Raw genomic sequence first — 72,089 nt, forward strand, 5'->3', positions numbered from 1 at the left:
TTGTTATTAAATATGGGAATTTCTCTTAAGACCTCTATTGACAGGAAATGTTTCTTACTACATTCGATTTTAAGTTCAGAGAGGTCCAGATACATGTTTGTATGGCCTTACTTAGGGCTGCCATTTCAACAGAGCCAGTATTCCTTTATTTTTCTCTACCCTCCCAGATAAGATGAGATGATAAGTAAGAGAGAAAAAGAGGTTACTTGTAGAGACAGTGGAGTATTCATAAAAAGAGGGAAGAGATACCTCACAGAAATTGCTCATAATGCTAGAAATGAAATAGCATATGGTGTAAGTTGGTATTACCACTCTTTGCCTGAGTTTTTGATACCAGGAAGCATGGAGATTTGAATTTAAATGTGCCTATCGGATCCAGATCTAGAGGATCTCCAGTGTTAGTCTCAAAGAAGTATGACAATCAAGAAATGTTGCTTGAGGACTGTGGCTATAAGCCACCTTGAAGTTAGCTGAGAAAAATGTGGTCAAATCTTTTAAAGGACAATAGTATCTAGAGGAGCTGTTTGAGAGAAAGCCCTCCAAGCTGTGGATCCTATTGCAGTCACCATCTTTTCACATCATTCCCAACAAAGGCAGTGTGGTGGACATGGTGTTGGGTCATCCAGTTTCTGTCTTCAAGGAAGGACTTATTGCCATAGCTTCTGGGCATTGCTATTTGCACACAGCCTTGAACTGTCAGCTTCTAGAGGGATTGCCTCAGGTACAGAGAACCACCTCACCAAAGGTCATGGCTAGCATCCAATGACTGAGAGAGCAGAGGACGAAAGAATTCAGAACAATTCTCAAAGCCCATTTTAGGTCCAGAGCTCTTGAGCGAGTATGCAATAGCTGTTTCCAGGCCCACACTGTATCTCAAATTCCTGTTTTGCCCAGGTAGGCTTCCTTCTCCAAGAGTTTTTTCAGATAAATGTATTAGAAGCTATACTTATCTGATTCTACTTCCCAGAAACCCAACCCCATTGACAAGCAGTTACGGCTAATCAGACAAAGAACAGGAACCTCTCCCTGGGCAGTTTAGTGTAAAAAAAAAAATACCCCTTTTCTAAGATATACACTAACAATATTTGCTGGGAAAAAGACAGAGGCCATGTGGCAGAACATTCTTGTGATATGAAGAAAGAGGTTTAACTACAAAATGAGAGAAATTTTCAAATGACTTGACTAAGTCTTTTAGGCAGTGATGAGATTTTTCAGATATGAAATAATGATTGAAAAGTCATGGTTTCAGACTTAAATATCATCAAAAAGCCTGATTCCATGTAGAAATGAGGAAATCTAGATAGTGGGTAGATTTTAAAACAAAAATTTTGAAAACACTTCTTATTTATCAAGAAATGAATTGAAATCCTTTCTCAGCCAGTAATATGTGTGTGCGTGTGTGTGTGTGTGTGTGTGTGTGTGTGGTTGGTGCCATGAATAGAAACACATGTCATGAAATCAATCTTTTGTCCTCCTTTATAGAAACATCATATTTCAAATAATGACAATGTATATCTGTCTTCAGAGCCTTAAGCTAAATTGGAATTCCAGTACCAGGGCAGCTAGAAACTTTGCCCTGATGGGAAACACATGCCTCAAGGCATGTGTGTTTACAGCTTGCCTTTCACAGAGTAGTCTTTTTATCTGGTGGATGGTCTAATACCTAGTTTTCTGACATTTGACCATGTGTTTTTCACACAGGAAATTTATTAACATTGGCAGACACCTTTGTGGTTCTTATCTGACCTATGTCCAGTTTATACTTGTCTGACCATTCCTCTGGTTTGAGGAGACTGCCCTTGTGTTCTCCCTGGCATCCGGGAGAAAATTCAACCTATGGTAGCCCCTGGTTCTCCAGGTGAGAGGTTCAAACTCAGTACACCACCATAATTTGAAATCAGTCCAAAGATATGTTACCTACAGATTCTGAGCAGGATGGGAACAATGAGTTAGGTGGGCAGCTCCCTGTCTTTTGGTCAGGGGTAGGCAGGAATGAAGAATCTAGCTGAGAGAGAGAGCCCATATACAGCTAGCAGTGTATATTGGGGAATAGGAAGTGGATCACTTTAACTTCAGGGCCACATATCAGAATGATCTATTTAAAGAAAGCATCAGAAAAGTGGGAAGCCCAGTATGCTGGGCAGAAAAGGTGCCCCTAAGTTCTTATCTCTGGCCACTGGCTTTCGCTATTTGGGTGTGGTGTTCTATTTCTAATGTCTAGGCAACAACCTTTTTTATATTGTTCCCATTACAGGCCTATATCTGGATGGACCACATTGAGGAACGGGGAGGAGACATAGAGCTAGAAACTGTGTCATGGGGGACCAAGTACCGCTTCTAGTATAAAAAAGTTAAACTTATATTCTAAATAAATGCCAAGGCAACATAAAATTCTAAGAATTTGCTATAACACTTCACAGTCAAAATATGTCTACTTGTTTATATCAATGAGCTTCATACTCACAGCATTATTTATTCACTTTATTGACCATCACAACATGTCAGTTGATTCCAATATGACTTTTAAATTTCACTATAGTAAAATTTATTTAAGTAGACTGGTTTCTTTGGCCAGGAACATCTTAGAATGAGCAGTTATAAATTTCCAATGCTTCTGAATACAAATTTAAATGAAATTTTTAACTTCAAAATTTAAAAGACTAAATAAGAGCGATAAGCTACATGCTACACTTTTATTATGAGAAAACCTTGGATTCCTTTTGGGAAGAGCTTCCCAGAGCCTTTACATCTTTTTCTAAGCTGTTAAGTGTGTTACTGTTTTTGTCCAAACCTAAATGCAAAAGAAAAAATAAGGCTTGAAGTCACAGGTAATGAAGAAGCATAAAGTCAATTAATAAATGAAAAGGTTATGATTGACAGGGCCAGGGCCATATCACAGCAGTATTCAAATATTTAAGTCATTTCATCCTTTTAAGCCAAAAATTAAAAAAAAATTCTGGGACTGAGAAAAATAATACTGAGGCTGAAAAAATAAGTGCTAAATAAAAACATGTTGAATAAATGAAAGTAAATTCCTAAATAACTGATCAATATGAGCTACAAAACGCCAAAACTATTAGACTTGCTCTTTCTCTCTCTATATATATGTGTGTGTGTGTGTGTGTGTGTATCATATAGTGTGTATATATGCACATATATGTGTAGATACTTATTACATAAACTAAAACTCTACAATTTATTCATAAATATCCCAGGTGTGCTTGATTGTAAGCTTGTGGGATGAACAAAAAACCACAAGTGGAAGCAAGTTCTTTGGCCTAATTATTCGTCTCTTTTAAGATCCACTAAATACATACACAGCTTAGAATACCTTTAGAGGCCAAATAAATGCAGAAGCTATATAATTAATGTTGAGGAGAAACAGCTTAGAATAAGGCTGACACTAGCATGAGGCAAAGTTGGATGAAGACATATTTCACATCCAGAGGGTTCAAAACAGAGAATATAACTACTTCTGGGGCATGGATAAGAATGCAAATAAAACCACTGAACCAAAATCCTGGCAGTTAGAGAAATACTCTGGAAGATACAGATGTCAATTTGGACAGTAATGGTGATTAGTGTGATTTGGTAATTGAAAAGAGGCAGCAAAGGCAGAATCTGAAATCTTCTACATTCAGGTCCAGTGATACATTGTTATTCGACTCAATTAACTTAAATTACTAAGATATAACTGAATAAGTTATGTCATGAGTTATGACTCATCCAAGCACATGCTGTTTAGCAAGGAAATTTTGAGTTTTGTAGGCTATAAATTAAGAGTTAATGGGAGTCTGTAAACAACATTTGATTTCAGGAACACAGCGTTCTATTTTCTTAAAGAAGACTAATGACTTAAAATGGCATCTTGCCTCACTGGTTAACCAACAGAATGAGAAGACAGGGACTGTGAATTCTAATTTTAAATAATGATTTATCTCACACTAGGTGAGGCAATTGGCTTTGGTTTCCTTGGATATAAAATGGAACAAATAATACCCAATTACCTTGTTGGAACATCATAATGAGAAACCCAGGATGCATACTTACAAATAACCTTAAAAATATAAAGTTCTAAAGTACATAAATAATGATGTTTTCAAATCCATCAGTCACATGCAAAGTGTGCTGCCAGTTTTATGCTACATTCTTGAGCTCATAACATGAAAAGGTCCATGAATATGTGAAAATTGTTTTCATTTTTCTAGACAAAATGACTATAAGACAAAATTAAATGTATTCAAAGAATTTTAAAATTACAAAATTTAAGACAGTGTAGCATTAGCCCAAGGATGAAAACACTGACCAATGGAACAGAAAAAAATTGCAGAAAGAGACCCACATGTTCACAGTCATTGAACTGTCAAAACAATCACTGCAGTGCAGTGAGAAAAAGATCATCTTTTTAACACATGGTGCCAAATGATTAGATATAATATTGAAAAAAATGACTAGACTATAACTACAACTATGTACTAAAATCAGTTATAATTGGATTATGAACCTATATGTGAAATGTAAAGCAGTTAACTTTCTTATAGAAAACATTTCAGGACTTGGGGAATAGTCAGAGATTTCTTACATAGGATAAAGTAACTATTAACCTTAAAAGAGATTGATAAATTGGACTACATTAAAATTAAAAACATTCATTTGTCAAAAGATTCTATTCAGAAAGTGAAATATAAGCCAGAGGATTGATGAAAAGGTGTGTAATCATAATCTGACAAAGGATTTGCATGCAGAAAATATTTTTAAACTCCTAAAATCAATTAAAAACAAAGAAAATAAAATAGAAAAATGGACAAAGTAATTAAGCACATACACTTTTTAAAAAAGGGTTATCTAAGCCAGGCATGGTGGCTCACTCCTGTAATCCCAGCACTTTGGGAGGCCAAGGGAAGCGGATCATCTGAGGTCAGGAGTTTGAGATCAGCCTGGCCAACATGGTGAAACCCTGTCTCTACAAAAAGATACAAAAAAATTACCCAGGTGTGGTGGTGCACACCTGTAATCCCAGCTACTCATGAGGCTAAGATGGGAGGATCCCTTGAACCTGGGAGGCAGAGGTTGCAGTAATCCAAGATTATGTCACTGAACTTCAGCCTGGACAATAGATTATGATTGTCTCAAAAAAAAAAAAAAAAAAAAGGTTATCTAAAGGACTAAATATGTAAAGAGGTAATCAACCTCAGTAGTCAGCAGTTAAATATAAATGAAAATCTTAAAGGAATAATTTCCAACAGGTTGGCTGAAATTTCAAAGATGTCTGTTATGGGCTGAATTGTGATCTCCTAAAAATTCATATGTGAATACCTAACCCCCAATATCTCAGAATGTGATTGCACTTCTAGAAAAGATCTTAAAGGCATAATTAAGTTTAAATAAAGTCACTGGAGTGGATCCTAATCCACTATGATTGCTGTGCTTACGGAAGAGGAGATTAGGACACAGACAATACGGAGGAAAGACCATGTAAAGACAGAGAGAGAAGATGGCCGTCTACAAGCCACCAAGAGAAGCTTCAGAAGTGACAATCCTGCCAACACCTTGACCTTGCACTTCTTGCATCCAAAACTGTAAAATACCTTCTGTTATTTAAGCCACCAAGTCTGAGGTACTTTGTTGTGGCAGCCGTAATAAACTAATACGAGGATAATACCAAGCATTGTTTGAAAAAGTATATGTTCATACACACCTGATGGGTGTATAAGTTAGTATGACCACTCTGGAAAACTTCTGACAGTACCAACTAAAGCCGAAAAGATATTCTATGATCTGTTTATGAGTGAAAATATATGCACCAAAGGATATGTACAATATCCATAGCCCAAAAGAGTACCAACCTAAATGTCAATCAACAATAGAAAAGATAAACGAATGGTGGCTTTTTTTTTTTTTTTGCTATGTATCTTTTTGGAGCAAAGAGAAACAACAGATGATTATTATATGCAAAAGCATGAATAAATTTTTACAAGCATAATGCTTAGCAGAATGTCAGACATGAAAGAGCACATGCTGTATGGTTTCATTTTCTATAAAATTCTAAAATAGGCATAATTAATCTACAATGAAAGAAATAAAGATACTGGTTACCTTTGGGGAGGAAGGAAGAAGGTAGTGACTGGGAGAGGAATGGGGCCTCCCCAGTCACTTGGGCTTGCTCTGCATTGCCTTAATATTCTCTCTTGATCTGGGTGATGATGACAAAGCTATGCACTATGCCAAAATGAATTAAGCTGCAAATTTATGATTCCTGAACTTTTCCCTATGTATACTACTCTTCATTATAAACTTCACTTACAATTTAGAATAAAGCATTTCTGAAAACGTTTTAGATTATTATAAAAGTTTTGTGTAGCTTAAAGCAATATAGGGCAAATATGTCACTTATCTCTCAAAACACTCCCAACATTCAGCTTCTCATTCAGAATACAAGCTGAAGTTTTTCCTTCTTTTTACCATCTACTCAAATCTGCTCCCTCTGTAACTTAACCTCATTCTATATTCACCTTTGCTCACACTGGCCTCCTCTGCTGGGAGTGGCTCTTCCTCCCAAACTCCAAGTGTGCTGCTGTGTCAGGCCCCAATGTAGCCACAGTCCTCTGTGGAAGTGTCCCTATTCTCGTTTTCCTGCTTTATTCTAAGTCATTATAACTATATTTATTACATACAAAATGTCCCTTCCAAACTAAAATATAACCCTTTGAGGGTATGGCTTTCGTCTGCTTTTTTTTTTTTTTTCTTTTATAGCCTCTTCTGGAATACTGCCTGGATATGCAGTAGTCATACAGTACATATTTGCTTAAGAAATGAATGAATGCTTTTCTCTTCATTTTAATTATTAGGCCAGAATATTACCTATTATTTATGACTTTTAGTAAATAACTAATTGTAAGATGAGAATAACTTATGGATTACCTTAAATTATGAATAAAGATGAGAGGAGGAGTCCAAGGTAGCACAGCATTTACTAACATTAGGCAAATAGTTTGACTTAATACTTACCAGTTGAACAGATCACAGTGATGTTCATGACACAGTTAGATGGAAAGGCATTACACCAGAAAGGGAAAGAAAATGTATTGTTTAATTCTCCTCAAAGTAGTTGTCTCCTATTATGTAAGTAAAAATTATATAATAATAAGCTGTTATCAAAATTAGTCTAGGCAAAGATTTCTTGAGCAAGACCTCAAAAGCCCAAGCAACCAGAGCAGAAATGGACAAATGGAATCACATCAAGCTTAAAAGCTTCTGCACAACAAAAGAAACAAAAAATGAAGAGGTAACGTACAGAATGGGAGAAAATATTTGCAAGCTATTACCTGACAAGAAATTAGTAACTAGAATATCTAAGGAACTCAACTCAAGAGCAAAAATAAATCAATAATCTGATTTTAAAATGGGCAAAAGATCTGACTAGACATTTCTCAAAAGATGACATGCACATGGCCAAGAGGTATATGAAGAAAAATGCTTAACATCACTGATCATGATGAAGGTGCAAATCAAAACCACAAGAAATATCATCTCACCCCAGTAAAAATGGCCTTTATCAAAAAGACAAAAATAATGGATGCTAGTGAGGATGTGGAGAAAGGGGAAACCCTGTACTATGTTGGTGGGATGTAAATAAGTATAGCCATTATGGAAAACATTATGGAGTTTTCTCAACAAATCAAAAGTGAAAACTACCATGTGATCTACCAATCCCACTGTGGGGTATATTTCCAAAAAAAAAAAGAAATCAGTATATGAAAAAGATTTCTGCACTGCCATGTTTATTGCAGCACTATTCATAATAGCCAAGATATTCAATTAACCTAAGTGTACATCAATAAATAAATGAATAAATAAAACATGGGAGATATATATGAATACTATTCAGCCATAAAGTAGAATTGAATTTGCAACAACATGGATGGAAGTGGAGGATATTATGTTAAATGAAATTGAAATAAGCCAGGCACAGAAAGACAATTATCTCATGTTTTTACCAGGTTTGGGAGCTAAAAACATTGCTCTCATGGAGGTAGAGAGTAGAATGATGGTTACCAGAGGCTGGGAAGGGTAGTGGGGATTGGTTTTGAAAAATGTTGGTTAATGGGTACAAAAATACAGTTAGTAGGAATAAGATCTAATATTCAGTAGCAAGATGATGTGACTGTAGTTAAAAATAATTTATTCTGTATTTCAAAATTACTAGGTAAGTTGATTTGGAATGTTCCCGACACAAAGAAATGGTAAATATTTGAGGTGATGGCTATCTCAGTTACCCTAATGTAATTATTACACATTGTTTCCTTGTATCAAAATATCACGTGGGTCCCATAAATATGTACAAATGTTATATAATCCTAAAAATTAAAAAATAAAGACCACAAAAATGTAAAATCATCTAAGCAAGGCAATTGGAGGTCAATTACTTGAATTACAATTTAATATAATCAATGGGATAATTGATGGAATACAGTGGTGTTTACTTTTGGCCTTGCTTCTTTCATGTACTGCCATGTGTCACTTAACAATAGAAATATGTTCTGAGAAGTACATCATTAGGTGATTTTGTCACTGTGTGAACATCATAGCATGTACTCTACACAGACCTAGATTGTATGGCCTATAACACACTTAGGCTCTATGGTATAGCCTATTGCTCCTAGGCTGCAAACTCATAAGGCATGTTACTGTGCTGAACACTGTAGGCAAATGTAACACAGTGGTATTTGTGTATCTCAACATATTTAAACATAGAAAAGGTACAGTAAAAATACAATATTATAATCTTATGGGTTGATCCTCATAAATACAGTCTGTCTTTGATGGAAACATCATTATGCAGCTCATGACTGTAAAGTATTTGGTTTCCCCACATTATGACCTGCGTAATTATTCAGTATGATTTAGATACGAATTCTCTCAATCAAGACAAGTGTGAATTGAATTGATAGAAAATTACTTTCTTCAATCCAAAATAAGTTTTCTTGATCATTCTGCAAATATATACTTCATTTGTTTCTTTTGATATTATAAATTGTTTTATTAACACAGACACAAATTCTATATACATCTATAATTAGAATTTCACTTTTCTGGGAAGTTCTTTTAAAATGATCTAGCTAAACAGTTATTTCATGAGTTACTGTCTACAGGTAATTCTCATTCACAGGTGGCCGATTTGTTTTGTCATTAAGAACACTCTACCATAAGCTCTCAGACTGTCCTATTCCCCTTCAGCAGAATTGGTCCGCAATCTGATAGGAAGCATTTCCATGAAGCTATGGATAGACAGGACAGGTCACTTTCCATTGATTTATTATTTCATGAAGATTTAAAATCATTAGCATGGAAGGGCACTCACCAGGTTATCTTGTTAAATCAAGATCAAGATTTAACTCAGTAAAACCAACTTCTCTTATTTCTTCAACTCTATCTTAATTTTTGCCTCTTTTTACTTTTAAGATTTTTGTGGTTGGTCTTTCAGGGTGTAATTTGGAAACACTACAGAAATGTTGACTATTTCATGCTTCTATGTCAGTATATTGTGCATCACAACATATTGAGAGATCAGAAGACCAAGTTTATGTGAGACTGAGCAGCTAGTAAAATCAATTTAGTACATGGCTCCACCCCAGACTGTATCTCCATGTGGGCATGATCACCTCTGTCTTGTTCACTATGATGTCTCAGAGACTATGTCCCATCAACAGTGCTCAAGAAATGTTTGCAAACGGAGTATATTTTCTGGCTTTTATGTGGCACTCACATAGCACATCATACTTCAAATATCTCTAGCCGTTTACCTCTATTAGTTATGAAAATTTCCAGCTAAAACAATTCTGATTAAAATGTGACCTTTGAATGCTCTTCTGGGAGAAATGTGTAGCTTTAAATTATGAGACACTACAATATTACTTCCCATTAAATTTACATCTTTTACCCTAAAATATTACAGTTCCCAATAATATAAGAAAAAAATCATATTTTTGTGTTTCATTTCCACCCTTTTATACAAGAGATAAAAATAATTCCCAAAGAATTAATAATGACATTGGAGAAAATTATAGGGAAAAAGTGAGTCAGAGCATAACTGCATGCAAATTATTTGGACAGACATTAACATGTAAAAAATGGTCTGCAAACATAAAAGCTGTAACTGAGAAAGGAGTAGCATTTTTCCTCTTTAACCTATAATAAAAAGATGCTTGCAAGGACAAAACTTTAAGTGATTTGTTAAATAGAACTCTTCCTATGTTCTTTTGAAAAAGTTGATATAGGCTGATACCCAGGTTAAAAAATAGATAAAGAATTTCAATGTCTTTTAAATTATCTGAGGTAGATGTATAAACAATATGAAATAATTTCTCATTCCTTTGAGTAAAGTATTTCAACACAAGTGAAATAAAGAATGCAAGAAAGGGCTTCGCAGGATTTATACACTCCGTTTGCCCTTTTTAGTTAATTAAGTGACCTCAATAAAATGGAGGGCATCTATTTTTAAATCTCAGTATCTCAGGACAGTAGATTATATCTGAAAATCAAAACCCAAATGGTCATCTCTGTTATCAGGGGAAGGGTGATTTCATGGGTGGATTAATTTAGCTTTTTGTTTCATCTATTTCTTTCATTAACTTTCTGTCTTTCCACTATTTTTAACATTCCTTTCAGAAAACAGCTGGGAAAAAGGGAACTCTTATTTCTTAATTTTTCAGTTCTAAAGAGAAAAAGAGAGTGAGAGAGAGAGAGAGACAGAGAGAGAGAGAGGACATATTAAACTGTTGGCTGAAATTAAGTTTGTGGAATGTTTCTTTCATTTTTCCTCTCTGTTGACTATTAGCTTATAAAAGCAATTATTTTAGAATGAAAGACCTCTATTACAATCATATGTGTAAAGAAAAAATTGTAAAAGAGAAAAACATAGGAAAAGGAGTTCAACATTTTTTGTTGCTTTGTTATAAAATGAATAAGCAGGTATTCCGTAAAGCACATCTAACAGATGGGTACAAAGACCTGGCTTTCCAGGAGGCCTATGCTGAGTCTCAGGGGCGGCCAAGAGAAGCTCTCAGTGTGAAAAGTTCTAGGTAGTGCCAAGGAGAATACCCATTAACAGGTCTACAGGGATGTGAAGCTTGCATGAATAATGCTTGCTCAAATCCAAGGATACTATAGAGGAAGGTGAATCTGGTGTTCTAAATAGCGACAAAAAGCATGGGAAGTTTTGACTTATGACAAACTGGTTCAAAGCTGGGTTCAATAAATCAGCCGTGAACTTGAATTTCTTATGTGCTTGTATTTTATGGGATTTATGTTTACTTTTCAAAGAGCTGAGCCAAATAGGATGGGTGCTCTATTATTACTATGTGGAAGGCTTTGTCATATTCAACTATGTGTTTTCCCCAGTGCTGGCAGTGTTCGGTAAATAGATACTCATTCAATATTAGTTTAGTTTAATTTAATTTAACTTAATTATAGATAGGATCTCCAGTAGTCATGGATCAAACCTGGGAATTAGTTTTTTTTTTTTAAATTTAGAAAAGGTTGACACTTTACTTTGTAGAAAGATTGGTTTATTTAAATAGTAAAGGCGTTTAACAACTCAGAAAAATATAGAATAATAGTAAACCTTTCCAAATACAGTTTCAAAGATTTCTTACATTTTTCTACTTATTTAGTTTTTAAATAATGTTTTTATTGGGCTAATTTTTATCGATATTGGTATATTCATATATTAAGAAGGCAACTTTAGTTCTATAATAAGATTTTATTGGGCTTATAAAGACAATGATTCTAATAGCATTATTTGTTTAAACAGAAACATAATGGTATTCCATATTAATCTGGAGTATCTAAGAAAAAATAAATATGAGATGCTAACTTCAATTAATCACCTGCTATTTTAGAAAAAGGTAATTTTATTGTACTATATCATAAAAGTGAATCTTGACAGTATGTAAATATTGTAGCATGATTTTTCTGCTGGAAAACCTAAATTATATTATTCATTCATAAGTCAGTTTTGATGATTTAAAAAGATTTTACATTTTATAGGGTGATAGCAAAATAGTTATTACCATATACGAAACATAAAACACCACTTGCCTTCCAACATACATCAAAATATTGTTGGTATGGCTTCATTTCTTCATATTTCTTTTTTTTACCATGACCTCACCCACCTCATAAAATATTTATCATGTAGCTATCATGTAATTAGACTATTTTATTAAAACACAGCAATATCAAGAACCTAATATAAAAATAAACATAATACCAAAATCAAAAGGCCCTAACAATTTTTTTCCAAAGGCTGTCTCTCACTTATGATAATTATTTGCGAAAGGCTTAAGTACTCTACATATATTGACTATTCCTGAGAAACCTATTACATTTTATGATCCAGAGAAGTGAACACTGATTGAGAGAATGTTGCATTTAGACACATTTTGTCCTTGGGTCACACTTTTACCAGCCTCCATTTCCAGGAATGTTAACTACTTAATGCATGTCATAGTTTTGTTCCTAATAAGTAAAAAGCTCTCAAATGAATCCAAAGTTGGTTGATGTCAGAGGGGTGTAGTGATATACGAACATGTAATCCTTTTTGACATAAAAACTTAATCTTTATTTGTCTACTTTATTAGATGAAGTCAATTGACACATTATGAGGGTCTGAGAAAGGGCTCATACTCAATCCCCACTCCTAACCCTGTATGGAATTTCCCCATTCTGGCTAGGAGGAAGAAAACAAACAGCTTTGCTGTTAACCAAAGAACCCTCTTGCCCAGGGAAAGATAGAGATAGAGATAGAGATAGATAGACAGAGAGAGAGAAATAGAAACAAAGAGACAGAAGGGCAGAGATTATTTCTTTTGTTCTACTTTTTTTCTTATTTTGCTCAATAAAGAACTAATTTGAGAGTGAGAGGGAAAAGAATACGGGATCTAAAAGATAAGGAATTTCTCCACCTAGTGTGGAGCAGCCACCCAGGCAATTTGTTTGAGTGCTTCAGAGACACATGGGATGAGAGTGAGTTCCAGCTCTCAGGAGCCTGGGAACTTCATCCTGCCACACAGCACATCCCACCAGTCAACTGCTCTCACGCCTACAGTAGTGTGAGAGATATTAGATACACATTACCAGAATTCCTTCTCCCTGCTTTATTTATCCTTAAGAGTGCTTTCCTACAACACATCTAAAAATATGTGTAAGACCAAAGCATTCATCACTGTTCCAATATTTGTTTTTGCATAAAGTGGCTGCTGTTTGGCCATGTGTGCAAAGTTGAATCTGCTCTTGCTACCATAACCACAATTAATTACAGCAAGATGTAGGTCCAATCAAATAGCAGCTACACTTAAGAACTGCAACCAACTGGGTGGTAACAATGTTTTCTGATCAGATAAAGTTTTGTGTATTAGGAATGCTGGGTGGACACAGATAGTGGGCCATTCAAGCCCAGGTTGTATTTTAAATGACTGACCTCCATTATTTGTTATGGGATCTTAGAAAAGGTACATAAGTTATCCTTCAGTTTTCTCATTTGTGAAATAAATATATTTCCCTTCACAAGGTTATTAAGATAAATAAATGATTAGTGCATTTTTCATTCAGCAAATACTTATTTATTCATCATCAACTATGTATCAGACATTCTTCTAGACACTGAAGAAAACCCCAGACATCAAAATAGAGAATTTTTCCTGCCTTCATGTAGACTACATTGTGAGGAAGGAAAAAATGTAAAAATAACTATGTTATATGCAAGACAGTAATAAGCATGAAGGAGAAAAATAGGGAAGTGGTATAAAGAATATAAAGAACATGTGAACTTAAAATATATTCATCAACAAGGGATTATTGGAAAGAAAAGATTTAAGGGAGTGGGCCATACATCTATCTGGAGAAAGAGTGCTACAGGCAGGGAAATAACAGGTACAAAATTCCTGGTGCAAAAGTATGTCTAAAGTGTTCAAGAAACAGCAACACCTGAGTGAATGGAGTGAAATGAGCAGCAATTTGAGTGAGAGCATGAGTTTAGAGAGGTAATTGGAAGTCTGGAAATCGGTCTAAGTATTTGGGCATTGTTCTGAGTAAAAAAGGAAGTACTGGGAGGGTTAAGCAGAAAAGAATCTTGATCTCAAGTACAAATCTATTAGGATCTTGCTGGCTGCAGAGCTGAGAGTAGACTGAAGGGGCGAATTTGGAAGGTCAGATCGTATAAGTAGGGTAGGAGTGAGAAGTGGTTGAATTCTAGATAAAGTTTGAAGGTAGGGGCAACTGGATTTGCTGATGGACTGAGTGACATTTGTGAGAAGAAGGGAAGAGTCTATGGTGAATAGAATTTTTGGTCTAGGCTACTATAAGGATAAAATGGTCATTGGCTGAAATGAAGCAGCTGTAGTTTTGGTGGGGCTGGGAGCAGAACTGGGATTGAAGGGGGTAGCATGGAGGAGGCTCCATATTAAGTGTCAGATGGACTTTAGATGTCACGTGATAGTGTTAAACAGGTAAGTGTATATATCATACATGTGTAGTAATTAACATTCCTCAAAGTACCCAGTAAATGGTGGTTAGGACTGTTCTAAACTCAGCTCTGTTTCTTCATGAGTAATATACTATGGGACAAAGATTAAAAACTATCCCCCATCTTGTTTTAAAATGATACTTCCCTGAATTTAAGATTTTAAAATTTTCAAATATTTGACATTTATTTGAAATTTGAATTCAAAGTGCTTTGAAATATCAAAGATACTCTTTAATTTTTTTTGCTTTACTGAATGTCACTGGTCTTTACATTCATATTATTTCTTCAGGCCATTCAACAATTGGAAGGCTGCTAAATTAAGTTATGTCGAATTAATAGATTGGCTACAACAGCTTTATTAGTAATGGCAAATGTTTAGTGAGCATTTGATTTCAGAGTCACTCTTTTAAAAGGCATCTTACACATCTTGTTTCTGATCTTCGTAATAACTAGGTAAGATATTATTAACTCCATGTACAGATTAAGAATCTGAGGCTCAAAGAGGGTAGGTGACTTTCCAGAATTTAAACTAAGGTCACATTGCTCTCCCAACCAACCTATTCGAGCATCCACTCTTCCACACTGCCTCAGTTTACAGACATCATTTGACTTATGTTTTCTAAAACACATCTTTATCTTCATTTTTATATTATAATACTTTAAAAAAACCTTTTGTGTTCATTTTCATCAACGTACATACCTACCACTAACATACTCTCTTCCCATCGTTTTATAACTAATTGTACTACATACAGATATGTTTTTATAATTGTTATTTTTATTATTAGTTAATTATACTATATTATTATATGCTTATTAATTTTATACTATATTATTTTTATGATTGCATTATAAATATACATAATTTATGCCACAAACCCTGCTGTAAAACATAAGTTAAAGTAACAAATTCCAGTTTCCCAAATGTAGCACTAATGGCTCACCATGTTGTAGATAGAACACCAATAATATTCTCACATAAATTTCTGCCTTCAGTTCCTGAAGCACTAAAATTTTATTGTTATACCTCCAAAAACCTTTAGAGAAAGAAATAGAGCAGAAATATTCAGACGTATCAAAAATATATAATTTTTCATTCATGACCTTTCTATATCTATTATAAATGTATACCTCTTTTCAATGTTTCTATACAAAACATACCATAATTCAATGTCCACCTTTCTCCTCACAATTCAACTTACTGGATATTCATCATACAACGATATACTTTGGTAAACATCTAATTTTTCTGCATTATGAAATTTAAGTTTCTCTAATCCATCAATGGATATGACTTAAAATTATTGAATTTTCTTCCTTTTATGAAAATTGCCCAGTATCAGGCTTAAAATTCTACAGCAATTTTTTAGGCTGATGTTGTTTGACATAAGCACTGAAAAACATTAGTACTTTGTTATGCAGAGGGAGTTGCAACACACAGGGAAAGGAAGAGATGCTAAACAAAAGGCCACTGCTAAACTAAGTCAAAGCCCCTTAGACGGTCCCCCTCAATTGCTTCTAAGGATGTGAGCCCCTTTCTTTCTCCCTCCCTCCGTCCCTCCCTCTCTCCCTCCTTTCCTTCCTTCCTTCATTCCTTCCTTCCTTCTTTCCTGCCTGCCTGCCTGCCATCCTTCCTTCCTTCCTGCCATCCCTTCTCCCTGCCTCTCTCTCTCCCTCCCTTTCTGCCTTGTCTTTTTACCCCTATTTGATAGGCAGTTATCAAGATGGATGTTTAATGGGAATAGTGCTCTGGGATTCATGTTCAGAAAGAAAAATATATTTACATTTACCTGTTCATGAAAAATTTTCCAGTTGACTTTATCCTTTGATTCTTTTTCCCTGATCCTATTGCAATTTTGTTTGCTCTTTTGGTGACAAGCCAGTGCCATTTCTACTGGCAGCACTGTAAGTGATATTTATGCTTGCTCATGAATGTTCAGCAGTGACCTTCATGCGTAGAATATTTTCATCTTTTTCCAAATTTTCTTTATGTGTGTATTAAGGGACTCCCCAAGTCTATACCGCTTAAATTAATGCTGTTTGATTACTCAGTTCTGAATTTACCTACTTGTACTTAGACTATCTTATACAGCCTGGAAACTGAAAGAATATTTCTTTTCCTTCTGATAATGACATGAACTATAAAATCTAAATGCTGCCTATTGTGGAATGCCATAGAACAACAGACCTGTGCCTAATCATTTCATCCCTACACTGAGACTCACTCGTCCTTAGTTTTGTTTTCATTTTTGTGACTGACTTTCATTAAGATTTTAAACAATAAAAAAATTATCTGTCAAAAGCTATTTACCCCTTTCTAATGTAGAAATAATAAATATCCAACAAGCAATCTACTTAACTCCAGTAGTGTGAAGTACAGTATTTTCATGCATTAAATCATATTTTGATCATGATTGGACTTTCTTCTCACAGAGCCCTATTAATTTCTTAGAGTGAAATATTGAAAGTTCCACTTAAATATTTTTAGAAAGACTAAAGACCACATTCCAAGAGTAGGTAAGAATACATCTCCTTCCTTCTCACACACACTTATTGCCAGGGTGCACCTACTAATGTGGAGAGAGAGAGAGCACAAAGGAGGAAAGGGGTCAGGCCACAGCCTTACTAAAAACCTACCTGTTTCTTTTGCTTCCCTCCAACTCACCCACAATCCTCATGCTTCCCAATCCGCAAAGCAAGAGCCTAAAATATAATATTACCCAGCATTTATTGAATGATGACAATGTGCTATGTATCATGGAAAGCCTTTTGTATATACTAATCTTTATTCTTCACAATAACCCTAAGAAGCTAGTATCTTATCTGAACTTTACCATTAACAAGTTAAGTACAGGAAGTCTCAAAGATTTTTTGTCCAAGATCTCATGGATTCTACATGTTTAACTTTAAAGAAAAAATCAGGTTGATTTGGCCCCAAGGCCTGTACTTTGAATAGGCTGTATTGTACAAAACCACAAAGACAGATTTAGTGCATAGGTATCATCTTCTAAGTAGTAGGAAATATCCTCTCCAGAGTTAAGAAGAATTTGGGAATCTCCAAATAAAATGTTTAATAACTCATATTAGGCTACTCTTTCTTTCTGCTAAACCTAGTTCTAAAACCAGGGTGGTCTTCTGATTCCTTATAACTATGGACTCCAAAATCATGTATATTCTTTGTATGGCTTGAATTTGGAGTTTGTTCCTAAGGCATGGCACTAGGATCTAGCACTTACTAGAACTCACATATACTGCAGTTTAATTCCTAACCTTCGGTTCCCAGGCCTAGTCTTTGTAGTGCCAGATACTTCTGATTCCACTAGATCATCTTTCTGGATTGCTACTTAACCCCAGCTATCTGACTGATGAATCCTCGATTGCCTAGATTTCTTATTATTTATGATTAGGTCCTTTTAGACTGACTTCAACAACCAAATGAATCTTCTGATGGGGCATATTTCTAATACTTATTTACATTTCTACAAATATTTGTTGTATTATATTCCAAGAACTAGCTACATTTTGAGGGTATAATGGGAAACAAGAAAACGAACGGCTTTCTTGCGGAAATAATGGACTAGTAAGGTAGTAAAATAGAAAAAAAGAAAATGAGCAAATAACTTATTAAAAGTTAACACAAGGGCTATTAAAGAAACAAAAAGAGTTTCCTGAAAGGGAAAAGTGTAGGTTAGGTGAGTATTAATTAAGTGGTGCAATTAGGAAAGGCATTTCTGAGAATGTGGAATTTACACTGGAACATTAAAATATATCAGAAATATATGTAAAGAGTGAAGGGAAGAACACAGCAATAAGAAGAATCTGTGTGTGTAAAGATACAGGCAGGAAAAAGACTCCTGTTCAAGGAACTGAAAGGCATGTGGTGTGGCGATGAAGGGCATTAGATGAGGTTAGAAAGGCAGATAATCTGGCTTCCATGGTCATCTGGCAGATTGAAGACAGGTCACCTACCTTTCTAACCTCATCTAATGCCCTACTGTGGTTAAACCACAAGTTTTTTAAAAAGTCAAATTATATTTGTTTTTAAACAGGGCATTGACAGGGGCTGATTTCAGTTTTAAGAGTTTCCTAGCTGTTTTATATATTAACAAAATAGATTAGAAATGAGAAGTTCAGACATAGAGCAATCACTGGAAATCTTTGGCAAGGAAATGTTAGGCAAGGAAAGATGATGGTCGGTGGTGACACTGAGGATGAAGGCAAGTGAGGGGCCTCATATGCATTTTTGTGATTAAAAATATTAAAAAGCTCAGCTAGGACAAGGGTGGAGATAGAAAGGGGATACTTTTGAATCAAGTAAAAATGTATTACTTGATGAACCTGGTGGGTAGTAATGCCATTTAATTAAATGGAAATACCGAAGGGGATTAGGATGGACTCGTAAAGTAAAATCAATAGTTCATATTTAGACATAAGTGTCAGACATGTGTGAAACATCCAGGCAGAAATGCCAATTAACAGTTGCCCATGTGAGTCCTTAGCTCACAGGTGAGGTCTAGGCTGTATGTAGGCATTGGAGAATTTCATCACATTTTCTGGGAATTAAAGACAAACTTGGAAAAAGAGTGTGGAACGAGAAGGCAAGAAAATGTGGGTGAGAGTTCTCAAGCATTCCAGATAGAGGAGGAGAAGCCACTAAAGAAGAATCAGAAGTGGCTGGTGAAGCAGAAAAAATCTTTAAGAGAGTGTCTCTGAAGCCACATTTGCGTAGAAGAATGGGATTAGCAGTGTCGAATGCTGCTAAGAGGTATAATAAAATAGTGGTTCTGTTAATTTCCAATTCTGTTAATTGCATTATGAGAGTACTTTTTTCATCAGTACTTATTTATTTTAACCTCTGTACATAATCTTAATAGTGTCCAGATCTCTCAGAGAAATCTTCCTGAAGCAGAGAGGGTATTGGAGTTAAACATGTGATTATCAAGTGTAACCATTTAATCTGTGAAGTGTTCCAAAAATGTTAAAGTGATCTATTCTCAAATGCATATATGAAGATGTTTCCTACATTGTTTATATTTTAAAAATAAGAACAAATTAAACTAGACTCATGGTAAAAATAGTTATGTCTTAAGATAATGTTTCTGCTATATCACTTTTGTCAAGCTAGATAGATCTTCTAACACTTATTGAGATTTGGCATATTTATTATTACTTAACTAAATATATGGTCTTTGTTGACTAATTTGTGTTTCTTTCATGTTTTACAATCATTAGGAATAATTATTTCTAAGGCTCAGCTAGGAAAAGGGTCCTAAGTTGTCCCCGATAAGATCTCTCACTATTAGTACATACTAGGTAGAGTATTTAGAAATCAACTCAAAGCAAAATTCTGATTTAAAAAAATTAATTGAACTTTATGAATTTCTCACTATATTGTTGGTTAGCCTAGTACTAATCTGCCTGTAGGCACTAGGATATTACTCATTTGGATATTATATTTCCTATAAATTCCAATATCTGTAAATTATTTCAAATTGTCATAAAACCTTAAGTTGTTTTCTTTATTTCTTCTAAAAAATGGGATATATGTGCAGAATGTGCAGGCTTGTTAACAGAGGTATATGTGTGCCATGTTGGTTTGCTGCACCTATTAACCCATCCTCTAAGTTCTCTCTCCTCATCCTCCACCCTTCAATAGGCCCTGGTGTGTTGTTCCCCTCTCTGTGTCCATGTGTTCTCAACGTTCGACTCCCACTTATTAGTGAGAACATGTGGTGTTTGGTTTTCTGCTCCTGTGTTAGTTTGCTGAGGATTATGGCTTCCAGCTTCATCCATGTCCCTGCAAAGGACATGATCTCATTCCTTTTTATGGCTGCATAGTATTCTATGGTGTATATATATCACATTTTCTTTATCCAGTCTATCATTGATGGGCATTTGGGTTGGTTACATGTCTTTGCTATTGTAAATAGTGCTGCAATAAACATACGTGTGCATGTGTCTTTATAGTAGAATGATTTATATTCCTTTGGGTACACATCCAATAATGGGATTGGTGGGTCAAATGGTATGTCTGGTTCTAGATCCTTGAGGAATCACCATACTGTCTTCCGCAGTGGTTGAACTAATTTACACTCCCACCAACAGTGTAAAAGCGTTTCTATTTCTCCACAGCCTTGTCGCCATTTGTTGTTTCCTGACTGTTTAAGAATTGCCATTGTGACTGACAGGAGGTGGTATATCATTGCGGTTTTGATTTGTATCTCTCTGATGATCAGTGATGTTGAGCTTTTTTTCGTATGTTTGTTGGCTGTGTAAATGTCTTCTATTGAGAAGTGTCTATTCATATCCTTTGCCCACTTTTTGATGGGGCTGTTTTTTTCTTGTACATATGTTTAAATTCCCTGTGAGATTGTCATAATTCCTTAATTTGTACTTGTCCTTGAAGCTTGCTTGTTTATTGGGCTGGGATTTCTCCCAACTGTAAAATCTGTTTATTATTATGGTAATGATTATCATTATATCTGCTAGCTGATATTGCCTTTAATATTTAAGTAGGAGGAGACTCACAGATAATATAATCGCTTCATGAAGTAGTGATTATATTATCTTATAAAATCTTATTATAAAATATTATAAAATCGTATAAAATCATATTAAGTGAAAGATATAAAACTCAATTACTATCTTCCAATTAAAGTTATGAACTACAAAATAACTCACAATAGCAGAAAAACTGTGGTGATAAGGGTTATAGAAGATTGTCAGTTTATCCTTTAAAGTACACTACTCGTTTTATTAATGGTAAGTGTTTTTTCTATTCATGTACTTTATGCAGGTAGGTTCCATATCTGTTATCCTCAGCAATAGTGCTATGACTTTTATTAAGAAGTTTCTCAGTAAATGTTTGAGAATGTGTGAATTAAAAAGAACAAAATGCAAGATTTAGTTTTTTAATTCAAATATTCCATTTATAGCAGCAGTTCCCAACCTTTTTGGCACCAGACGCCTGTTTTGTGGAAGACAATTTTTCCACGTATGTGAGATTGGGGGATGGTTTTGGGATGAAACTGTTCCACCTTACATCATCAGGCGTTAGATTCTCATAAGGAGTGCACAATCTAGATCCCTCACATGCGCCGTTCACAATAGGTTTGGACTCCAGTGAGAATTTAATGCCAAAGCTGATCTGACAGGAGGCGGAGCAGTAGCGCTAACTTGCCCGCTGCTCACCTCCTAGTGCACGGCCACAGACTGGTACTGGTCCACAGACTGGAGATCAGGGACCCCTGATTTATAGCTTTATTTATGCTACTTGCATATCAGCCCTGTGAAGCTTGTTGCATTCTGACATCCTTATAATATAGGATTTTTCACCAGTCATACACTTGGATGGATTTATACTTATTTTTTTTGCTATTTTGATCTTGATTTTTTTCCTTTTATTTATTTATTTATTATTATTATACTTTAAGTTTTAGGGTACATGTGCACAATGTGCAGGTTAGTTACATATGTATACATGTGCCGTGCTGGTGTGCTGCACCCACTAACTTGTCATCTAGCATTAGGTATATCTCCCAATGTTATCCCTCCCCCTCCCCCCACCCCACAACAGTCCCCAGAGTGTGATGTTCCCCTTCCTGTGTCCATGTGTTCTCATTGTTCAATTCCCACCTATGAGTGAGAATATGCGGTGTTTGGTTTTTTGTTCTTGTGATAGTTTACTGAGAATGATGATTTCCAGTTTCATCCATGTCCCTACAAAGGACATGAACTCATCATTTTTTATGGCTGCATAGTATTCCATGGTGTATATGTGCCACATTTTCTTAATCCAGTCCATCAGTGTTGGACATTTGGGTTGGTTCCAAGTCTTTGCTATTGTGAATAATGCCGCAATAAACATACGTCTGCATGTGTCTTTATAGCAGCATGATTTATAGTCCTTTGGGTATATACCCAGTAATGGGATGGCTGGGACAAATGGTATTTCTAGTTCTAGATCCCTGAGGAATCGCCACACTGACTTCCACAATGGTTGAACTAGTTTACAGTCCCACCAACAGTGTAGAAGTGTTCCTATTTCTCCACATCCTCTCCAGCACCTGTTGTTTTCTGACTTTTTAATGATTGCCACTCTAACTGGTGTGAGATGGTATCTCATTGTGGTTTTGATTTGCATTTCTCTGATGGCCAGTGATGGTGAGCATTTTTTCATGTGTTTTTTGGCTGCATAAATGTCTTCTTTTGAGAAGTGTCTGTTCATGTCCTTCACCCACTTTTTGATGGGGTTGTTTGTTTTTTTCTTGTAAATTTGTTTGAGTTCATTGTAGATTCTGGATATTAGCCCTTTGTCAGATGAGTAGGTTGTGAAAATTTGCTCCCGTTTTGTAGGTTGCCTGTTCACTCTGATGGTAGTTTCTTTTGCTGTGCAGAAGCTCTTTAGTTTAATGAGATCCCATTTGTCAATTTTGGCTTTTGTTACCATTGCTTTTGGTGTTTTAGACATGAAGTCCTTGCCCATGCCTATGTCCTGAATGGTATTGCCTAGGTTTTCTTCTAGGGTTTTTATGGTTTTAGGTCTAACGTTTAAGTCTTTAATCCATCTTGAATTAATTTTTGTATAAGGTGTAAGGAAGGGATCCAGTTTCAGCTTTCCACATATGGCTAGCCAGTTTTCCCAGCACCATTTATTAAATAGGGAATCCTTTCCCCATTTCTTGTTTTTCTCAGGATTGTCAAAGATCAGATAGTTGTATATACGCGGTGTTATTTCTGAGGGCTCTGTTCTGTTCCATTGATCTATATCTCTGTTTTGGTACCAGTACCATGCTGTTTTGGTTACTGTAGCCTTGTAGTATGGTTTGAAGTCAGGTAGTGTGATGCCACCAGCTTTGTTCTTTTGGCTTAGGATTGACTTGGCGATGCAGGCTCTTTTTTGGTTCCATATGAACTTTAAAGTAGTTTTTTCCAATTCTGTGAAGAAAGTAATTGGTAGCTTGATGGGGATGGCATTGAATCTCTAAATGACCTTGGGGAGTATGGCCATTTTCATGATATTGATTCTTCCTACCCATGAGCATGGAATGTTCTTCCATTTGTTTGTATGCTCTTTTATTTCCTTGAGCAGTGGTTTGTAGTTCTCCTTGAAGAGGTCCTTCATATCCCTTGTAAGTTGGATTCCTAGGTATTTTATTCTCTTTGAAGCAATTGTGAATGGGAGTTCACTCATGATTTGGCTCTCTGTTTGTCTGTTGTTGGTGTATAAGAATGCTTGTGATTTTTGTACATTGATTTTGTATCCTGAAACTTTGCTGAAGTTGCTTATCAGCTTAAGGAGATTTTGGGCTGAGACAATGGCGTTTTCTAGATATACAATCATGTCGTCTGCAAACAGGGACAATTTGACTTCCTCTTTTCCTAATTGAATACCCTTTATTTCCTTCTCCTGCCTAATTGCCCTGGCCAGAACTTCTAACACTATGTTGAATAGGAGTGGTGAGAGAGGGCATCCCTGTCTTATGCCAGTTTTCAAAGGGAATGCTTCCAGTTTTTGCCCATTCAGTATGATATTGGCTGTGGGTTTGTCATAGATAGCTCTTATTATTTTGAAATATGTCCCATCAATACCTAATTTATTGAGAGTTTTTACCATGAATGGTTGTTGAATTTTGTCAAAGGCCTTTTCTGCATCTATTGAGATAATCATGTGGTTTTTGTCTTTGGTTCTGTTTATGTGCTGGATTACATTTACTTTAAACCAACAAAGATCAAAAGAGACAAAGAAGGCCATTACATAATGGTAAAGGGATCAATTCAATAAGAAGAGCTAACTATCCTAAATATATATGCACCCAATACAGGAGCACCCAGATTCATAAAGCAAGTCCTGAGTGGCCTACAAAGAGACTTAGACTCCCAGACATTAATAATGGGAGACTTTACCACCCCACTGTCAACATTAGAGAGATCAACGGGATAGAAAGTCAACAAGGATACCCAGGAATTGAACTCAGCTGTGCAGCAAGTGGACCTAATAGACATCTACAGAACTCTCCACCCCAAATCAACAGAATATACATTTTTTTCAGCACCACACCACACCTATTCCAAAATTGACCACATACTTGGAAGTAAAGCTCTCTTCAGCAAATGTAAAAGAACAGAAATTATAACAAACTATCTCTCAGACCACAGTGCAATCAAACTAGAACTCAGGATTAAGAATCTCACTCAAAACCGCTCAACTACATGGAAACTGAACAACCTGCTCCTGAATGACTACTGGGTACATAATGAAATGAAGGCAGAAATAAAGATGTTCTTTGAAACCAACGAGAACAAAGACACAACATACCAGAATCTCTGGGACCCATTCAAAGCAGTGTGTAGAGGGAAATTTATAGCACTAAATGCCCACAAGAGAAAGCAGGAAAGATCCAAAATTGACACCCTAACATCACAATTAAAAGAACTAGAAAAGCAAGAGCAAACACATTCAAAAGCTAGCAGAAGGCAAGAAATAACTAAAATCACAGCAGAACTGAAGGAAATAGAGACACAAAAAACCCTTCAAAAATTAATGAATCCAGGAGCTGGTTTTTTGAAAGGATCAACAAAATTGATAGACCGCTAGCAAGACTAATAAAGAAAAAAAGAGAGAAGAATCAAATAGACGCAATAAAAAATGATAAAGGGGATATCACCACTGATCCCACAGAAATACAAACTACCATCAGAGAATACTACAAACACCTCTACGCAAATAAACTAGAAAATCTAGAAGAAATGGATAAATTTCTGGACACATACACTCTCCCAAGACTAAACCAGGAAGAAGTTGAATCTCTGAATAGACCAATAACAGGATCTGAAATTGTGGCAATAATCAATAGCTTACCAACCAAAAAGAGTCCAGGACCAGATGGATTCACAGCTGAATTCTACCAGAGGTACAAGGAGGAACTGGTACCATTCCTTCTGAAACTATTCCAATCAATAGAAAAAGAGGGAATCCTCCCTAACTCATTTTTTGAGGCCAGCATCATCCTGATACCAAAGCCGGGCAGAGACACAACCAAAAAAGAGAATTTTAGACCAATATCCTTGATGAACATTGATGCAAAAATCCTCAATAAAATACTGGCAAACCGAATCCAGCAGCACATCAAAAAGCTTATCCACCATGATCAAGTGGGCTTCATCCCTGGGATGCAAGGCTGGTTCAATATTTTTAAAGAGTGAAAAAAGGAAAGGAAAGGAAATAAAGAAAAGAATAACTCAAAACTTATTCCTCTACTTGTTTGCCTTGATTATCAGTGTTTATTCCAAAAAAAGTATTTCTTTAGATATCATTCAGAATAGCTAAAATAAAAAATGATGACAACACTAAATGCTATTGAGTTTGCAGAGAAACTGGATCCCTTATACATTATTGCTCTGAATGTAAAATGTTACAGTGAGCTAGTCCAACCCATGATCCCCAGGCCACATGCAGCCCAGGACAGCTTGGTATGTGGCCCAGCACAAATTTGTAAACTTTCTTAAAACATTATGAGATTTTTTTGCAGTTTTTGGATTTGTTGTTGTTTTGTTCACCAGTTTTCATCGGTGTTAGTGTATTATGTGTGACCCAAGATAATTCTTCTTCTAGTGTGGCCCAGAGAAGGCAAAAGATTGGATACCTCTGTGTTAGTTAGAGCGATTCTGGAGAAACAGTTAGGGAGTTTCTTTTAAAACTGAACATCAACTATCATATGATGCAGCAATTGCACTCTTGGGCATTCATACCAATAGAATAGAAATGTATAATCACACAAGAACCTATATATATATGTTCATAGTAGCTTTATTTGTACTAGCCAAAAGCCTGAAGCAAGCAGATGTTTCTCAATAGGTGAATGGTTAAACAAATTGTTGTACATCCATACCATGGAATGTTACTCATTAGTAAAAGGAATAAACAAGTAAAGCACATAACAAATCAAATGAATCCCTGGGGAATATCTTATGAATTGTTTGAGTAAAAATGTCAGTTTTTAAATTTCATTTGTTGTGTGTGTGTATGTGTGTGTGTATATATATATATATATATATATATATATATATATATATATATATTTCAAAATTTTAGATAGCATTCTTTGTATGACAAAACCAGAAATGGAAAATAGAGAAGAGGGAGACAGCCAGAGGGAAGTAGATATGACTATAAAAGGACGACAAGAGGGATCTTATGGTGATGGTACTGTTCTGTATCTTGAATGTATCATTGTCAGTATTCCATGTTTAACATTGTGCTATAGTTTTGAAAGATGTTATCATTGGAGGAAACTGGGTAAACAATACACTGGACCTCTCTATTATTTCTCACAACTACATGTGAATCTACAATATCTCAATGTAAATGTTACTTTTTACAAAAGTGTTTCCAAGACATTTTTGGATTTTATAAACCAATAAAGTAGCAATCATCACCACCAGAACAGCAATGTAATTAACAGTGAGGATTCGTATAGGAATGGTAGATATTCTCTTAGCCTGAAAACATATTTTAAAAAGCAACAATAAATGCCATTTCCTCTCACTATCATTATGTATGAAGTAGAGTATTTAAAAATCAAGTCAAAGCATAATTCTGATTAAAAAAATGAATTGAACTTTATGAGTCTCTCACTATACTGTTGGTTAGCCCAATACTAATCTGCATATAAGCATTAAAGTACTACTATTTTGGATATTATATTACCTATAAATTCCAATATCAAAAAAGCAATTTGCCTAAGTCTAAAGATATTATGAGTATGTAAGTACCAAAATGAGCTCAGTGACTGTCTCCTAAAGTTTCTTCCATCCCTCCTTCACCTTTACCCTCTCCCACTCCCCCTCTTTCTTCCTCCTGTTCTTCTTCTCCTTCAATAAGAAGGTTCTTGAATTGGGCAAAGGCCCCCTACACAGATAGATGTCATGTAACTAAACTCTGAACAATAGGGTGAAATTGGAATTGGCGTATGCAACATTGGAAAATATTCTTAAAGAGAAAGGGTACAACCTTACATTGCCCTGTCTTCTATCCTGCTGACTGGAGTGCATCATGATTGGAGCTGGAAAACCCATACTGGAGCATGAAATATAAGCCACATGTTTCGTATGATGGATTTTTAAAAGAAAGTAAGTTTAGGTCCATGATGATCTCAGAGTAGCCATTCCAGTCCTGAACTTCCTGCATTCATGTGAGATAGAAATAAACATATATTTAAGATTCTGCCTTTACTTACACATGCATCTAAAGCAAACCAAACAAGCACACTATGGTGCAAATGCTTCATGGTAAGTTTAATCAACCTTTGTTGAGCATTTCAAACAATGACTTGGTGACCTGTCCCAAGTCTCCTCTGCTTCTCCCAGCAACTGCTCCCTTGAAACTCCCATAGCACAGCTTTGAAGGTACCTTCTGTGTTTTGTCATGTATTATACTTATTTGTGTGTATGTCTCGGTCTTATTACACAAACTTGAGCTCTTATTGTCTCATTTATTTTTATGCCTTTTATGTCTAAATGATTTACTAGGTATAAAACTGGAGAAACATATTAAGTGATATGTAATAAGACATATCTAACACTCTTCCTGCTATTCATATTGCTTTTCATTTGCCTTCATGATGGTAAAAAACCCTCAGTAATTGATACATTTTGAGTATAAACATAGATTATAGCCATCTTATGATAATACTTTTATAAGTACAATGTACATAAGAAAATGTTTAATAAGTGCACATCATTGACAGGCAGGCCAGGGACTCACGGACATGTGAGGCATAAGCAGTCCTAGGGGAAGCAACCACATGGGCCCTTTGGCAAGGCTTACGTGAAGCTGTTTGGTACATGAAATAGGATTTGAGGTCAAAGAAAAGAAAAATTATCTACATAGCTATTTTGAAGGGAGAAGACATTTGGAGGAGTCCTTCAAGAATAGAATTCTTACGAATTTTGTGTATCTACTTAACAAACAATAATTCCATTATGATGGCCTTAGAGACCAATTTTTAAAGTCATTAATGTGTTTGAAAGTGGACAAGAAAGTGATGTTTGTAAATGGCAAAAGGTATTTATTCTTTTCAGACATGAGTGACTGTAGGAGACTCTGTGACCCTGCTATTACGTTTGTGCAAAAGTAATTGCTTTTGCACAAACCTAATAAAATTACTTAATTGTGCTTAATACAATACAGTTACTTTTGCACCAACCTAATAAAATGAATAAGGATGTATTACTGGTCCCAGTAAAGCTGGCAGAAAGGGCTTTGTGAATGGCAGCACTGTGGCCCTGGGTGGAAGGAGTTAATTTGACCTGTGGCTTGCATCCCTCATTCTGTATAATCCCCAAATTGTGCTATAGATATACCCTGGGAAGCTAACTGTAAAAAGCTAGGAAAGAATGTTCAGGTGTGGGTGATGAGGCTCAGTGAGGGGCTGTGAGCTGCATCCTTGGTACAAAGGGTTCAGTCTAGGCAAAGATTCTGAGAGTTGGCCTCACAAACGTGCAGCACAGCAGACAGCTGCATTCCCAAGGGTCACCTGGGCCTTAAGGGAAGTAGAAGTTAGTAAGAAAAGCAGAAAAAAATATTGGGGGAGAGGGCGGCTAAAGCAGATAATTTTTATGTGGTTGTAGAGAAAATAAGAAAATGGTAGCAGCAGAAGAAGAAAATGTTAGAAAACAAGAAAACAGCTGTCTGATGGTGGCAGGTGTGCTCTGAAGGAAAATATTCTGCTTAGTAGTTTCAGGGAGAAAAATAAGGAAAAATTAGGATACTGTAAGGAAAATGAGAATGGTTTGAAACAACCAGCAAACAACAAGGACCATTATAAAAGAGATTCAAGAAGTCCTAAAATAGGTAATTATGAGTATAGAGCAAAAGTTGAGACCATAAAAATCCAGATGAATATTTAAAAAAGAAAAGAGAAAGCTTAAAGAAAAAAAAGTGTTATGATAATAAGAGCTAACCTTTGCATAGTACTTACTCTGTGCCATGTACTGTTTTGAGTAATTTACAGATATTAATATATTTATTTCTACAATAATGCTAGAAAGCAGGTACTTTCCTGATTTTATACACAGAAAAAGTGAGGAACAGCAAAGTTGCAAATAAGAGCTGGATTTCCACACCAGGTGCTCTGGCTCAGAGGTCACATTCTTAACTATTAAGAATACTAATTCTAACCTTAATGAAATAACATTTCACAACTTTTTGGATGATTCTTAATAATAATAAAAAACAGAAAATAAGAAGTTACTATGCTTTGAATGTTTGTATCCTTCCAACATTTATATGTTGAAATTTTAACCCCAAAGGTGATGGTATTTGGAAGTGGGGCCCTTGGAAGGTGATTAGGTCATGAGGGCAGAACCCTCATGACTGGCATTAGTTCCCTGATGAAAGAGTTCCCAGAGGGATCCCTTGTCCCTTCTGCCATGTGAGGTTACAGTGAAAAGATGGGTGTCTAGGAAATGGGCCTTCACTAGGTACCACATCTACTGACCCCTTTGATCTTAGACTTCCTAGCCTCCAGAACCATAAGAAATACATTTCTGTTATTTAAAAGCCACCCAATCTAGGGTATTTTGTTATAGTTGCCTGAATGGACTGAGACACAAGTTGAGACTCTTGCACATTGCTGGTATGAATGTAAAATGGTACAGACCTATGAAAAACAGTATTATGCTTCCTCAAAACATTAAATGTAGAATTACCATATGGTTTAAAAATTCTTCTTCTGAGTCTGTACCCAAAATAATTGAAACATTATATTTTCAGATATTTGTACACTCATTTTTATAAAATTTATAATAGCCAAAAGGTTGAAGCAATAGAAGTGCCCATAGACTGAAGAATGGATAAACAAGATGTAGTGTATACACACACACACACATGTGCACACACATGCACATGCACACACACACACACACATGCGCAGACACACACACACCACATAATAGTCATGGAATACTATTTGGCCTTAAAAAGGAAAGAAATTCTGACACATGCTACAACATGGATAAACCTTGAAGATATTATGCTAAGAGAGATAAGCCAGTCAAAAAAGGACAAATATCATGTAATTCCACTTATTTGCAGTACTAGAGTAGTCAGATTCATAGAGAAGGAAAGCGGAATGGTGGTTGTCAGGGACTGAAGAGAGAGGGGAATATAGAGTTAGTGTTTAGTGGGTACAGAGTTTCAGTTGAGAAAGATAAAAAATGTGTGGAGTTAGATAGTGATGATACTTTTATCATACAATAATGCGAACATACTTAATGGCATAGAATTGTATACTTAAAAATAGCTAAAATAGCAAAATTTATGTTGTATATATTTAACCACCATTTTTTAATAAAAGAATACTGCCCTGCTCTGAATTTAATTGGGTGCTATGAGAATTTAAAGGTGAAAAGACACAAATAGTGACTGAGAGAAACAGTCAAAAACAGAAGGAATGAAAATGTAGGTTATCTATATTTATGGGGATAGCATATATGTTTCCAATTTCACTTTTATTCTGTTACAAAGTTAAGTAGAATAGTAAATATTAAACAAACGATTTTAGAGTAAATCGCAGAAATAGAATAAATTTTTGTCAAAACTTATAAATGAGGGTGCATGTTGTGGTTTGAATGTATTCTGCCGAAGTTCATGTGTTGGAGACTTAGTTTCCAATGCAGCAGTGTTGAGACATAGAAGATTTAAGATGCCCTTAGGTCATGGGGGTGCTGCCCTCATGAATGGATTAATGTCATTATCACAGGAGTGGGTTAGTTATGGAGGGAGTGCACTCCTGTTAAAGGATGAGTTCAGCCCCCTTCTGTCTCTCTGCATACTCTCTTGCCCTTCTACCTTCTACCATGGAATGATGCAGCAAGAAGGCCCTCACCAGGTGTATGCCCCTTAACCTTGGACTTCCCAGACTCCAGATCTGTAAGAAATGTCTCTTTTCTTTATAAATTACCCAGTTGCTGATATTCCATCCACAAAATGGACTAAGACAGTGCAATTACTATAAACTGCTCTAAGAGAAACACCCTGAAATAGATGCCTTTAAGTAAATATTGCGGGTATTTTCTATGCCTCAGTCACCCTGTGCTATCTCATTAGGTATTACTGACCCCTCAGTACTAATGATACCTCATTTTCAGTAATTCTTTAATCACCATACAGGACATTATCCAAATATGAATTTCATTATTTTTTGTCAACAAATTTAGGGTAGAATATGCCATAAAGCACCTGAAACCAATACTTATATATAGTTTTTATCCCCAAACTTGAATATATAACATATGTCAGAAAAAAACAGGATAAAATATCCTAACATGCCTATTATACTTTGCTGTCTCCTTGTCCTTCAAAGTAAAAATCTGGAACATCTCCAGTGACTTTTGGCACGTTGTTTTATATGTTACTTTTATTTTAGCTTATGTATGCAAGAAAATATAATGGTGTAAAAACAGAATTTATTGGATAAGATATCAACTGTTTTATATTCAACTTCAGAAATATATTAATTTTCTGCTTTGAAGATATTTCCTTAAAAGTTTAGAAAAATGTTTAATATAGTTATCTCTTAATAGGAAGAAAATTTAAACAGTAAATTTTACTTAAATATTTTCATTTACTTTCTCATTTTTAATCTCGGCAAACACATACATGGTGAAAAGAAAATTTTATTGAAAACAAAATTAACTTGTAAATTGAGATATTTTCCAAGTGTGAATCACCTACTTTATCTAATATTAAAGTTCTGGTGCAATAATCTAACCACCTTCAAATTGCTGAACTCTTATTTTTATTATGATACTTGATATTGTCATAGCAAGTATACTGACTTTAGAGTATTAAATATTTTGCTTTGTAAAAATATTGTTTTATAGGAATATCCAGAAAGCTATAAAAGGCACTTAAAATAGAAACAGTTGACAACCAATGCAAGCTCAATCTAGAGCTTTCACTCTCTTACTCTACAGTGTAATAGACTTAAATCACTTCCCATATGGAAATTTACATTTGACAGTCAGTGAGCTATGAAGTTTCCCCACGTATCACAATTACTGCAACACCTGGACTAAATTTCTTTGTGATGATGCACTATGATCGTGCTGTAAAGTGTTAAACAGCTTTCAGAATCTCTCATTCCTTACTTTAAAAAAAATGAGAATTCCACTGGAGTTGTATTGCACTGTATTTCAGAAACTTTTCTAACTTTGATTTAATATCAACTGACTTAGGTTTATTACTCATAGAAAGACCCATCTACACATTTGCATTTATAAATAGATATTTTTTTCTGATTTTCTGCTTTTATCTAGGGTATTGAATATATATCTAAAAACATACATGGATTTAGATTTGCTTTATATAATTGTAACAGAAGAGATCTCTGGGCATTTTCATTTTTGCCCTAAAGTAGTTTGAGACAACTATAATGACACAGAAAGAAAGTGTAAACCTTTGAAATGATGCAATTTATCTATTCTTGTTAATTAAATGTACACAATAATAATGATTAATATGTGTCAAGTACTTTTCTGAAAATGTCACATTTTTAAATTTATTAATCCATGATAATCCTGTGAAATATTTATTAGTATTATCCCCATTCTATGGATGAAGAAACTTATATAACTTGCTCACATCAATTAATGAGCAAAGCTGGGATTTGAACCTAGAAGTCTAGCCCCAGAGTTGGTGGTGTTACCTATAATTTGGGGCATATTTTAATTGGTGTTGTCTAGCTCAGAATGTTTTAACCTTAGCCACCAGAATTTTTCCCCTTTAAGGGCACACCAAAGCAAAGAGCCTCCCTTTCTGGGCCCACAAAGGCATGCACAATCAGGTTGGTGGCAGAAGTGGGGCAGCTTTCCCAGATACCTGAGTATTTGAAAAATAAATGATGCTTCAGGAATGACATTGTGCTGGGTCTCTCCTTCTGGGTATTTAACAGGGATATGAGTATCTGCCTTTTGGGTGGTAGTAGAAAGGACTGCTTCACCGCGGCAATACACACTTCTAACAGAGGAAGTCTTTTCAAAGGGACACTACACAGCTGCAATCCCCAAATATCTTTCATGGAATAGCAGTTGCATAAGACGTTTTATTCTTTAAGTATATCTGGATCCCTTACATATGTCAGGAGCTACATAAATTAACTGTGTTACTTAAGAAGAGGATTCAGATGGAAACTGTTATAGTTCTGAATCTTATTTCAGAAACTCTAGTGTAAAAGAAGGATTATATTTAATTAGTTTAAATATCAACCCAATTGAATTTGGAGCTACACATTGTGCTAGTTTAGCAGGAAATTCAACATTAGCCTTATCAGTGTTTCTCTGCTGCTTGCTTATAAACTCAGGTTGCAGAAGAACACTAGAGACTAAGATGAGTGCTGGGATATGTGTGGGGAGTATTGCTCATAGACAGTCCATCATGGCAACTCCTGGCCTCTTCACTGTCTCAGCTCACAAGGCTCCCAGTGGCAGGCTGCCCCGTGGCTTTTGTGCCAACCTTGGGCCACATGAGTTTTAATTTTTCTAATGATTAAAGCCCTAGGACTTAGGCTCCCCACATGCAGCCTCTACCCTCTGGATTTTGTCATCTGTCGAGGGTAAAGTCAGCAATTGAGATGTGTATTCCTATCAAAACCAAGAACTGCTGATTTCAGGTCTGATTCTCAGCCTAGAAAAATGTCTCATTTATATCTGTTCCAAACTCTTTCTTGTACCTTTAGGACACTTACCATCTTTCTTTCAATAACCTTATGCTTTCACAAAGAGAAAAATAGAGAAAGTGATCATATGAAGCATCTTCTGCTTTGAGCCAAGAAACCAAGAAAAAAGAAATGAGAAAAGATCTGGATACTTGCCTGAATGATATGAAGAAGACACAGCAGTAAATTAAAAATGAGATTAAAAACCACAATAAATTATTCTGTCATCAAAATCAAATACATTCTTTTTGTAGTATTCCTTAGAGTTTAACCTATGCCTGTGTATCATTAATCCAAGCAAGGGATATAATGTATAGTGTTTCCCAAGCATCTTTGTCCATAAACACTTTGTCTTTTTGTTCTCTGAAGAGTATCTTTCAAGAACTACTTTGAAAAATGCTTCTCTTAGGAAACATTCTTACTGATAAAACTTCTAAGATTCTTAACATTTGAGTTTCCTAAACTTCGTAGCTTTCCCACCTGCTTCCTCTCCCAGGAAGTATAAAGGAGAATGGCTTGTTACGTGATGCCTTGAAAGGCTTATTTCTATATTCTTTTATATTTAAAAAGGAGATGGAGGCCAGGCACAGTGGCTCATGTGTGTAATCCCAGCGCTGTGGGAGGTCAAGGTGGGAGGATCCCTTGAGCCCTGGAGGTAGATGCTGCAGTGAGCCGTGATGGTGCCACTGAACTCCATCCTCGGCGGCGGAGTGAGACCTTGACTCAAAAAAAAAAAAAAGAAAAAAAAAAGGAGATGGAAATATTATAAAAGGGTCATTGTGTACTCTTTGTAACATTTTTCTGATTAGTATATAAGACACTTTTCTCTAAAGCCTGCTCTTTACAGTCGAGGGCTCTGTGTCTTTCCTAATGAACAAAGCAACAGGTGAGAGGAGATGTGCTATTTACTGACTCAGCCTTGCTTTATCAAAGGGATGATAAAATTGAGTGCAGGAAGCGGTCTTCTTCTGAATCACTGAATTTATTGAGAGATAAACAAAAGGGAAAATAGAAAAACTTCTTTTACCTATACTCTAAGGAAAATAACACTCAGAAACAAAGAGCACAGACAAAACTTGTAATTATAGAGCAAAAGGAAGTCATTTGTGAATTATTTGGATTAAGCCTCACTGATGTATTGAACTATTGGATAATTCATTGTTTAAAACCCTGAGTCTCCTGTGTTTTACAACTTGAAATCAGAAGTGTGTTCTTTTCCTTTATAATGGCAATACTGTTTCAAATATATAATTATATGAAATGCTTATCACATGACTTGGGCCCAAAGAAAGAAAGAGAAGGAGAAAGAGAGGGATGGGGTGGGTAGGAAGGAAGGAATAAAAGAAGAATGTGACTTGCCTAGTGACTTTTTGGTCAGACACTTACTAGCTATCTATTGGTTATAAAAGGCCCTCTTTCTAAGTGTCTAGGCACTTAGGACACAATACTGGTCAAGACAGGTACAGGTTCTGTTTTCATGGATCTCACAGCCTTATTTTAGGCAGGCACACTTCCTAAAACATAGAATAAGTGCTTCTGGATCAGACAAGCATAAAGTAGTGTAGGGAAGAGAAAACAGAAAACATAGGGTAGGTTAAAAAAATAGACAGATGGGGTGCAGCGAGGGTCTTACCTTAGATTGGGGAAAAGCTAAACCAAGATTTAGTCAGAAAAAGGAAAGCCGAGGGCAAAGAGAACATTCCAGACTAATCAATTGGGCTGAAAGGAGAAAGCCAAACCTTACTTGTATGTCACAAAATATATAGAGCACACTTATTTTTACTTATTTGTTTTGGTAAAATGTTAAATAAAAGTAACAGCTACTGTTTTTCTGTGCTTTTATCTTCCGTGCAACTTCTGCCATCCACCTTTATTTTCTCCTCATTAGCAAATGTTAAGTGTTTATTTTTTCCTTAAATGTGAAGCACAAGTTAAAATAAAAACCATAGATTATGAATGTGTTTTTTACAAAGGAAAATTAGATATTTGCTTTTGCCCAATATCTTATCATTGTGTTATTCTCTTTCTTCATCCAAATACAGACTCACAAAGGGCATTTGAAAAGAGTGGCTTGTGAATAAGGTAAACAGCAGTTCTGCTAAATCCCAATCTTACCAAGTGATCTGCTTTGGTACTCTAGGCTCCTACACATTTTTCTGACAGCTCCCACTTCAGTGTCCACCACCACCCTCTGAACTTCCCAGACATGGCTTTCCTGGTTGTGACTATCAACCAGCACATTTCTGCAACGTAAAAACACTCGGGCTTTCTAATGCTTGAACAAGCAGCTGTTTCAAGATCCTTGTATGACACATTTTTGCAATATTAGCAAGTTTAAGGGATTTGACTACTTTCCTTATTAGTGACTGCCACTACTGACTTTGGCTTTTGGGACTGTAAGGGAAGAAAAACCATTATTTTTCCTCTACCTATTTTAGGTTCTTTCACTGAGACCCCACAAATTAGACTGAAAAAAGACAGATTAACAAGAAAAAATCAATCCAAAGTTTATTACTGCATGCATTGCACGTATACACAGAAGTACTCGTATACACAGAAGAACGCGTAACTAAAGAGTTACCCCTTTTAGTAACTCAAAGTAGTGGTTAGAACTTGGGGTTGAATGGCATTTTAGCAAATAAAGGTCTGTAAAGAAGTAACAAGACAATGGAAAAGGATTGGAATTCTAGGGGCTGCAAATTGTGGAAAGATAAATATGTGGGGGAACTAATAGAAGATAAGGGTTGGGTTTAGCAAGGTTTGTTAAGCAGTTTCTTCTGGTGCCATCTCTGGGTTGATAAGCATCTAGAGTTGTTGACTCTGGTGATTAGGAATTATCCTGCCCTTCTTGGTAGAGAGGAGAACAGATCTTCTCTACAAGAATAATTTTTCTTGTGCCTGCTTTTATTTTTTAATTGCTGTCAGCTCAAAATAATCATTATGCCAGGTTGGCATATTCTGGGATGGCATACACTGAATACCTTCAAGATTTTATTTTCCCAGATTAGACTGTGGAATGGAATGCTAATTTCTCAGATCAACGATCCTCACCTCATCCTTGTTGACTCTGAAAACGATCACACAGACCCTGTCATGTATCCTTGTTTCTTTCTCTCATCACTTACCATAATCTTTGTGTATTTTTGAAAACTGTGTTTGCCTGTTTGTTTTCTGTTTTGCTCACTATAATGTACATTTGATAGATCAGGAATCTCATCTGCCTTGTTTACCTCTGAATCTCCAGAGTCCATAATAGATGGTATTCAAATTTTTGATAAATTAATGTATTTATAATAAATTAATGTCTGGATTAATAATTAATTACTCAATAAATTAATAAAGTATATTTATATCTTCTCCCTTAGCCCAGTGCTTAGTATAATATATATAATTTACTAAATGATTAAAAGTTTCAAATAGACTGATGGAAATTACTACCATAAAACAACCAAATATAAGTAAAAGCAAACAAACATATAACACTTAAACATATTTAATTTTAATAGTATTTTCATATTAATTTTAAAATATTTAAAGCTTGAAAAATTTTAAATATTTAAGTCAGGTTTTTATTTTAAAATGTCTAGATAAATAACTCAAGTCTTTGTAGAATTTTTTATGAGTCGGAACTCACTTTTTGTTTTTGTCACTTCATCATTAGGGACCTATTTCCTCTTCTGAGAATTCATTTAAGGTGGAAAAATTGGGGCAGTTAGCATTACTCTATGTGTCAACTTATTTTATCATCTCAGTGGCACATGTGCAGAATTGCTCCTTCTATTCTCCTAGAAAAGCAATGTAAAGTTCTACTCGAGGGGAAGTTCTTCCTTCTTCGGGTGTCTAACATCAGGTGCATCCTGGGCTCACCACCTTGTGGTAAAAGTTCCAACAGTCCCATGGGTGTTTAGAATATCATCCAGAGGATCGGAGATGCTTGCTTCTAGCATTGTACTGAAGAGAGATAATGGCTCTATCAACCTCACTCATCAATATTGTCACTGAATTTATTTGTCATATAACAGCCCAAGGCATTATTGCTATCAGAATAACAGGAAAACATATTTTTGACTGAGTTGAATTAACTGGGGAACTTTCCTCATTACTACTGGTAAATTCTTCTTAAACTGGCTATCATTTATGTTGGATCTTGATACCTAAGTTGCTGGTGAACTAAGATGTTCTAATTATTTATTCCACATGGAAATAATATGGGTTGTCCTCATAATATTGACCACAAGTACTAGAACTCACCCTATTAGGAGTTTCAACACAGTAGTTTCTTAAATTTCCTCAGATAGCCTCATAGGATACAAGAAGGTGGGCATATCCTTCCTTAATAATTTCATTATATTTAGGAAAATCTGAAATATAAGGCAGAAATTGTTTTTTTAAAAAAAACTTTTAAGTTTAAGGATAAAAGTGCAGGATGTGCAGGTTTATTACATAGGCAAACATGTGTCACTGGAGTTTGTTGTACAGATTATTTCATCACCCAGGTATTAAGCCTAGTATGCATAGTTACTTTTCCTAGTCCTCTCTGTCCTCCCATTTTCCACCCTCCAATAGGCCACAGTGTGTGGTGTTCCCCTCTATGTGTCCATGTGTTCTCAGCATTTAACTCCCACTTATAAATGAGAACATGCTGTATTTAGTTTTCTGTTCCTGCATTAGTTTTCTAAGCATAATGGCCTCCAGCTCCATCCATGTCCCTGCAATGGACATGATCTCATTCTTTTTTATGGCTGCATAGCATTTCATCATGTATATGTGCCACATTTTCTTTACGCAATCTCTCTTTGATGGGCATTTAGGTTGATTCCCTGTCTTTGCTATCATGAATAGTGCTCAATGAATATATGCATGTATATGTCTTTATAACAAAACTATTTATATTCCTTTGCATATATACCCAGTAACGGGATTGCTGGGTAGAATGGTATTTCTGTCTTTAGGTATTGAGGAATTGCCACACTGTTTTCCACAATGGTTGAATTAATTTACACTCCCATCAACAGTCTATAAGCATTTCTTTTTCTCCACTACCTCACCAGCATCTTTTATTTTTTGACTTTTTAATAATAGCTATTCTGACTGGTGTGAGATTATATCTTATTGTGGTTTTGATTTGCATTTCCCTAATGATCAATGATGTTGAGCTTTTCTTCATACAGTTGTTGGCTGCATGTATATTTTCTTTTGAGAAGTGTCTGTTCATGTCCTTTGCCCACTTTTTCATGGGGTATTTTTTTCTTGTAAATTCCTTTAAGTTCCTTATAGATGCTGGGTATCAGACCTTTGTCAGATGCATAGTTTGCAAAAATCTTCTCCCATTTTGTAGGTTGTCTGTTTACTCTGTTGATAGTTTCTTTTGCTGTGCAGAAGCTCTTTAGTTTAATTAGATTCCATTTGTCAATTTTTGCCTTTGTTGCAATTGCTTTTGGCATCTTCAACATGAAATCTTTGCCTGTGCCTATGTCTTGAATGGTATTGCCTAGGTTTTCTTCTAGGGATTTTATATATTTGGTTTCTACAGTTTGGGTTTTTACGTTTAAGTCTATAATCCATCTTGAGTTAATTTTTGTATATGGTTCAAGGAAGAGGTCCAGTTTTAGTTTTCTGCATATGGCTAGCCAGTTGTCCCAGCACTACTTATTGAACAGGGAATCCTTTCCCCATTGCTTGTTTTTGTCAGGTTTGTCAAAGATCAAATCATTGTAGGTGTATGGTCTTATTTATGGGTTCTCTATTCTGTTCCATTGGTCTATGTGTCTGTTCTTGTAACAGTACTATGCTGTTTTGGTTATTGTAGCCCTGTAGTACAGTTTGAAGTCAGGCAGTGTGATACTTCCAGCTTTGTTCTTTTTGCTTAGGATTGCCTTGGCTATTCAGGCTCTTTTTTGGTTCCATATGAATTTTAAAATAGTTTTTTCTAGTTTTGTACCAAGACCTGGCAGAGATACAACAACAACAACAACAAAAACTTCAGGCCAATATCCCCGATGAACACTGGTGCAAATATCCTCAATAAAATATTAGCAAGCCAAATCCAGAAGCATATCAAAAACCTTATCCACCATGATCAAGTTGGCTTCATTCCTGGGATGCAAGATTGGTTCAACATATGCAAAACAATAAATGTAATTATCCCATAACAGAACTAAAGAGAAAAACCACATGATTATCTCAATAGATGAAGTAAAGGACTTCAATAAAATTAAACATTTCTTCATATTAAAAACTCTCAATAAACTAGATAATGAAGGAACATGCCTCAAAATAATAAGAGTAGTACATGACAAACCCACAGCCAATATCATACTGAATGGGCAAAAGCCGGAGGCATTCTCCTTGGAAACCAATACAGGACAAGGATGCCCTATCTCACCACTCCTATTCAACATAGTGTTGGAAGTTCTGGCCAGGGTAATCGGGCAGGAGAAATAAATAAAGTGCATTCAAATAGGAAATCAGACTCTCCCTGTTTGCGGATGACATGATCCTGTATCTAGAAAACCCGACTGTCTCAGCCCAAAAGCTTCTTAAGCTGATAGGCAACTTCAGCAAAATCTCAGGATACAAAATCAATGTGCAAAAATCATTAGTATTTCTATACGCCAACAACGGTCAAGCCAAAAGCCAAACCACGGATGGAATTCCCATTCACAATTGTCACACAAAAAAATAAAATTTCTAGGAATATAGCTAACAGGGAAGGTGAAAGATCTGTAAAAGGAGAACTACAAACCACTGCTCAAAGAAATCAGAGATGACACAAACAAATGGAAAAACATTCCATGCTCATGGATAGGAAGAATCGATATTGTTAAAATGGCCATACTGCCTAAAGAAACTTATAAATTCAATGCCATTCCCAATAAACTACCAGAAATTCTTAATACCAGGTGTATATAATTCAGGTAAAAGTCAATATTCAGTACTGACATAGGAAGCTAACTATCAAAATTAAAGAATAAAAATTAAGAATTTCTATACTGATATGTAGAATAAACCTACATAGGCTTTTCTGACACTGTGCTTTCTATTGTCTTTCCCATTGGTCTGTGATTTTCTATTGTTCTCATGGAGACACTCATTCTCAGAGGGCAGCAATAGATTATGGGGTTCACTATCTTAGCTGTTTGTTAGTGGGCATCATCTATTTTCATCTGTGGCTCACCTTGTGAATTTTATGAGACATAAAACGTACAACAGTTTTTGTTTTTGTTTTTATGTCTGTAGCTTCTTTTCTCTTTCTCTCTCTATTCCTGGAAATCTGCTCCACCTACCAGTTGGCATATCATTTCCAAACTCCACTGGTAGCCTATTCTGTTTAAGCAAAGCACAGATTTATTTCATCCTGACATATCCCATAAGAATATATGACTATGATGGCTTCTATTTTAAGATTTTATTTTTTATTTTTGCTATTTTAGAGACACAGAATCTCTTCTTTGTACAGCTTGATTTTGATGAATCTTAATGAGATAACTTTTTGTGCAGGACTGTGGGTACATTTTCTGTTGGGCATCAAGACTAATAGCAATGCTTTTTGTTTTAATAAGCCTGTTTGCCAATTTTTTTGGGGGTGAATAATAGAAAATGAATTACATTTGTAAAAATTTTGGAATGCCATTTGTTATTGCTTCTTAATGTTTACTAAATAATATTTTTGGCTTATAGTTGTCAAGAGATGTTAAACATGTTGCAATGTAAATTAATTATCTGGTATTTTGAGATTTTACATTCAGACTTGATGTAAAAAAATGATCCCGAAAACAAAAATTATAAAAATGTAACTGTAAAAATTGTAAGCCTGAAAGTAGAAATTAAGTGATCAAGAATTGTTGGTAATAAATATTTAAATAAACTTATCAGGAATAAAAAGTTACATAGCATTTTCTCTAATAATATTTTAGCAAACCTTTAAAACTCTAAATTGGAACATAAATATTTATATTACACATTTGTATAAACATAGGTTTAAGAAAACATGTAATTAAAATATCTTAATCTCTCTGAAATACTTGAATAAATGATTAATAATAAATCTGTTAAACACACTTTATTTGTAGACAGTGGACAAGTTTGCCACTGCTATCAAAATTTATGTTAAAAATAATAATCATTGAAAAAAGTTCAGTTTAAGACATCAAAATTTTATCACATTTTACTCATTACTTTTTTAGCCGTATTCTGCATTATTTAGTTTCCAGCACAGCAGAAACATTTCAATACTACCTACAAATACTCTTTATACCAATACAGGTCTCTTATATTCTTGGAGCTGAAGCTTTTATTTGTTGCTCAGATGAAATTTCATTATCATGCTGTGAGAGAGAATTTGGCTTGTGTAAATTGAGAGAAAGCTTCAATAGACATCGCTTTAAATACGGATTTTCTTATACAGTAAATTAAAACTTATTTTTCATAGGAAAGTCATAATCACTGGAATTTCTTTTCTGACTATGTGTGGTATAATACACTGAAATGTCAAAAGTTCAAAACCTCATATATACCTGTGATATAAAACATTTACTACCTTGAGGGAATTAAAAGGCATGTCTTCCTCTCTTTAGAGTTTGACAATTGTCATATTACTCATAATTTTCATAGTGAAACCTTCTTTCATTAGGTGGTGGTTTTTTATTGTCACATTTAATCTATTAGTTGTCAAACATTTTTGCTCATGCACCACCTAAAAAAGTTTTTAAAAGATGATATAGCCCCTCATAGTTTTTCATTCTGACACTTAAATTTTATATTTAAGTCATTGCCAAGATAAAACTTCTGGGGTGTTGTGTATTATATCTATGCTTCAAATATATTTTCATCACAATCTTGGAGGTACAATTTACTGCATTTAATTTGTGGACATTATACGGCAATTTATAGTCTGTGTTATACAGAGCAGCCAAATAGAATTACTCCATCTGAAAATGTGTGGCTTTATTATTAAATTTGAATTTATGTGTTAATATGTATTACTGGGGAAACAATCTCTTTTCCTGAATGCTAACTCTAAATAGAGAGACTGTTTATGTATATAAATAGAATGCCATCCTAACTTTGTGGCATTTGAGAAATGTGAGGCCTATACTTTCCATTTTTTTTTAAGAAGCTATTTGTTTTATTCTCACAATACTCACCTTAGAGCAATGCATTCTTACAATACACCTTTGTTTAGTTCCCTGGAGGTAGTTAGAAAGATCATTCTGTCTGCATTATAGAAAATAAATGACAGTAAAGATAATACCAGAGCTAGTAAAACAATTGGGTGGATGCTATAGCAATGCAGGCGAAAGAGGTGATGGCCCTGACATGAACAGGACGGTGACGATGGGAAGAAATAGACATACCTAAGAAATATATGCAAAGCATGATAAACAGAATGTATTGATTGCTTGGATGACTCTATTTTACCTTCCAGAGTCCTGACTTGAGAAACTGAAAGATTGATGATGATGTTTACCAAATCAGAAAACACAAGTGATGCCACTGGCCTGGCCAATAGGAAGAAGAGATGATGAGTTCAGTTTGGGAAATAGTTTTGATGTCCTTTGTGGCATCCAAGTCCAGAGCTAAGTAGATCATAAGTTGTATAAGTCTGAGCCTCAATATATCTCAGAGGTAGGAGGTCAATATTTCTCCTCCAGTTAAGCAATTTCTGAAATCAGCTATTCATAATCTTTACTTGATTAATTATAAAGACAGTCACATTGGTCCTGATTACACACTTGTATGATTCCTCTGCTACCTACTATTCAACATATTTAACTCAATTTCTATTAAACATCAAATTAAATTTATTCATTTATTCTTTCATTCTTCTTTAATAACCTTTTTGGGGAAAATATACGGACCGAAAATTACAGAAACCATGCACATATCACTCAACAAATTCCCTCAACCTGAATACATTTAAGTAAACAATTGCTCTTCAGAGCAAGAAATAGAATACCACCAATATTACAAAAGTCCTCTCATAGCCCCTCTCAATCACTTCCATCTCCTCAAAAAAGTAACCCATATCCTAAGTGCTAACATTATAAATTTACCTGTTTTCTTGTTCTTTGAGCTTCATGTTGTGGAGAGCCATTTTGGAACCCCAGAGTTAGTACGAAGTTTATTTTAAGCTAAATACAGTCAAAAGTTCAACAAATGCCAAAATAGTCCTTCTTAGAGCTTTTCTTATCTGACTTAAAGGGGCAATATTGTGAAATCAAGCTACCACAAATTTCCTCTCTGGGATAGTTTCATGGCCATGAAGATGAGAGAAAGACCACTGACATCTGCATAAACAACGTTTTTTATTTCCAGTTTGTTCTAAAAATCTATTTATCTTTGCTAAAGAAACCTATTTATTATTCCCATAGAAGCCTTTTCTCCTTCTCCCTTTCTCTACCAAATTAGGTGTATAAACCTCTAACTTTAGCCATTTAGCCAGCTAGCTATTTCTTTAGTAGCTCCATATGAATACGAATAAACATTTTTAAAAAAATCTTTTAAATCTATCTTTTGTCTGTTTAATTTTCAGGTTCCCATCATTGAACATAGAGGGTAGAGGGAAAGTTTTTTTTTTTTTATCCTAACAATATAGATAGAATTATAAATTTTTTCTTTATATGTCTGGCATTTTTGCTTAAAATCGTATTTCTGTGATTAATTTATTTTTATTGCTGAATTAAAAAATATTCTTTGTATGAAATCACAGCAATTTATCGATTCTGCTATAGAAAGAATTTTAGGTTGTTTCATTTATTCATAGTTCATCAATGTGCATACCATGTATTTATTGAGTACCAATTTTGCACCGCTATACTAAGATAAAAAAATACATATAAGACACAGTTCATGCTCTCAAGGGACTTCTACTCCAATAACAGGAATAAAAGATAAATAAATATAACCAGTGCAAATAATATGAGATTGTTATGGACAAAATAGAATATACTAGGGCAAAGAAGAATTTTGCTTAAGAAATGAGATCAAAGAACAACTGAGGAGTAAGAGACCTTTGATCTAGAAGCCTGAGCAGGCAGTGGATAGAGGAGATAGCATGTGTAAATAAATTTAGGAGTAAAAAAATGGCAGAATTATGAACAGTAATTCCAAATGCACTGTTTCTGTTTTTGTCGTTTTACTTTTTCTGGTTTTTTTTTTTTTGTTTTTTTGGGGGGTTTTTTTGGTTTTTTTGTTTGTTTGTTTTTTAATGGAGTATTGTTCTGTTGCCCAGGCTGGAGTGCAATGGAGCAATATCGGCTCACTGCAACCTCTGCCTCCCGGGTTCAAGCGATTCTCCTGCCTCAGCTTCCCAAGTAGCTGGGACTATAGGCATGCACCACCATGCCCGGCTAATTTTTGTATTTTTAGTAGAGACGGGGTTTCACCATGTTGGCCAGGCTGGTCTCGAACTCCCGACCTCAAGTGATGCGCCCGCCTTGGCCTCCTAACATGCTTGGATTACAGATGTAAGCCACCGCCCCCGGCTTGTTGTTTTTCATAGAGAAAGGGTTTTGCTATGTTGCCCAGGCTGGCCTTGAACTCCTGGGCTTTAGCAATCCTCCCATCTCAGTCTCCTGAAATGCATATTATTTTTAAAAATGTGATTATATGGTGATGTTGATGATGCTTCAAATAAAGTTTAGAACCAAATAATGAAGTTAAATGTATTTTTTATTCAGATTTTTATTTTTAAAAGGATGGATTTTTTTTTGTAGTGATGAATGTTACTACAGAGAATACAATTGATGGAGACAAGGGAAAAACATAAGAAACCAATGCAAGAGTCCTATCAAAAGATGTAGATGGGAATAGAGGAGAGGTGCTAAGATAAGGAATAAATGGAATTTGAATTTTGATTGATGGAGGACTCAAGTAGTTTTTCAATTTTTTAGCAAATAATGTTAACCTCAATATCTAGGCTGAGGAGAACATTTTGCACAAAAAATACTAAGTTTAGCTGTGCATTTGTTGAGTTTGTGTTGGTAGGATTATCTAGTAAGCATTTGTTCCCAGAGTTCTGGAATTTAAATTACCAGTGTTAGTGAATTTTGTGGTAGGAATACAATAATACAAAAATTGAGGGAAAAAATGGCAAGGAAAAAAATTAAGAGTTGGTCCTGGGGACTATGAGAACTTAAAGCAGAAAAGGAGGAAGCCGGACTATATGCATTCCTTTAGTTGCATATATTTTTATAGTCTGTTTTGATTATATGTCATCATTATCCATCACAGATTATTTAATTTTGTATATAACAAGAGCCAAGAATAATTATCTCTACAGTATACTTAACGCTACACTACATAGTGTGTATTTGCAACCTATAAATATTTATTCTCATGATAACTAATCAATCTGTTTTTTTTTTTCTTTTTCTTTCTGACATTAGATGAACAAGTGCGAATCCATCATTCTTCTCAGGTTCTGGAAAAATGCTGGTTTTCAGCTCCTGGAAAATTCTCACAAGACATCTGTTTTGTTTTATACCTTCATTTGTTTCCATTCATCATTCCTACTGTAGACACTCTCTATGATTTTTTTGCATGGGGGTTTTGGCAAAGTGCATACGATTGCTTTGAATTTAGATAATTAAATTGTATTTATCCACTGAAAGCTGTTTTTAAGATCTAGCTGTGTTGTCACTTGGATATCTAGTTTATTACTTCTACTTGCAAAGTAGTACGATGAGATACCAAACCACCATATTTTTTCCATCTATTTTCTCAATTATGGACACTTTTCAACTTACTACCACAGTAGGGAAGTCAAAGGCTATTTGAATTATTGGAGAATAGAGATACCTAGGATCAGAATTACCAAGTCGTAGACCGAAACTTTGGCTAAGACCTAAACTTAATATGGGTAAATATTGTTACATTGCTCCCTAGAATATTGATATGGTTTGGATTTGTGTCCCCACCCAAATCTCATGTTGAATTGTAATCCTCAATGTTGGAGGTGGGGAATGGTAAGGGGTGATTAGATCGTGGGGCAGATTTCCCCCTTTGCTGCTGTTCTCCTGATAAGAGTTCTGACAAAATCTGGTTGTTTTAAAGTGTGTGGCACCTCCCTGTTCTCTCTCCTCCTGCTCCAGCCATGGGCATTGAGGCTCCTTTGTCTTCTACCCTGATTGTAAGTTCCCTGAGGCCTTCCCAGAAGCTGATGCCAGCATGCTTCCTGTACAGCCTGAAGAATCATGAACCTAGTAAACCTCTTTTCTTTATAAATTACCCAGTCTCAGGTATTTCTTTAAAGCAGCGTGAAAACGAACTAATATAAATATCTTAAGCAGTGTTTAGCCCTTCCAGAATTCTCTAAGAAGTGGTGAAACCAGGGGACCCTCTTAAAGGAAAAGACAAATATAAGCACAAAATAAAATATAAAAATAAATACATGTTTAAAGAAAAAAAGAAATCACAACAAATTTCTATTTAAGCATAGTTGACAAACATAAGAATATCATGCCATCCACGGAAAAGTTATTATTTAACTACCTAACATATTCATAAAACACTTTTTTCCTAGTTTTTAAAAATGTATTACTTTTAAATTTCTTGTTTATATGGCAATAATTTTGAAATATCATCTGTAGGTAATGGAAAGATCATTAAACCATCCTTTACTATAGTTGAGTGAAATTAGTTATTTTTATGATAATTGATAGTTGAGGTGTATAAAGCACAGGTGTCTGGATTTTTTTAATACTGGTACACATTTTTTCTTGAAATTTTCACAAATTATATTTCACTTAATTCTTATCAAAAGCTTATGAATGATATGTTTGTGATAGTAAACACTGCATTATGGATTACATTTTGCAAGAGAACACTCTCTTTTGATGACGTGTCAATGAAAACAAAATTCTTCCTTTATTATTTTACATGTTTAATGATTGAGATAATATTACATAGAACTGCTTCTTGCTTGCACTTTTAAATACTTGTTTCTTCTTCATATCCTCATACTGTTAGTGCTTGATGTTTTAGGACGTATTTACATTGTGATAAGACCTTTGGGCTGACGTCATCATGTTACGATACTAGGTAGGGAGTCGGGTATTCCTGGAGCCATTTGTACATTGGAATGAGTAGCACCAACTTAATTATATATTAAGTTATGTTTTTTGGCTATATAGTCTTTGACCATTTACCCATATGACAATAATTTGTAATATAATTTTCTATAAAGAATATGGTATTATAAATGCAAAATATATTCAATGAAATCCAAAATAAATGTATCTTCTTCAACTTAACTTTGACTTGCTCAGATACCAAAAATACATGCAGCTTCTCCAATAGTATTTGACACAGGGCAAGTGTGATAGCAAATGCTCTACCTACTGGCTGGTTACAAGTTCTAAATTTGGGAATGGAGTGATGAAAATAAACCATGTCCAAGATAATGAGATCTGAAGAAAATTATGACAGGAATATTAAGAGTTTGTTTACCAGCCATCCTAAGAAATATTGAACATCTGATATTGCTAAGAATCCCATTATAAATTGTACAAAATGTTCAACAATGAAGGGACAGTTATTTGCTTTTTTGCAGTTAATTACTTGTATAATATAAATGTATGACTTTGCATAGCACAGTGTCTTAAAGCAAAACAATGTTCTTCCTGAAGATACCAGTGAAGATGAAATGTCACTTGTATGGTGTGCTTTTTTTTTAAACTACATCCTAATTAATTAGGATATTTTCCACTTGAAATAGAAGCTACAGTTGTAAAAATATACAAATATAACTGTATATAATTCAAATGTTATATTATGTTGTTTTTATCACTGATTTTCACTCTTAAATGCATCTTGACTTTGATGAGAGAAGTGATACAAACATATTAGTGAAAAATAATAAGCAACAAACAAACCAAAATATGAACAAGTGAAAATGGTACTCTTTATGATGTTCTACTAAAAATTCATGTTCCATTATCTAATGGTATTTACTTCTAGTTACTCTCAATTTGCTTCAGATTTCAATGGTTGACTTTAGAGTTAAAGATGCCATTTCCTTCTCCTATAATCTCTAACACATCCAACGCTGGACAGCAACATTTAATGGGGAACATTAAATACTTTGCCCTTGGCACAAAGTGGAGACGTCTCTTTGTACTAGTCTTGTGAACATATCAGCCTCCTGAACGAATGATGGCTCTATATTTCACATCTTACACAGTGATTTCCTGACTTATCTGTTATTTTACAGATTGTAAAACCAGTATTGTAGTTATGAAGATGAACTCTGGTCAATACATCAAAGACTTGAAGAAAATTAGGGTAGAACTATTAAAATTTGGCCCTCAGCCAAGCAAACAAATGTAACAAATATTTCACTTTCATTACTGCTTATGCATACACGGAATGATTCTTACTAAAAGTTGTAAGCAAAGGAAGATTGAATAGAATACAAACAAGTGTTACCTTCCAGATAGAAGTAACCTAGAAAAAATGACTTTTAGGACATTTGCTAGGTTAAAGTAATTTAAAAACTTGTGGGCCAGGAGCGGTGGTTCACGCCTGTAATCCCAGCACTTTGGGAGGCCGAGGCAGACTGATCATGAGGTCAGGAAATCGAGACCATCCTGGCTAACACAGTGAAACCCTGTCTCTACTAAAAATACAAAAAATTAGCCGGGCATGGTGGTGGGCACCTGTAGTCCCAGCTACTCGGGAGGCTGAGGCAGGAGAATGGCGTGAACCCGGGGGGCAGAGCTTGCAGTGAGCCAAGATCGAGCCACTGCACTCCAGCCTGGGTGACAGTGCGAGAGAGACTCCATCTCAAAAACAAAAACAAAAACAAAAACTTGTTTAGGTCATTGTTTTCTTAGTTGAGGTTGATATCAAAAGTCACATAATAGTTTTTTATTTGTAGGTTGAAGTAAGGAACATAGATGGTAGAGAAAGAATAAAGATAACACAAATAATACAGGCGATGAAACAAGAAGTGTGCAACTGGCAATTAACTAAAATCTTTGGCATGGTGTTGAAAAGATCCACTGAAATTCAGATTGACTTCAATGATTGCTCTCTTATGTTTGAAGCTGGTTTTGTACTTAGAGCTCCTGATCTCACTGTGAGACCCTCAGCACAGTGCCACCCACTGAGCATTTCATTGACCTAGCAATGAAGAGGCCCAACATCTCTGAATTAATGAGAATATCAGCTTGACACCTTTAGATAGATTAAAAACAAAATACCTCTTTAAAATATAGCCACAGCTTGAAGAATTAGAATGTAGTGCAGATAAATCCTAAGCCCCTGTGTTTTCCTTTAGTATGGGCAGTTAGTCCTGGTATAGATGGAAATTTCTCTTAGTAGGTAATTTAGCAGAATACCTAAGAATGCTGTATTTTATTATGAAATGATTGTAGCTGTTCCCCTTTAGTGATTAAACAGTGAATTATGACCCTGAGTGATAGTAAATTTAAAACTTGTTAACAGCTTTTAATCTTTTATAGGTTACTACGAAGAAGCAGTTCATGTGTGTGCATGCGTGTGTGTGTGTGTAAAGCAAATGATAAATCAGAGACAAATCAAAATAGATTTCAAATAGCTTTCACAATGTGAAAATGACATGGATTGTGAACGAATAATTTAATTAAGGTCCCTTTAAGAGGCAGATAAGATTATGAATAGTTAACTAACAAATCATGCATGAGGCTCCATTTCCTTTCCTGGCATTGTGTGGTCACCTAAATACACTCCTCTAGTGTACCAACAGGTAACCAGGAGGAAAGGAGGCAACTTTTCAAGGTGCATCCATCAGGGCTATGTACAGAAGGAGCCTTTCGTGTGTCTGTATTTAGTCAGGTCTCAACTACAGTCCTAATTGTAGTTCAAGTCCTACCTTTCCAATAACGCTCCTACCGAGCAGTCCAGACAGAGTATCAGATAGAAAAAGGAGTAGAATTGAAATCAGGATTCTGGGCAGGTTAAATCTGCTCTCCACCTCAAATATTTTAGGCCCTACACTTGAAATTAACTTTTATATTCATTTAGTTCAGTCAATTAAAGTCTGATTTTTAGATGAGCTGTCAGGATTACTAATTTGCACATCCAAGCTAGGTTTATATCATTCTTTCCTAAGACAACACTATTAAAATATAAAGAAGTTTGCTATTTTTTAAAAAAAGAGTTAAGTGTCAGTGTGTGGGAAAGCAGAGATATCCAGCCAATTTCCTGCATTAGTTGTAGTAACTAAAATTTTCAAAACAGTAATGAAAAATGTTATGCAGAATATGAAATGACAGCTACTGCCCAATACATCTATTTCATTTCTTCCCTTAATCTACTGACACTATCTTTACGTCCTTTTCTCCCATAACCTTTTAATCAACTTCTATTTAGCTTTGTCTCCATTACTTGATTGAAACAACTCTCCTCCAAGTTGCCTGACAATTCATGTTACAGACTCTAAATAATATGTTTTTATTCTCATCTGTTTGAGCATTTTCCCCTTCTTTATAAATAAACTTATCTTTGCTTCTGGAATGAGCAGTATCTTAGCTTCCTCCCATCTGTGCCTGTGCTAAGTGTTCAAGTTACTAGAGCTTGATTTGAAATTTTACTCTGTAACTCTGCTCTGTCCCTAAAATGTCCTCCTATATTCCAGTGGCATTAAATATAACCTATATGCTCACATTTCTCAAATTTACATTTTTATATCAAACTTATCTTAGCAGTAAGCTCATATATTCAAATATCTTCTTATCATAGCCTATTGAAATTTCATTCAGATATCACAAATATACTATGCCCTAAGAAAAGCTCTTGACTCTATTCTTGACTATATTTTATTTTAATCTGAAATTTTTGCCTCTCATAGGCTTTGCCAGATCAGAAAATGCCACCACAATTAGCCAAACTGCTTAAGCCACAAAACTGAAACTCATCCGGATTCCGCTACTCCACACCCGCTAATATTTAATCCAACAGTGTTGCTTGTAGATCTCAAATCTACTTTAAATCCCTCTGCTTATCTCCAATTTGATTGCAATCAAGGTAATCCAAATCATAATCAGTTCTCCCCTAATAAACTGCTTTCTAATTGATCTTGCCATTTCCAATTTTACTTTTCTTAAACCAATTGTGCACATACCAGCCAGCACAATGTTTTAAAAACTTAAATTAAGGCTTGCCTAAAACCTTTTGGTGGCATCTTGTTGCAGGTAGAATGAAACAAAAATGCCTTGGCACGTCCTACATAATCCTTTGTGATCTTATGCTACCAACTTCCCCTCCCTCCTTCCTTTCTCTCTACCTTTTGCACTCTGCATTCTAGCCCCATTGGCCTTTTTTTTCAAGTTTTAAAGCAAATCAAGCTCTCTCTCAGCTCTAGATCTGTGCATATTTTGTTTTTTTGTTCGTTTGTTTGGTTGGTTGGTTGGCTTGCTTGGCATGCTATTGTTTCTACTCTTAACATGTTTGACAGTTTTTGCTAGTTCATTAAAACTGAATGGGAAATTGACATTTTCAAAAAAAATTGCCTACCTATTTAGATGACGTTGAAACTACCAATCTATTTCATTTTAAGTGATGTTAGGTAGGTATTTTGAGAAAAAAAAAACAAAAACAAATTTCACTAGACTCTGGGCTGAAGAAATATTTTTTGTAACTACTATATAAAGTAGGTGAGCTGAGAATTATTATAAACATCAGAATTTTGAAAGCTAGAGATGAGTATAATAAACAAAAGGACATTGACGGTTCTCTGTTTTTATTCAGTATATAAGATGAATGTACAAAGAAAAACCACAAAAGTCATTGCTAACTTTTTGAAAAGGTTACTGTCTGGCAGAGTTATAGAAAATTGTTTACTATTGATCTCTTTTCTTAGGAGAGCAAGAAGAAAAGGAAACAAACAAAAGGCTTTACTCAACCCTCGTATGTGTTTGCTCCCTTCCTTTTCCTTACCTTCCCTCTAATGATACATCTCTTACATTGGGCTTGAAATATACTAGTTAGTAATACAAAGCCTTTGCTAAATTCCCAAGGTGGGGGAAAGGCTGATTTTTAAGTCTGAATTATCAAAAGTGACAATTGATAAGCTGCAGTGAGGACCAATTTACCCAAAGATGGACTGGCACTAACTGAACATATAATGTTCTCCATGTGGGCTTCGGTACAGAAGGAGCCTTTCATGTGTCTGTATTTAGTCAGGTCTCAACTATACTCCTAAGTGTAGTTCAGGTCCTACCTTTCCAATGATGCTCCTGCAGAGCAGACCGGCTGCTGTCTAAATTTCTGAACTATATTGTTCTGTTTACCAGTGTATAGCCAATTGACTGCCTTTTGCCTTATCTTTTTGAAAAATGATTTATGACTAAAAATTCTTCTTCCCCAGTGATATTCTAATTTCCTTGAGGGCAGCAATAATGTGTTTTCTTGTTTGTTTCTTAACATATCTTTTCTAATGCTACCCAGTCCTAAGCATTCATTTTATAATAGAAAGTATAATTTATTCAACAAAAGCTTATTGAGTTCTGTCATAAAAATATAATGTATCATAGTGTACTAGGAATGTACAGTGTTAATATACATTAAGCACTTAATATAAGCCAATTGTTGTTCTCTGTGTTTTACATTTAAAAACTCATTGAATTCTCACTATAAAGTTATGATATAGTTACTGGTATTAACCCCCCTCAACTTACAGATCAAGAAACTGAGACCCCGTCATACTAAATAAGTTGTTCAAGGTCATGGAGCTTATAAATAATACAACCAAGACTTAATCCAGGGAATCTCACTGAAGATGTTTGTTATTAACTCCTTCATTCATTCAACCTACAGTCTTGTAAAGAATACAAAAAACTGAATAAACAATTACAAGAAAATATAATTAACAGAGGATAGACAGTGTGCTAGAGAAGCATAGAGGAAAAGATTTAATGTAGACCTGTGGGCTCAAGGTCTATATATCCTCTCTCTGTTTGTATACACTCACACACACATATATATATAAGGTGTGTATTTATAAATTACATCTTATATATAAATAATTTATATTAACATACTATATAATGTATATATTATAATATATATGTATTACATATATGTATGTATATAACATATATACTATATTAGTCCTTATGGGTGATTTCGGTCTTTATTTTGCTACTTGCTTTTGCATAATGGCAGTTGTGCATTTAAGCCATTTAAAAATGAATTTGCAAAATAAACATCACTGTCAACAACCAAAACCTTATTACCTACATTTCCTACTAAATTCCTGAGAAAATAGGTTTTGATTATTTTACAGTGTAAAACATAAACATCCTTGTAATATTATACAAATAAACTCTTACAAAACAATAATCACCATTTGCTTACAAAGTCATATAACTGTTTGCCTTTTTGAATTCATAATCCTCTCCTGAAATAAAAATATTCAAAAGTTCACCAGTAAAAAAAAATCCTCAAAATTTTTGCAAAGCATATTATTCTTTCAATGCAATTTTGAAATCTTTACAAGCACCCTGCAAAAGTAGCACTCAAAATATGTAACAATTGTACTTAATTTTCCAAGTCTGATCATTCCTACAATGCCTCAAAGAATTTGGCATATTTGGCATCTAGAAGAGGACCCAAAAGTTCACGCTCAACTTTTTTCAACATTCTTCGAACAGAAGGAATAAATTATTCCACTCAGAGGTTATTTTCCTTACTCATTCATTACTTGTGTGTTAAGCGCTGACAAGAGAAAAGTGATTCGTGATTCTGTTGTCAAGGAATCCACAGACTAATGAAGAAAGATCCCCTGTTTTTGCTTACTTCTTTTAAAAAAAAAAAAAACAGGTATGTTCCAAGTCTGGACCTCAAAGCTTCCAAATGCACCAGGGAGGAAAAACCTGATGTACAGTTATGAAGATATGATATGAAGAATGAGCCATAAATGTACTATTAAATAATGCTCTGACCAGGACTACTGAATAACATAACTTCTGGAGACCTAGCCCTGTTGTTGCCTAGGTAAATAACACTCCCTGGAGTTGTACATTTCACAGCATGGTTAGTTACACCAGGCACCCCTGAGTAGGACTTCACTTTATGCTCCAAATACCAGTTTCAATGAGTTCATTTTAGAAACAAGAAAACATCAGACAAGTAAAGGTTATTCTTCCTAGCTTCAGAAGCAGCTGATTTTTCAACATAATAAAGAAAGAAAAGTCTCATCATGAAATTCAACATTTACATTACAGGCCATTAATGATTAGTTTAAAAGACTGTTTTCAAGTAGCCATGCATGCTGAGAGAAACGGAGCCAAAGTTCTGTGAACGATTTCATCTTGCTCTCCAATACAGCTTTTAATTATGAATACTTTTTAAAGTGCATTACATTAATTAGCCATTTACTCAGCAGGCTGCTTCTCAGGGCTCCTTCCAGCTCCCTTGACTCTGTGGCAGGACCTGGCAGTCACTACAGCAAGAGTACGACTTCAGATGTTCGGAAATGGAATTCAATGATCTTTTGCCAACATGAAGAAGATAGATATGAGCACAAGGAAAAAGGAAAGGAATGCATCACTCTGCAAAACATTGTTTCATTTCTCAAACACAGAGGGAGGGCAGAAGGGAATAAATTTCATCAGGCTGTTTCTCAGGCTTAAAATGGAGGTTTCCAAAGCAGTTCTTTTTTTTTTTTCTACCATATATCATTACTTTAATATTATTTGGATAGGAAACTGATTTAACTCAATTGCCCTTAACTGAATTCAGGACATTTTAGTCACGCAAACAGGAAAGAGAGTGGAGTAGCATGAGAGTTATTAGGGTTGAAGCAGAGACAAAACGTTCTATCCCCACAGCTGCCCAGTAGTACCCATACTTTTCCCATCCATAATTGCATTCCATCCACAGTTTTATTTGTTTCACAGACACATAGAATCTTACATAGGAAGTTAACTTTCTAAAGCCATATCATATTGGGAAAGCCTCACATTATCAAAGGCCCTATTGAAAATGCTGCACCTTTCTTCCCCAAACTATCTCAACTTAACTGTTATTTTAACCCCCAGTTTAGGAACCTAAAAGCCTTGCTTTGGAAACATTTTTCAATGGTATTCTCCTTACAGTACACAAGCATGAACTTGTTATAGGAAATTTGGCTTCAGAAAACAAACTAACTGTGGGGGAACCTGGAACCTGGGAAGGCAGGACTATTGCAGGGACCAAACTGGATACCAACCAGCAGAACTTGGTGAAACAAACTTCAGCATCTCTCTTGTGCAGTTCCTGGCAGCCATCTTCACTACTGTCAATTTCTTTCTTTTGTATCCTCCTGTCTTGTTCTCCCTAAGCAAGCAAGATAATACTTATAATGAGATGATGACACACTGCTTTCTCTAAAATACAAGATCCCCCTTTCCTGGTTTCATATTATAAAGTCATCCTAAGTAATTTCTTTATTTATAACCAGGCCTTCAGTGTGTGAAGCTCTGGTCTAGATATCACCCACAGAATTGTGTGAGTATGCACATAGCTCAGAAGGACATGCAGGTACAATCTCAGTATTTTTTTTTTTTAGATATGGTCTCACTCTGTCACCCAGACTAGAGTGCAGTAGTACAATCATAGCTTACTGCAGCCTCAAACTACTGGACTCAAGCGATCTTCCTGTCTCAGCTTCCTGAGTAGCTAGGACTACAGGTGGATACCATCATACCTGGCTAACTTTTTAAATTTTTTCATAGAGACAGTGTCTCACTGAGTTTCCCAAGCTGGTCTTGAACTCCCAGTCTCAAGTGGTCCTCCTACCTCAAGCTTCCAAAGCTCTGTGTGGGAATACAGGTGTGAGCCACCACACCCAGCCTCAGGAATTAAAAATATATATATATGGAGTAATAAATAAGTTGAGAGCAAATAGTATATTGAGTATGTTTTCTCTTGCCAAATCATTTCAATTTGTGCCATATGCCATTTCCTGGAACCACCTTGCTCAGTTTGAAATTCCCAATATTTTCAGGATAGATTTCAGAAATGGACTGTTTAAATGACCCTGCTCATAGGTAGAAGGCAAATATACTGTGGCTGCATGGAGGGCTTCTCCACCCTGGGCCTGGAACTCAGATGTTCCCAGGAAGGGAAATCTGGTACAGAGCCCTCTGCATTGACAGTCCCTAATGTTAGCACTCAGAGCCCTTAAACAGACTAATCATCTCTATTCTGTGATTCCACATTGTTTTGCTCTAACCTGGTTAAACCAGAGACAAAAGAGAAGATATCCACCCACATCTTTGCTGTAGGTCTGAGCACAGGCAATAAGAGAAAAATCTCTTGTATGTGAAACCTGATAAATACTTTATGAAGGGCTTATTATTACACATTGGCATTTCATCTAATCCTCCAACAAATGTGGTAAGGAAGGATTAACTCCATTTTTAAGATGAGAAAACTCAGGAGCAAAGAACTTTGGAGGTTGGCTCAGGATCATACAACAACTAAGTTAGAGTCAAGGCTCAAACCTAAGTACTAGGTTTCTAAATTCAGTGTTCATTCACTTACTGCACCTCGTTATATTTACATAAAAATTAAGAGAATTGTATACCATCTTAAAGGCATCTTAAAAATTTCCTCATGATCCGAATGAAAAGCGGAGTTAGCCCCCAAAAAGCCTGCTATTTACATATTTTCATGGGGAACTCTTTTTTCATTTAATATAAATGCTGAGAAATGAGAGAAGAGTCAAAGAATAGAGGGTAATACTCTAGAATTAAAGAATAGGATTAGACTAATTTCTTTTTAGCCCACCAAAATATATCTTATGAACAAAGTGGCTGCTGACTTGATGATGAATTTATAGTGGTGATACACGCAAAGGCACACACATATTTTGTCAAGCAAAACTAAATTAATATGGTCATCACAGTATACAGGGCAGTATAAATGAAGCTCACAGAGAATGTGCTTTGATTACTTCCAATATTTCTCTTTTCTAATTTCCTTATATTTTTGACTATGTCACTAATTTTTAAATTATCTTACTGCAGTTTTGAAATGACGATAAATATATCATTTTGCTTTAAAATTGTGTTAAAAAGATGTTATTGGATACCATGAATTCTTAAATGATCATTGTACACAAGGTTCTTCTTGTTTGTAAAATGTTTCTTCTTTAAAGGAAAAAGCTACCTGTTTTAAATAATCAATTTTACTGTATTCATATTTTAAACTCCAATGCTTTAGAAGTGGGTTTTAATAAATATAAGTTGACATTCACTGTGTTGTCTCTCATGGCTTTTAAATTTTATCTCCTCTGATTTCTTTTTGAGTGTTTTATAAAATTCTTCTTTTTACTCTAAAAATTCCCTTACATTTGCAAATATGTACAATCTTAAAAATACGTAGAACTAATAAAGAAATTTAAATCAAATCTCCTTTTCTTCACTGCTTGATCTCTCAAATTATCACTCTTTTTCCATCTGTTTATCAGCTAACATTGGAAATAGTTTCCATTTTTCCTTGCCTTTTCATCTTCCGTTTCACCAAGAGTACCACTGATACCTGTGGAATCAGGTGTTACGGCTGACTGCTTAACTAGCCCATGAGTTTTCTTCTTTCTTTGAGCTCTTCTTCTGTGATATCATCAACAGTCAACACATGGGACAAAGACTTCTAGATCTGAATCTTCAGTGCTCACCCCCTTCCTGCCATTTCTCTCTCTTTCTTACCGGCGATTGATTTACCACTAATAAATCTCTCAAGACCACCCATATTGGCCTGCTTTCTGAAACCGTTCAACAGTTTTAAACTGAATGGCAGCAAACACTTACTGTGGGTCTCTATTTTAATTTCTCTCCCTTCTATTAGAAAGATAGGATTTCTCTTTCTAAAATGTAAATGTAAACATATATTCTTAAATTAAAATTCTCAATAATATTTCAAAAAGGAAGAAATTTAAAATATAAAAATGTCTGGCTGAGCACAGTGGCTCACCCTTGTAATACCAGCACTTTGGGAGGCCGAGGCAGGTGGATCACAAGGTCAGGAGCTCAAGGCCAGTCTGGCCAACATGGTGAAACCCCGTCTCTACTAAAAATACAAAAATTAGCTGAGCGTGGTAGCACGTGTTTGTAACCCCAGCTACTTGGGAGGCTGAGACAGGAGAATTGCTTGAACATTGGAGGCAGAGGTTGCAGTGAGCTCAGATTGTGCCACTGTACTCCAGCCTGGGCTACAGAGTGAGATTCTACCAAAAAAAATACAAAAAAACAAAAAACAAAAAAAAGTCTATAGGATAATGTTAAGTAAAAACATAGAGTAAAAATTCTGCATGCAGTATTAGAAAAACTAGGTATATATACATGCATGTTGATGACAACAAACTTCTAAACAGCCGTGCATTGTTGTGGAGAATGTCAAAATATTTTTAATGTTATTTTTTCATTAACTTTTAAGTTTATTTTAAAATTAAATTATACAAATTTGAGTTTAAGAATGGTTTTGCCCAGCCTACTTAGTCTAACTGCATCAACACAAAATAGAAAATTTTAAAGGCAAACCCAATTTAATTGTTCTGAGAAAAAATATCAAAAAACAAAAGAATGAATTATATCCAGGTATATACAATGCTATCCCAACTTTAAAAAATATACCTTGTTAATTTGCATCCTGTTTTGGGCACGATAACCATGTTTCAATGCTTGTCTTTTATTTCTGCCCTGAAATCTACCCAACACTCCTAGGCAGTGAGGCTCTTTACTGTCTATATTTCTAAAAATCTCTTAAAATTCTTTGGCAAATTGGGTCCATCACTGGACCATGATCTTCTTGAAATGATGGATGTTAACATGTCATTTCTGAGTCCTTCTCATATCTTAAAACTACCCCAGAACACGCCCTTTCCCTTCAAAATTCCTCTTGTTCCTCCTACTCCAACTTCAGTTTGTAGAACAGTGCCTGAATTGGACTTGAAGCTGGGCCTTTTTGCTGAAATGCTAAATCCCTTGAGACTCATAGTGGTTGCCAGTTGAAATCAAAGCAATATTATTAAAAACACAAAGAGAACCCAAACAGTTGGGACTTAGTCCAATCTAATGTGTTGAAGTGCTAAACTTGGAGAATGTTTTCAACTTCTATCATGTGAAATAGTTACTAGATCTCAGAAAGGTATCAGAGAGCTGCAACGAAGGCATATGAAAGTCAACAATCTAATGAATAAACCCTAGTCATGTCAAGCTATAATGAAGACTATGAGTTTTCATGGTAAAGGAATGGTTTGGCTCTGCTATAGATTTCTAAAGTGCTTAGTATAGCGTCTGCCTCTTAATATGTGCTCAATGAATATTATACATTATTAGATTAGTATTGGGCCCCTGTGATATGTCATCAGCTTCTGTGCACTGGACATATGATACTAATTCCTCAATCACTGCTCTGAATTGCTCAATTTCAAACCAGTCTCAGCTCAAATTTTGTTAATAGTAGCCGGTAACAGAAGCTCAATCTGCCTATTTTGCAATATTCTAAAGTTAATAGAAAATGTCACATTTTCAAAGATAATTCTTGAACTCATATCCAATTGTATTCAATATTTTTTCTGGATCTTTAATATTATTCATTGCCTTAAAAGCTTACATATCATGGCAACCAAGCTACAAGGTAAAGTAACAATATTTGATAATTGCACTGTTTGTTTATTGTGATATCTTTTCTGTAAAAAGCAAAAACACAAGTTGTTGGTTGTTTGATTCAGTAAAAGATAAAAACAAAACCCATAACACATTGAACATTAATGAAGCATATTTTCAAAATATGAGAGAACTAGGTCTGGTTTAGATATCAGTTATAAATGCATCATTCCTAAAAAATTTACTTGATAATCAAATTAGACTTCTAATTATGGGTCCCTAAATGGGATTTTTCTTTTTATGAAAAATTAATGAAATAAGGAATGATGGAATGTGGCTAAATTTTAGTCTACCTAGTTTTCCAAACAATGTGCACTTGATTTTACAGGTTCGAATTTTTTTCTAAGAAAGAAAAGTATGTTTCAAACTCTGGACTGAGAGTATGGAGAGTTTTAAACAGTATTTTTGGGAACTTCTTGAAGAAAGCATTTAAATGACAATAAATTAACTATGCTAATACATATAAAATTGGACTTACAGTTTATGTTAATTGAAACGGACAGGAAGCACTTACTGAAAACTTTGCTTTGCGCTTGGCCACAACTATAGTAGTTTTAATTCTCTTTTTATTGTTAGGTTATTAACTCAAGGTACATTTGAAATGTTAGTTAATTTTCCTCAACACTAAATCATAAATGGTTTTTTGCCTCTCATTAAAGATTAAAAAAAGAAAATGTGAATATGAAAGCAGAGAGTGAGAGTGAAGAAGGCACAAACAGAAGGACATTGGGAACAAGCAGGCGCTAATCATCATCATAACAGACTCAGGCTGGGTATGTTAAAGGTTTATTTTTAAATCATTTTTCATATATTTGACAGTAAGACAAATACTAAGAAAGGACTTGACTTAGCTAACAAGAAAAACATTTATATCATCTTAGGCTTTGAGTTCTCTCAGACATAAAAACACTGCAAATATATTCCACATTCTTCAGGGAATCTAAGACCAAATCAAGAGAGCTTAAGTTTTAATGACAGCCTTTGCTTTTGTGTGCTATGTCATTTTGTCTTAAGTGGAGCTCTACTGCTACATCTTAGTGACTCCATCTATAAGTGAAGGCATATGTACTCTGTCATCTACTTGCAAGCACACAGAATCAATAAAAAATGTTTAAGTCTCTATAAACTTGGGAAGTATTATGACTTTAGAACACTTTCTTTCATGCAGAATCTCTCAATAAGTGTAAGTTATTGCTTTTCCAATACACTCATTTATATAGCACATTCCTTTCATTTCCCCAATCTCTCCTTGTTTCTCCTTTTCAAATGCTGTGTTAACATCACCACTATCTTCACATAGTTCAAACCATCACTATACTGATTCTCTTCATTCCTGTGTGTTTTGTTATTTGAATATCATCATCACCATTACATTTTGAGTACCTACTATGTAAAGGATATTTTCAAATGACAAAATAAAGTGAACTTGAGAAGGGCTGCACTCTTCTCCAACAAGTGGAGAAACGTGATGAACAGCTCCTCATAGAACAGAGTTTAATCATCATCATAACATGGTGATTCACAGAACAAACCTTTAAAAGTGAGCATAGTGTTCAAAAAAGCTCTCAAAGCACTGGGATTACAGGCATGAGCCACCACGTCTGGCCAACATTCAATAGTCTTAATTCTATTGTTTTCTTGTAAAATTATGGCCAATTAAGTTATATTTACATTAGTAATTATTACAGTCATATAAGATAATAATGAAGATGATTTTAAAATTCTGTTATAGTTTCCAATATGACACTAAGGTGAAATAGTTGGAGTAAAAAAACAGGTTCGCATTCTAACCGGGTTACAATTGGTAGAGGTTCAAATGGTAGATCTGTCTTTTCTAGGACAAGTATTAATAGTATCACATTTCTTTACCCTCACTGCAACTAGCTAGATAGGCCTATTCCTACCGGAGAGGGACAAGCAATGCACCTCTCAATTATTGGGAGTTGTATGCACCCATATATTTCAATGCACTTTTTCTCCTTCCCAATTTTTCCTGTAAGGTAGAGGAACATTTCTCATTTTCAGCATGTTGCTTTCTACAGTTCACAAGAGCTATTTGACACAGTCTGTAAAGCTGAAAATAAAATGCACACTATGTTATTTTAACAAAGTTCATTACTTTAAACAGAGCAGCAAAAAGACTGCAGGGCAATTTCTACCTCTCTCTTTACCAGATGCCTCCCACACTTTAATAGATAGCCTGCTTTTCATGAGCAATTGCTCTACTTTATACATACACGTTTCGTACTCTTCAGACATTTCTTCACCAGCCATGTAAATATCACATTGTGGGATATCAGGATATTTTAATTTGATCCGTTTGTTTTTTTTAATTTCTTGCCTTTTTACCTAATTATTATAGTCATCATAATACAAATAACAATCTTATATTATACAGTTACCAAACTAAAGAACCACTCTGGTTTGGTTCTTTCTTTTCCTTTTAAATCATTGTTCTATTCTGCTTTGCGTTCTCTTTGTGGAGCTTAAGACTGTTGAGATTTATGAACTCACCGAATAAAATCTGCTTTTTATCTTTGAAGTTGTGGTTCACATCCACCTAGATCCTCCTAAGTGCACTTATTCCAACAAACTGAAAGGGACAGAACCTAATGTAAATCTGCACAAGGACAGAGGGTGTGCTGGGGAAGGTGATAAAAAAACCATGTAAAAGAAAACCAACTACTTGATCAATATGTTTCAAAAGTTTCAAGATCATGAAAGACAAGAAAAGACTGGGGAACTGTTACATATCAGGATAGACTAAGAAGAAATCACAACTAAATGATTTTGATATGAATCTGGAACAAAAAAAGAACATCAGTGGAAAAAGTGATATAAATTGAATAAGCGCTATACATTTGTTCAGGTTATTGTACCACTTTTTATTTTCTGTTCTTGACAGCTACACTGTGGCTACATTAAATGTTAACATGAGGGAAAGTAAGTGAAGATGAGGAATATAAAAGAATGGTGGAGACCTTAGACCTTATTATTTCCCCAACTTTTGTGTATGTCAGTTCAAAAATCTTTAAAAAGTTAAAAAACTATACATGGAAACCTACACACAAACCAAGGTCATGATCCAAAAGGTGTCTGAAGTCTCATTTTCAGGAATACAGAAAATCTAGGGAGTGACATATTTGGTTAGCAGATGGAAAATTTGTTTCCATGATAAGCAAGTTTCACATTTTCTCAGAACCACGTAAATAAATCATCTAACAAATTCTGGGAAAAAAAACAGCAGAATAAAGTGCTCAGTTTGGAAAGCAAAGGGTAGGGTACCATGGTTCCCACTACCTTCTTCGACATTTCCAGTAGCAGAGCAAAGAAAGAAAGCTTGAGTAAGCAACAAGCCATCTGTATTCATTCTGTGAGTGCTCCTCCTCCCCTACATTACAGTTTGTCCTTCTTAAAAGCAAAAATGTACACTTAGTTACTGCGACCCAGTATCTTTCATTTGGAGGATTTAAAACACATTTATAGAAATAAAAAGTACCCTACTTTTGGAATCCTAGATGTGATACCATGGTAAGAAATCTTCTAATAATTCACACAAATTCTTTCATAGGGTTTATTCATTGCATAATATTGCATGTAGCAGCAACGAATATTTGGCTTAAGCAGAGGAACTACAGACGTGGCCAACTGAATACCTACTCGCTGTAAGGAAGGAAACTGGTTCTTATGGTTTGCTGGTCAGTAGTCCTAATGAGATCATATCTTACAAGTTGTCAAGTAGGAACAAAGTTTTATCAAGTAAAATGTTATCAACCAAAATGTTAGTCTTTTGTTACTACTATGATTCAGATGGTTATGGTATTTTTGAAATATGTATCTCTAAATATAATACTGAATTAATTTTATCAGCTCCCAATTTGAAGGCTAAAATGAAGCATAAAATATTGGCTGTTATATATAGAAGAACATTTTAAAATTACATTAAAATTATGTAATATTTCTAAATATTACAAAAACTTCATTTTTTAAAGGAAACGTGAATGACAAGCTTTATATGTCAAACAAAATATATCTGTGGGATACCAGTTTGACATCTGAGTTATGCTCTGTGTAAATATTTTTGAGAACTTTAGAACAAAAAAAAAACAATACTTCAACTATGTCATTTGTTTTTTTCAAATCACGAACAAGTGAGAAAATGCATGTGGAAGGAGTGATATTTTATAAAACGCTGTACAAAAAGTAAAGAATTATTATTACCTTTGTATTTTATTTTACTTTGTGAAAAAAAAAAACAAACATGATGCTTATGTTGGAAGTTTTGTCCTGGCCAGTTCATAAAATACCTCAGTACATTGTCCCAGGTGAGAGTAAAAGAGTTTACGCTAGTTTTAAACACAGAGCAGAGGTAGATGTGCAAAATATTGCTGATAAAAACAAATATAAAGTTTTTAGTACTACTAATATTAAAAAATATTGTTCTGTATTGGTAAACAAGTATAATAAAATAGATAAAACTGTATATCTTTAATTTAGCCTTCAAACAAGAGCTGTTAAAGAAATTAATAAGTATTATTATGTTGGAACACATATTCCAAAGATAAGTAGTATCAAATAGGTGAGAATAAGAATAATAAAAGAATAATGTTTTGCTCAACAAATGAGACAATTGTCGGAAATAAAATTTAAATATGTCTACAGTCACTTTCACACATTATTTTCCAAATACATAGATATAACAGAAAACTAATGGAGAAAATTAAGCAATGTGCAGGTGCCATTGCATTTTCTTACATGGTAAGGGTGAGAAATAGAGGGTATTTTGTAGAGATATATTTGGCTCTGGAACTAAATCACAGTCCCTCACAGCCCCCTAGGTCTCTCGTGTTAAACTTCTTCCTCCTTCAGTCCTTCCAAAAAGAAGAATCTGAAATAGGGTTCTATGGTTTGACTGTATATTCAAACCATATTCATATGTTGAGTGTATGTATTCCACAAAAATGCATATGTTTTATAGTATTAAGAGGTGGTGCTTAGGCTGGGCATGGTGGCTCACGCCTGTAACCCCAGCACATTGGGAGGTTGAGGAAGGCAGATCACCTGAGGCCAGGAGTTCAAGACCAGCCTGGCCAATATAGTGAAGCCCCACCTCTACTAAAAATACAAAACTTAGCCAGGCATGGTGGCACATGCCTGTAGTCTCAGCTACATGGGAGACTGAATCAGGAGATTCACTTGAAGCTAGGAGGTGGAGGTTGCAGTAAGCAGAGACCATCCCACTGCATTCCAGACTGTCTCAAAAAAAAAAAAAAAAAAAAAAGAGGTGGTGCCTTTAGGAGATGATTCAGTCATGAAGGCAGAGCATGCATGGATGGGATTAGTGACTCTATAATGGGTCCAGAGAGAGCTAGCTAGGTCTTTTTGCCCTTCTGCCTTCTTCCATGTTAAGATACAGCAAGAAGGCCCTCACCAGACACTGAATGGTCTTGATTTTGGACTTCCCAGACTCCAGAACCATAAGAAATAAATTTATATTCTTTATAAATTCCCAGTCTGTTGTATGTTTTTACAACATTGCAAACAAACTGAGATAGGGGTACTAAGCCTCATTTGTTATGGAACTTTCCACTTGGGCTTTAGAGCCACACTGACTAGGTTCTGAGCCTTATAATTTACTGTGAATGTGTGCAACTTATTTAACTTTCTGCATTTCTGTTTATTGATAAGTAAACATTGGATATTGAATTTACCTCTTAGGCAATGAGTATCTAAAATTGACTCCAATTTATTAAGAAGAAATATTTTTAGATTGTGTTTTATAGGAACATAATAATTATTTTTTAAAGAGAAAAGGAAAATCGACTCTGCATTGCCTGCTGCTGTATGTTATCTTGACATATAAGGAATATTGTCTGTGTGGGTTTTTATAGTATTCAAAAGGGCTTTATTATTCTCTTGATTTTGTTCTGTTCTGGTATAATCCTATTTTTACATATATATATAAAAGTTATATACACAAATTAAATAGTGATTAACTATATTTAACTCTCAATCTGCCAATGTGTTTTTTCAACAATGCAATTGCTGTCATCCAAAAATATTTTCTGTTAGCTAATTGGAGTCAATTTTAGATATTGAAAGTTATGATTGTTAGCAGTTATTTGGAAATCTGGCTCTGTGTCAGACACTAGGCTAAGCATATTCACAGCAGCATTACATTAGTAGAAGATTAAGAATAGAGTCTCTGGACCCAGTGATCTGAGATCAAATCTTGACTCTACCACTTCCCACCTGAGTGGCTAAGGGGAAATTATGTCACCATTATGTAACATCTCTGTGTCTTACTGTGCACATCCCTGATGTGAATTCCCTGTAGAGGATTAACTCAATTGGAGCATTCAGATCAGAGTCTGGCATATAGGAAGCACAGAAGTAGTGACTACTATTATTGTTACATGTTTTAATTCGGGATATTTTGTTTTGTTTTGTTCTCAAAATTACTGTAGTAGGCCCAGTAGCAAAACTTCCCATGAGAAGACCTGAGTTTCAGTCTTGGATCTCTGTTGTGACCTTGGTTAAGTCATATGACTTCACTGAGCCTTAATTTATTCATCTCTAAAATATGAATAACAACTGACAAATGAGCCTACTATTATTATTAAATGGAAGAATACAGGAAACAATTCCTCCTTTTTATGAAGATACAGAACCTTTATAAACATTTAAATATCTTCCTACCTAAACATAGAAAAATAAGTATTGCTGTGTCTTGCTTTCCTTCCTAATGTCTCCCCAGTTTCCACCCCCTACTGCACCCAATGGAAGGTTTCAAGCCTACAAACCCCAAATCAGAATAGTTCTTGTATATGTTCAATGGTACGATGAATGCTCCTAACAAGAAATATTTAAAGCAGTATCCCTCTTGAGGAACAATCTGCAGTTTGGAACAAGTTCTTCCATGTGCAAAAATCAAATAATGATGTACGTTTTCCAGTTCACTTTCTCAAGCTTGAAATTTTCTCTTGTATATATTTTTCTTAATTCTTTTCTGCCTGTTACTTTTTGGCTGTTAGGGGAACTGAAAGTGACAAAATGAATTGCTGAGCCTCAAGTGTACATTAATTAAAAATCTCAGACTCAGCTACGCTTTTTATTTGGCAGCCTGTTTTCTGATTGATATATGTACTTGTGGTTTCACTCCTACATTGTGTTGATAAAATGTTCTCTTTTTTTCTATTATTTAATGGTTATGGCACAGGGTAGAAATGTTTCAGGTTAAGGCATCATTCTCTAAGGAAAACCACTTATGTGGTGTTTCCCACACTGGGGATAAGGATTTTTAAGTAATTGGGTAGGACTTTATTAATCAAGTAGAGACTTTGGAAAACAACTTGGAGATATTATTTTCTTGAGATGGAAAACTTCTAAAGACTATGTAAAGTGAATTATATAGTTAACTAAACCTTGTTTATTCCAGCCACTCTGGAAATTGTATAATGGTGTTCTGATTTTTTAAATCTTAGTCACTAAATAACTAGTAAAAATTCTTTATCAGTTATGGCTAATACAATGTTCTCTGATTCTTCCAGTAGAGAAAAGAACATTCTAACAGTAAGTCAGAATTTATCTGAAACTATCTTCAATGGGACCTGTGATTGGATAGTGTTCTAGAACTGCATTTGGTTAGGCAATTCTTTAAAACTTCTCTCTCCTCATACTACTGAAAGTAGAAAAGTGTCTCCTTTGGATACTTCACTCTGGCCTAATACAATCGTTACATTTCTTTTAAGATTTCTGCTTCTTTTTTTTAAGTTCATAAGAACTTTGCATTATGTGTTTTAATATAAGCAGATCTCTTTTAAAAGAAAACAACTAAATTAAAAAAATTAAACATAATGTATGCCAGAAAGATGTCATATTTATCACTCTTCAGGACAGTGTTCTCCCATTTCAATGTCCATACAGATTTTTAATAACTTTGTTAAGATATAGATTCAGAGTCAGTGTCTTGAGGGAGGCCTAAGATTCTGCATTTCTGAAGCTGACAAATCCCACTTGAGGCTGATGCTGCTGGTCCCCAGATCATATTCTGAGTAGCAAAGTTTTAAGAGAGAATTCTTTAAAAATCTACATTCATCTCATGTAAACAGATTGCAGAAGTGTCAAATTCCGAAGTCATATAGATATATACAATTAATACATAGGAGTAGTGATTTCTGAATTGTAAATAAAACATAAAAATTTCTCACAAATTAGAATCTAGTTACTTATGACAATAATTTTGGTTACTCAAAACTAATTGGTAGCACTCAGTTTGCATACATTCTTTAAATTTTCATTTAGTGTTAAATTGAATTGACTAGACTCCTTTATGTGCTTTTCTGAGTAATTCACCTTGTTCTAACCGTGGGGCTAAAGACCAAAGTCAGAACCACAAGTTTGTAAGGTCACAGAAATAGTAAATGATGGGGCCAGAATTTGAATTTACTTTGACTCTAGAAGCTGGCCATAAACTCTTACAAAATAATATTGATTTCCTTTCTGATAAACTCTAAGCCCCTAAATTCCAGAAACATTTAAAATGAAAAAGTTAATAAAGTTTAGTAAATATAATTATTTCCTTGAAGATATGTTAAAAGCAGTTGATAGCATACTTCTTTATTTTTTACTTGTTTTATTTGTTTGTTTGTTTGTTTGTTTTAGAGACAAAGTCACTGTAACTCTAACTCTCAGGCTCAAGTGATCCTCTTGACAAAACCTCCTGAATAGCTAGGACTACAGGCATGTGCCACCACACCTAGCTAGTTATTATTATTATTATTTTGTAGAGACAGGGTCTCCTTGTTGGCCGGGCTGATTTTGAACTCCTGCCCTTAGGCGATCCTCCCATCTCAGCCTCCCAAAGCATTGGGATACAAGCATGAGACACAGTACCCCACCTAGCTCTTTATAAGTACCTAAAGTACAGAAAATATGTTGAACTGAATACATGTTTTTCAAGGTCTGTTATATATATAAAAAAAGTAGAATTTCATAACATCTGACACATATAATAGTTAACATGCAGTCTCAGAAACCATGACTTGGTGTTAACATAATACAAAATTCAGGATAATCCTATCATGAAAAAAATCCTACCATGAGAAAAAAAGTTCACACTGAGATCTCTTGTTAACACATTTTGGAAGAACTCTACTTACCATTTTGAACAGTTCTAAATACACTCGTTGCATTTTCCTGGTCTGGCAACAGATGTTTATCTATTACATCTATTTATCAGAAATTATTTATCTTTTCATAGTACTTTTAAAATCAGTGATTTGGGGAGAAGGATATTGAGTGTCTAAAAGTCTTTTTTTTTTTTTTTTTAGTATTGGCAAATTCTTGGGAAGTGTGAGAAATCTATTTCACAAAGCTATACTTTTCTCCAACGTTTAAACAGCTTGTGTGCTTAGCTGGTGCAATTAGATCAGAGACAGCTACGGAAGGAAGAAGTTTAGAGTGGCTCAATCAAATCATGAAACTAGGCAAGTGGAAAATTGCATTTTGTTGCTTTGAATTAGGTAAGCTATTACCTGAATATGTATGCATATATTTACTTTCAATGTTTATTAATTTGGAGTTCTTGACTTCTCTCTTACCCTTGCTATAGCCCCTTATATAAACAAGTTGGCATTTTGGTTTCATTTTTTAAATCCTAGGTGGTATTTCTCAGAGAGTGAGGTTTTCTTCATCTAATTTTAATATCAATTAGTATTTATGAAGGCTGCCCACTTGTGAACCCTGGTGTATTAGTCATGCTCCAAAGTAAAAATTATGTGTGCGACCTCTGGAAGCATTGAAACTAAACTAGAAAGCACTAACTCAAATGAATACAGGATTGATGTGCATACAGTCAGATAGCAAGGTGCAATGGATGATTCCATTTTGATTATTTATGTGTCTTCATGCACAACTGGGATGTGCAGTAGACCAAAGTGTTTAACTTGGAGTCCACAGGACCACGAACTGATTTGAGGGATCTATAAAATAGCTGAAATCGGTTGCAAAATTTGTGGATATATACACATATGTGAATTTCTTGAAAGGGGAGCCGTTGCTTTTAGCAGCTTCTCAAATAGGCTTAAAGCCCCCGGAAAACATTAAGAATCACTGTTTCAATCCATGAAATAGCTGGTTTGGCATTTAAACATGTGTTTCCAAAGATTAATAAGAAACACAGCTCATGCAAGCTAAGACCAAAAATGGACAAGTGTGGCAAATATCGCCCACAGTCCTGAAGATCTTCAAGAGAGAAGAGAATACTAGCAACTGTTAATCTACTACTGTGAGTCAGGCTCTGTGCTGTTTGCTTTTCACATCTCATTAAATCTTAACTATAATTCTTCGAAATGATTCTGCTTTACTCCATTTCACAGTTGAAAAACTTGAGGGTCAGAACAATTACATATTAGCAAATTAGACCTTAACATTTATTGAGGCAATTATCATGTACCATGATCTTTGCTAGCCATTATTCCATGCATTATTTTATTTAATTCTCAGAGCAGCCCTATGAGAAAAAGTGTTATTTTTATTTATAGATGAGTAAACTGAAATTCAGAAATTACATACCTTACCCAAAATGATACCATAATAAGAGCAGAACCAAGATGAAATCAAACAATAAATGAAACAAATTGTATGCCCATAATTACTATTTTATACCAGAGTTGACTCAAAAATTCATACTACTTTTGCTAAAGCACAACTCTTAGTAAAGTAATAATTATAATTCACATTAACATTCTACTAAAATGATTTTATGTCTTAAAGGAAATTAACAGCAGGAAAAAATGAATTTCTTAGAAGTAAACTTGTAAGACTTAAGCCAAACTCTTAAGATGAGAGATGACTTCAAGAGATGGCTATATGCTTAGAACTTTAGAGTTGAAGACAAAGAATCTTTATATAGTTCAGTCCAACCACTCTCTGATGCTGTGTCTCCTCTGTTTTATCTCCATCAAGTCAGTAACTACCCCTTGTTTAAAATTTTCCATGGGTAGGAAACTCACTGTCTCTCAAGGTAGCCTGTTATAACATTTTAAACTCTTATAAAGGATCTACATATGAAATAAATTATTTCCTGAACTGGAATATAATCAAGTAGGCTAGGCAACCTAAGCTTAACCTCATTCAGAGCAGGTCAATGTCCTTTTCCAATTTTCATTCTTATTAAGCATCCAACCTCTCTTAGGTTTAGTGCATCTT

The sequence above is a fragment of the Pan paniscus genome, chromosome 3 (genome assembly GCF_029289425.2).
Source record: "Pan paniscus chromosome 3, NHGRI_mPanPan1-v2.0_pri, whole genome shotgun sequence".
In the NCBI taxonomy this organism is placed as follows: domain Eukaryota; kingdom Metazoa; phylum Chordata; class Mammalia; order Primates; family Hominidae; genus Pan; species Pan paniscus.